Source organism: Bubalus kerabau, chromosome 13 (assembly GCF_029407905.1).
Source record: "Bubalus kerabau isolate K-KA32 ecotype Philippines breed swamp buffalo chromosome 13, PCC_UOA_SB_1v2, whole genome shotgun sequence".
NCBI classification, from domain to species: domain Eukaryota; kingdom Metazoa; phylum Chordata; class Mammalia; order Artiodactyla; family Bovidae; genus Bubalus; species Bubalus kerabau.
Genome location: NC_073636.1, coordinates 77,311,985 through 77,383,047, shown reverse-complemented (window position 1 = coordinate 77,383,047; position 71,063 = coordinate 77,311,985). Strand labels below are relative to the sequence as shown.

The window sequence follows — 71,063 nt, the reverse complement described above, 5'->3', positions numbered from 1 at the left end:
GCCAGGAAATGGCTCTTTTGGAAAAAAATGAAACAGTGAGATGCAAATACAACTGAGATTAATGAAATGGATGAGACCGCACTGCAGGCTGAATGGAAGCAGAAAGCAACCCACGAAACCGTTTTTCAGTGAGAAGGCATCCTGCGACATAGCTGCATTTTAAGGGGACCTGATCGAGACCACAGAGCTGTTTGTAAATATGGAAGTTTCCAGTGACTTCTGGAAGTCAGGATCTACCTGCATACTGAAAAAAGAGGCTCTACGAGCAGGTGGCCTGGGTGCTTTGCAGTTGCTCAGGTAAAACAGGTCTCTGCCCCTATGGGCTTCAAATGTATATATGTGAATTTTAAAATTTACTGTGAATAGAAGTCGCTAAGAGTGATATATATATATGTGTGTGTGTATGTATATATATATGTATAAGATTTTTTTGATGTGGACCATTTTTTTAAACTCTTTATTGACTTTGTTACAATATTGCTTCTGTTTTCCCTGGTGGCTTCCCTGGTGGCCCAGCTGGTAAGGAATCCGCCTGCAATGCGGGAGACCTGGGTTCGATCCCTGGGTTGGGAAGATCCCCTGGAGACGGGAACAGCTACCCACTCCAGTATTCTGGCCTGGAGAATTCCATGGACCGTATAGTCCATGGGGTGGCAAAGAGTCGGACATGACTGAGCGACTTTCAATGCTTCTGTTTTATGTATTTTGTCTTTCTTTTAGCCAAGAGTCATGTGGGGTCTTAGCTCCCCGACCAAGGGTCGAACCTGCATCCCCTGCTTTAAAAGGCAAAGGCTTAACCGCTGGACCACCAGGCAAGTCCTTAAAAATATATTTTGGATTGAATTATCAGAAGAACTCAGTTCATGAAAATAGTATAAAAAGCAAAATGCGATGATTTTTAAACGTTAGGAGAATATTTATATTGGAAATGCATCTCTTCAAAAGATGGATAGAGAGCATGGTGGAGTGTTGGTGAGAAGGGCCCTGGCCCAGAGGCCAACGTGCTAAGTTGCCCCTTGGTTTGATGCCCAGGAGGTGTGTACACCTGGAGGTAAAGCCTCAGAGGAAGAGTTTGGATGGCTAAAACATGCCTTTCTTTTGCAAAATTCAAGAAGGAATATTATGAAGCAGGGGGATGGGAGAAGGCAACAGACTTGCTGAGGACGTAGCAAGAGTATTCTTGGGCAGATCAGTTTAGACAGCAAAAATAGTTAGAAGCTTTTGAACTGCCCATGCCCACATATATATACACCCCTTGGAAAGCAAGGTGGAGCCCCAGGTATGCCTTCCTCTGTCAGGCAATCTTGGCTCTTACTCCCACGATTATTTTTCTGGCTTCTCTCTCTCTGTTCGAACTGTAAGCGTCAGAAGTTCTGTGAGTGGTATTTGACCCTTTTAGGATCATTGTCTCACGTCTGTCCTCATGGCAGGGCTGGGAGGTGCCCAGGGAAGGAACTCTGTGTTGCATAGAAAGTCTAGTGCCCCTGGACTTGTTCCTTCTTTCCGGCTTCCCTTCTCTCCACGACCCCATCTCTCCTCCACTCCCCTCTTCCTTCCCCTCCATCTTTCTGTGTAGCTGCCATCTTGATCTATCTTCTCTCCCCCACCCCCCATCTTCTTGCTCCCTAAGCATTTCCCTAGAATTAAGTCTCGAAAGCTATTTGCATAAAACCATTGCAAAGGGGGCGAGAGTGACATTTCTTTATGGACCTGGGTCAATAGCTTTGACAAATGAGGCTGAAAGCAGGGAAAACAAATTGTTAGTGTTCTATTGAAATTTCGCAGTGGGTATTAAATATTTGCATGAGGTAACCAAACACACTAGGGGTTAGGCAGATGAATCCCATTCCAAAACCACTAAAATGAAAAGCCAACTGCAAATTAGGTTTGAAATGGACCTGCCTGTCCTCAGGGATTTCACAGTGACGGATGGATTCGTCCCCAAGTGGAACACAAACCTACTTTGCTTTGATAGAAGCAAAGAAGACTAATAAAGGCTGTGTCTCTATGCAGTTCTGAGTCAACCAAGGCTCCGTCAACCTCTGTTTAATAGCCTGATGCTTCTCAGCTGAGCTTCTTAATTAAGTTGCAATAAGAGTTGGCCCTTAAGAAACCCCCAAACACCTGAGTTCTTGTCTTAATAGCCTTTACTAGTGGTAGTGCCTGCAAAGAATTGAAAAAAGGGCATTCACCAGCCTCTGCAATCTCCACTTCAGTTCCACTAAGAAAAGATGTGTTTAAAGTAAGAACAAAATAAAACTGTTTCATTTTAATCTTATTGATCTTAGACATACACTCCAAATAGAACCAGAATGTTTTTCTGAGGCTCCTCATGACAAGTGCTCTCCACCCATCATGATAACCCCTAATTAAACATAGAGGGCTGAAATTACTCTGTAGCAACAAATGCTCCCAAATCTCAGTGGTAACTGATTCAAAAATGTGTTTGTTGTCTATGAACTTAGATGCTTATTTTTCTTCTCATGTGAGGTTCATTGAAGGTCCAGGTGGCCCTCGAGGGTAGCGTCCCTGAGTAGACTCAACGATCGCGGAGGCTGAAGGGGGACTTTGTCTTGGTGTCCCACCAAGCGTGGTGTGGATCTCGAAGCACTGGCTCCCCCATCATGGTGCAAGGTGGAGAGCTCTGGAGCTCACTCACCTGCCATGAAATGCTTCAGTGAACTGACCCACGATGCCTCTTCCATCCACACCAACCATTGAGAGCATGCCTCCTGGGCCACTAAGCTTAAAGGGCACCAGGAAGCATTGTACCTCTATTTCTGGAGATGAGACCATGGAAAATCATTAGTCAAATCCACTTCATCTGCCTTCATTAATCAAGGACATGCATGTCCTCCAAGCGGCATGTAGCTTAATAAGATGTTTGTCCAGTTTTTTTTTTTTCCTCCAGAAACTTGGAGTCAGCTGTGCCTAGTTTGAGCTGGTTAGGATTGAATAAGTTAAGGTTGGCTAGGACCACCAACTGGGCATGCACCAGCTCCCCTTAATGACCTTCAGATGTCAGAGGGCTAAAAACTCCACCCTCTGATTGGCTGAGTGCCTTCACCTGTGAATCCGTGTCCCATGAAGAGGCCCGAGGCTTAGTCACGCCTGCGCAGAAGGACAGGCTGCACCTGTTTCCGATCACCTTTCCCCACGCTCCCCACGCTCAGCCCGCCCTGCTGCTTTATCCCCTAACCCATAAATACCCCAGCCACGCCCCCTCTTGTGGGAGTCTGAGCTGAGATTGGTTTTGTCACTTCTGCGCTTGACTGTCCTGCAAATACGCTGTCTCTTCTGCAAATATCAGCGTCTCAGGGTCTGGGTTTGCTTTGCATCAAAGAGAGCCTGGTGAGTCAGCTAGAAGAAGAGGACGATGCTTACAGGCAACGAAAGCTTCTCTCATAACCCTTTTCATACAGAAGTCTGCTATAGTAGAATTCCAGAGCCACTTGTTAGAAACAATTTTTTTTTTCCAAAAGAAAAGAATTTTTTGAACTTCCTTCTAAAAGGGGTGGCAGGATGGGAGTGACGCCCTGGGTCACTCTGGGACCACAGAGGAAGGTCTGGCTTCACTTGTTTATGTTGTCTCCACCATGGAGTGTGAGCTCCATGGACGAGAGCTGAGCCGGCTCTGTTCATGTTGTGTTCCAACTCGTGTCTGGCATGTAGTGGCTAGCGCATACAGCGGACGGGGGAGGGAGGGGAAGGCAGGAAGGCCTGACCCCCAATGTGACTATCTGACGATGGAGCCTGGAAGGAGGTCATAAGGGTGGGGCCCTAATCCCTTAGGGCTGGTGTCCTTTTATAGAAGAGGAGACGCCAGAGCTATCTTCTCATGCACAAAGAAAAGACCATGCTCCTCCCTGAACATGGTTCCTTCCTGAAACGCGCAGGGTCCCCTGAGGGGATAGTTCAAGACCCCCCCCCCCCCCCCCCGATTTTACCATGTAGCTGATGAAAGCACTGAACAGAGAGGGGGATGTATGTTAAAAATGCAGACCTCCAAGTCGGTGCCATCTTAGGTGAAGGAGGCAGAATCATCTGTCCCTTGGAAGAAAAGAAAAAACCTTTGTTCATACCTGTTTCGGGGTGTGGAACAGTGGCTGCTTTTTCTACTTGACCAGCTGGGGAGTTAGGGTGGGGTCTCTTAAGGGAAGCATTTCTCTCCATTCCTGGAGATCTCGGTCAAAAGGAAACATTCGCCACTCCAGGGCCTGTTACATACCTCCTGTCCACACTCCGGGCCCTGGGCAGGCCTAGTATCGGCACAAATGCCGTCTAAGAGGCAGCCCCACAGCCATCCCACTAGAGTGACACCATTGCTTCCACCTGTGACCACAAGCCTCGCCCCAAGCCTCAGCTTCCTCATCAGTAAAGAGAGACTAACTCCTCCTCCCCCAAGGTTGCCCTGAGGGTCATCAGGGCCTGGCGGGCCACAGGGGCCCAGCTCCAGGAGTTGGGTGGCTGTCTACGGGAGTGAAACCCCGTGTGGCCAAGTCTTCATTTTTTACAGACAACTTGGAAACCTGGTGGTTTTATTTGGAGTTTCCCAACTAATTAAATTTCAACAGCCTGTGGCCCGGATTCACCTGAGGCTGTCAATTTTCTGAACTGAGTGCAGGAGGAAAGAACTGTAAACTAGGAGTTCAAATGTTGTAAGTCGCTCAGTTGAAAGTTGCTCAGCCGTGTCTGACTCTTTGCGAGTCCATGGAATTCTCTAGGCCAGAATACTGGAGTGGGTAGCCTTTCCCTTCTCCAGGGGGTCTTCCCAACCCAGGGATTGAATCCAGGTCTCCCGCATTGCAGGCAGACTGTTTACCAGCTGAGATACAAGGGAAGCCCAAGAATACTGGAGTGGGTAGCCTATCCCTTCTCCAGCGGATCTTCCCGGCCCAGGAATTGAACCAGGGTCTCCTGCATGGCAGGCGCATTCTTTACCAACTGAGCGATCAGGGAAGTCCTCAGGCGCTTATAGTAGTATTAGTCAGTCAGTCGTGTCCGACTTTTTGCGACCCCATGGACTGTAGCCCGCCAGGCTCCTCTGTCCATGGGATTCTCTAGGTAAAAATACTGGAGTGGGTTGCCATTTCCTCCTCCAGGGGACCTTCCCAACTGTACATAAAGGAGACTTCATTAATGTGCATTAGAGGATACCCCAGGTTAACCTGTCATAGAAAACTGTCGCTTGAGTCTTTAAATTCTATACTAATTCTATACCTCTGGTTGGCCTATTGTTTGTTTAGGTTTTAAGGTGAATGACCTGGGGCTGTTGTTTCCATCAGCCTAATTGAGAATCTAAAGGCACAGTTGAAATGTCTATTTTTCTTGCTATCCTCAGAAGTGAAGTGAAAGTCCCTCAGTCGTGTCCGACTCTTTGCGACCCCCCATGCACTACAGTCTATTGAATTCTCCAGGCCAGAATATTGGAGTGGGTAGCCTTTCCCTTCTCCAGGGGATCCTCCCAAGCCAGGGATCGAACCCAGGTCTCCCGCATTGCAGGCAGATTCTTTACCAGCTGAGCCACAAAGGAAGCAAATAAGGGGAAATGAAGCTAAACCTGGAACAGGAAAGGTTTAAATGTGCGAAGGATGTCCAGTTAGCAAACTTATAAACGCTTTGGCAACAGTTTAAATCATAACCTTATTTTGTTGCTGTTGCATTCTTATTTATTCCAACACCTGAGACATTTAAGGCACTCAGTGATATGGGCCTTGATTTCTAGTCTACTTAAGAAAGTCGCTCAGTCGTGTCCAACTCTTTGTGACCCCATGGACTATAGTCCACCAGGCTCTTCTGTCCATGGGATTTCCTAGGCAAGAATACTGGAGTGGGTTGCCATTTCCTTCTCCAGGGGATCTTTCCGACCCAGGGATTGAACCCAGGTCTCCTGCATTGTAGGTAGATGCTTTACCATCTGAGCCACCAGGGAAGTCTACTAAAAGAGTGCTTTAAATTTCACAAGACTTATATTCTGCACCCCCAAACCAAACTTCCTCAGAAGAGATTGCTGCAAATTTACTCCATGATTCTCATTCTTTTCAGCTTACAATACAAATAACTCACTTTTTGCAACCTATGTCTTATAATAAAGCACTGCTGAAAAATTAAATAGAAGAATGTTCAGTTGCCATATAGGCTATGAAAATGATTTGCTGGTGGTGATTTTTAAGCTTGATTCTAAATAGATTTATGAAGAATGGCACTTGGAAGACGTGGTTCAAATTTTGCTACTTAAGGTATCTTGAAATTATAGGCTCACTCTCCCTAAAATTTCAAAAAGCATAGAGCTTAGGCTCTTAAGGCCATAGCAGTGATAAAAACTTTCATAGTCATTTCTAAAAAGCAACACTTCATAGTTTTCTGTCTCCAATGGTTCTCTAATATACATGTAGAAGGAAGGCAACAGGAAACCAAGAATAAAAATAGCTGAGCTCTCCACAATTGGGCTTCCTGCTTGCTTTCCCTGCTCAAAGAAAAGAGGAGACACCATCTCCTCTTTATGAAGCAATAGAGGCTTTACAGACAACTGGGCCGCTCCAGTGACAGTCGGCATCTGATGCCCCATATCTCTTAGTTCTTCTTGTTGCCAGTGGTCGGCCTGGCGATGGTGGTGAAATGGGAGCAATTAATCTGTAAAAACAGCTTACTGCTCTGTATTTTCTTGAACACTGCTAACTGCTTTCTGGATGTTTTTACACTTTTCCTCCAAATCACAGAATCTCTCCTCCCAAAAACTGATTAACTGGTAAAGTTCCTGTTGAATATATTTTCTTTGCTTTCTTCACGTCTTCAGTTTTCACACAGCTTCTGTGATTCAGCCAAGGAAGAAACTATATTTTAGTTCACGTAGACTGTTACACGGTGTACTAAGAAAGCCATCCATTTCCTCCTTCTGATCTTCTATCTTATTAGCCACAATAGACGAAGTCTTGAAAATACTCTCCAGCTGACTACTGATTTCCAGGATAGATGCCACAGTGGGGGATAAAGCTGTTCCCAGTTTTATCAATTCCTGAAATACAGTTCTACTTTCTGCCGTTAACAGTTCTTTCAATATCATATCAGACATCTGAGAAACAAGTGTAGACACATTTTCTGGAATCGATGTGCGAGACCCAAGTGCTGCGGTAATGGTGTCTGATGCAGACACCCTGGACGTCGGCAGGGCGCCAGGCAAGGTCTCGTGAGTGCCTAGCATGGCCTGTGTTTCGTGCTGCCACCCTTAATTCTTCCATGTTATTAAACAGACTATTCAAGTCTTTGCCAAAAACATCCTGAACTTCTGCATTATGCTGATCAGCTGCCTTTCCTTCAACTGTGTTAAGCAACCTGTTGGCAGCAATCATGAAGTCTCCTCCGTACTTTCCAAAGCCGAGGCGATGTATTCTTCAACAAGCTGTAACTTCCTTTCCTGCAAATGTCTTTGGTTTCAAGTTCCTGTGTCTTTCTTTGCAGGTCAGATTTGCACTGGTTAAGTTTATTTTTACTATCCATAAACAATTCTGTAACCCTATTTAGCTCTTCCTCAACAGCAGCAATTTTTTCAACCAATTCTACAATTTCTTCCTCCTGAACACTTAGTTTTCCACTCATAGCTCTAACATTTTCTTCAGAAATGTACACTCCATTTTTTTCACGAGTTGCAGCAAGATCCCGTTTCAGATGCTCTATCTCTTCTGTATATTCCTTAATCAGAGCTTTCTTGGTGAGTTTCTGGTTAACCTCAGGCTTTCTTTGCTCTATGAGCATATTCCAATGTACTCAGAGTCTCCTCCAGGTTGAGAGATGCAGAAGAAACTGTTGCCATGATAGATGTTCTTGTACATCCCCCAAGAGAGTCCTGGAGGATTCTAGTCCGTTTAGATTCTCGATAAGGAACATGAGGTGTTCTTTCTTCAAGAGCAGTAATAATCCTTCCCAGAGTCAACAGGGACTGATTGATATTTCCAGCTTCCCGAGCTCTCTTGTCAACTGCTCCAGAATGGCCAGTGTTCTCACTGCCTGCAAGATCAACCTTAATCAGCTTTCTTGGTGAGTTTCTGGTTAACCTTAGGCTTATTGAGTATGTTCTTTGCTCTAGCCCAATTCTGCCACCTCCTTTCCCCGTCATGTTGCCAAGACTCAGTTCTTATAACTTAGGGATACTGATGATACATTTGTCCAATGGCCAATGGACTGCCGTGACATTCAAATGAAAGGTATTGGTAAAGTGAGATTCATTCATTCACTTGAGTAATAATTGATGGGTTGTTCGAGATCCTTAGGAAAACGATGGAGTAATAATTGAAGGTTGGAACTCTGAACACCCCCCCACCCCCTGCCCCGCACACACAATACACACACACACACCCGTAGACCAAATCCTGGCTTCCTTACCCATGAACTGTGGGAGAATTAATAATACTTGAAGAGTTATTGCCAAATTTGTGCTCCAACTCTTTGTGTCTGACTCTTTGCGACCCCATAGACTGTAGCCTGCCAGGCTCTTCTGTCCGTGGGATTTTTCAGGCAAGAATACTGGAGTGGGTTGCCATTTCCTCATCCAGAGCATCTTCCCAATCCAGGGACCAAATCCACGACTCTTTCATCTCCTGCATTGGCAGGCAGATTTTTACCACTGCTCCGTATTTGCAAAGCATTTACCACACAGAAAAAGTTGCTATAAAAGCCTTTGAAAACAAAAGATTTCTTTGACATAAACTAGGTTGAATTACTCTTTAAGGAGACAACTGAATATCTTAAATTTTATCAAAAGAGGTAAAAGAAGAGAGCAGTACACACCAATATAACAAAATTCTTTACATATAAAATGAAGTTTTAATTATTAATCATTAGCCGTTAGGAACACAGATGTCCAGGCTGCCTTACTTTACTTGAGTTACAAATAAAGATTAATTCTACTGCCATTAGAGCAGCCTAGGTTTCTTTTTATTAATTACCCAAGTGATATGTGAATATGTTCCTTTAATAAGTAATGAAAACATTTAGATGGGGCTAAAGTTCTCTGTGATATCTGATGTAATTCTCCCATAACATGTGAGGAAAAAGAAATGATCTCAGTAGCTTGAAGCGACAGCGTTGTCTGCTCAGATTTGTGTCCATGGCTGGGCAGTGGGCATCTGACTCCACAAGACCCTGACTTACAGACCTGAAATGGCAGTTTCTCGCCATCTAGAAAGTGACACCGCAGCAAGAAAGCAAGACACATCATGGATCACAGTGACATCCTCTCCAGAGTGACACACACTTCCCGTCCCATTCCAGTGGCCCTTGTCAGGCACATGGACACTCCTGGGTCACAGGTGATGAGGGTCAATCCTATCATGCACTTGACCCATCCCTGACCTTGGGAAAGTTGCTTAATTTCCCTGCGTCTCAGTTTCCTCATGTGTGAAATGAGAACAGATACAATACTAATTTCAGGGCATTGATAAGTAAAATAAGTGTAAAGTGCTTACAACAGTGTTCAAAGTCTAGCCATGATGCTGATGAAGACAACGCTTTGCGTCTGTAAAGCACTGTAGTCTAAGTGTGTCTTGTGCTAGTCTGTAATTTATAAGCAGCTGTATTTTCAACCCACAGAATAATCTTCCATTGTGTTCCATAACTTTGGTGTGTGCACACATAGATGAAGGTAACGCATATAAAACATACCTATTTCTGTTTCCATGCATACGTTGAGACCCAATTTTAATGCTTTTGGTCTGAGGCTACAGCACAATTTATAGAGCAACCAGTGGGTGGATGCTGGATATTTCCTCATGTGAGCAAGAGAAGACGGGCTGCTTTCAACAGGCAGTTCTGGCCCATGTGCCCACTGGCCTTTGGCAGTCTGATGTCAGAGGCGACGTGAATCAGGGCGCTCAGATGCTTGAATGGTAACACCGTTGGAAACCTGGAGTCTTTCTTGGCCCATTTAGAACAAGCACTGTTGGCTTCTCAAAAATTAGTTTATTTTTTTTCCTTCTGGGAAACTGAGTATTAATTCATCCTCGTAAAGCACATGTCTCTGGAATAGCCAACCAGCCACTAATATTCACTTCCCTTTAGCCAATTTGTCTCTGTGTTATTAATCCCATGCAGCTCCATGCTCTTCCACATCCCCATGACAGTCAATCATCTGGTCAATTTGATTTTTTTTAAGCCTTAATTGAACCCCTAAAATGTGTTTACTCTGAATGCATTAAGGTTATACTTATCAAATCGGAACTAGATTCCCTCTTTAAATTATCTTGAAAACAAAATCAATAGTTTATTTAACCAGAGTCAAAAGAAAAAGAAAAGGGAAAAAAATGCCCTGGGGAATTTGTGTAATAAGTTTTACTTAGAAAGAAACAATGTGGATAAAAGGGGAAGGAATTTCAGTGTGAGGCAAAGAATATGGGGTAGCTTGGAGGAATAGACAGACACCTAATTTAATATTGTTCCTTTCTGTGCAGTTTCTTACAAAATAGGTCACCAGCTTTTGTTGCTTTCTGAGCAAGCCATAGGAATAAACAACCGGCTGACATTTTTTAAATATGACAGCAGCTGGATTTAATACAGGCATTTATAGCGTTTCTTTAACCAAATATTTGAGATCATTAAAAAACTGGGCTGACTATTAATGCCTCCAAATTGGACTCCGGGGGGAAAATTTGATCTAATTCAGATGCCTCTACCTAAGCTCCCAGTGTGTTTTACATTTGCAGGTTCTCAGTTTTTCTGCTCCAGGTCATAGCTCCTCTGTATTGAGAAATGAGGATCTCCATGGAGTGACAGATACAGCCCAATATTCTCTAAAACCGGGGTCCCCAACCACTGGGATCTGATGCCTGATAATCTAAGGTGGAGCTGATGTAATAATAATGAAATGTACAGTAAGTGTTACGTACTTGAATCACCCCGAAACCATCCCCCCAACTGGGTTTGTGGAAAAATTGTCTTCCATGAAACTGATCCCTAGTGCCAAACACTAGGGAACAGCTGGGCTAAGATCTGAGCCTTTCCATTAACTAATCTTCTACTGGCACTTTGAGGATATCCGACAGTAAGCAGGAGGCAACTTTTTCTTCCAGAAAAGCTGATGAATGTCTCCTGGGGGATGGATGGTTGGATTGAAGTCTAAACATAAGCGGAAACAAGAGGGTTGGTTATTTCGTCCAGCTTCCAGATCTTTCCAAGTTGCTTCCCTTTTGGATCTACACGTCCTGGTCCTGCAAGTCTTAAAATTCTCATCGAGTCAGGTGAGAATTGGGAATCCTGGAGCTCAACTCCTCATCTTCATTAGCTCTTCTGTGTCCTTTTTCATCAAATATTTCCTGAGCGTTCCCTGGCACCTGGCCTTAATCCAGGCTCCGTGCTGACAGTGGAGACCGTGGAACAGAATAGCTGTGATCTCTGCCCAATCTGAGAGAATAGAAAATAAAGGACCTACAAACAGATAAACAAGATAGTTTCAGGTGCTGAGAAGCACCATGAAGCAAGCAGGACCAAATATTATGTCACGGTCTCCAATATCTAGAGTCCCGAAGCTTCCATGCTCTACTCTTTTCAAAAACTTGATTCACAAATTTGTTTCACCTGGTGACCTTCCCATAGCTTTCCAACATAGCTGCTGCTTTTTTTTTTTTTTTTTTGATTTGGCTTAAGTTAACTAGAGCCAGTCTCTCCTCTTTGTGACCAAAGAGCCCAATGGATACAGAAATAGCGAAAAATAATCAAGGATTCTTCCTAACAATATTGTCCTCAGAACTTCAAATACAATTGGAGGAGAAGGGTAAGACCTGCCCTATTCAGAGGAGACACTTGGCAGGGTTTTGGCTGTCCTGCATGTCAATTGGAAAAAAAAAAAACACACAACAAAAACAAGTTCTGAGTCGTTTTCTGGAGGCAAAATGAGGACTAGACCCCGGAAGACAGTGTCTCGGATAGCTCTGATGAACTGCCCTGAGGAGGTCAGTGATCTGAGTGAGGGGGGTGCTTGCATCGAGCTCATATTTTGGCAGAAGCTTGCTGCCAGTCACAAGGAGCAGGTGTTTATGTTCGTGATTTTAGTGCTTTGCTAGCTATGGGGGGATGCAAGAATCTGGGCTCATAAGATCTTCTCCTGAAAATATCTAACATGTGATGTGTTCTGCCAGTTTTGCCCAGAGTGCCTCACTCTGATGTGTTGAAGGTCAGTGACTGCAGCGGCTTGTGACTTAATCCTTGTAGGGGCAGATGGCGCTTGGCACTTGTATCTAAACACTGCCGGTGTCTGCGGGGGACTTCCCGTCTTAGCTGCCATCCCATCCCCTGCTTCCATGACCTCTCCTGCAGGTAGAGCTCTCACCTGATCAGGGCTTGGCCAGTCAGCACATGGAGGCTTCCCTGAAAGCTGGTGATGCAGAGAAGCAGGGTTAGTGACGACTCTGTGCTGATGATAGGGGCATCGTGACTTGTCTCCAGAGACAGCTGGGACCAAAGTGCTGGAATCCAGTGCTCAGGTTAACACTGCAGAGCTCCACAGTGTAACTGAGACAGGATTCCCGGCTACAGAGACTCCCAGCGAGCTGGGGAGCTTCCTGTTGTCACTTATTAAATTCCTTTCCTGCTTGAGTCGAGTGGACACAGGCGACCGAACCCCTTGACAGAGGCGTGGTCAGGACCTTCCTCTCCGTGTGCCCACCCTTTCTGAGTCTGAGCAGCTGGTGATCCTCAGAGCCACCAAACTGTCTGATTGGGAAGTGGGGGAACCTTTCCTTGTCGCCTGCCTGCAGCAGCTGACAGACTAACAGAGCAGAAAACGTTTTTTGCTTCACAATATGAAAATTGGATGGTAAATCAATGGTGGGCCATCTGTGAACACGTTCCCACAAATGCCAAGTGTTCCGAGTTGGTGGACAACAAGTCCCTGGAGAGTTCTTCTCAAAATCGATATTCATAACAATGAAGATGGATTCTCCTGAGGAGTCGGGTAGGGAATCGGGCTGGTCACAAAGTGGGGGAGAAGCTGCCCTGGCTCCTGAACCTCGTGAGGAGTGAGACACAGGGTTGGAGGTTGAGGGGAAGGAGAAGAGTCAGGATCAAGTGAAAAGAAACGTTGGCTGCTGGGTCTGACCTTCCTGGCTGCCCCCCAGTATCCATGATCTCTTCTGGAGTCGTGGAATCCCCAAGCCTTATCTGATCACTTGGAACATGTTGGGAACTCGTGCAGGGACTCATGGCCAGTTCTAATCAGTGGGAATATGAGTGCAAGCACTGTGTTCAAATTCTGGGAAGTATCATAAGGACCGCAAGCTGCTTTCTGGTTTCCTGCAGCTGGAATGCAGACTCAGGTGGCCTATCCAGGGCAGATGCCTTAAGGCAAGAGTGAGAAGCCTTATGCTGAGCCCGGCCGAGCAACAAGGTAGAGGGGGCCTGGGCTCGCTCAGTGTCTTGAGAGCCACAGTGCGAGCCCTGCAGTGCCCACGTTTAATGGACACAGATACTTATCTTTAAGGCACTATCAGTCTTGGAGATTCACAGAAGGCTGTAATCTCTCTAACACACAGTCCGTGTTGCTCAGCACTGGGCTAGGACCTGGGCAGAGGAGGAGGTCGTTGAGAAGAGATTGTGTAGTTCCAGTGAAATGTCTGGTAGAAAGAGAACACACAACTCCACAGGGGTGGAGGCTGGGTGGTGAGAAGCAGTGGGTAAGAGTTACGGGAATGAGTGCAGCAGACACTTGGGGCTTGGTCAGGGTAGGTGGGCGGGGGAACCGGGCCCCAAGGCTGGAGGATGATGGGAGAATGGCAGAGAACATGGCTTACCTTCCGAGGCTCAGAATGCGAGTTGTCCCTCTTTACCAAGTCAGCAGGAGGTGATTAAACCTCACTGGAGTGGGTTTCTAGAGGGTTTCTTAACCCACAGTTAAGGTGCACAGGGCCCAATTATTTGCCTCATGAGATAAAGATGGGATATCTGTATAGTAATCCACCAACCAAGTGAAAGAGGTGGGTAATGCGGTTTGGTGGTTAAAGGAAGGATGCCAGAACCTGAAGACTGGGGTTTAAATGCTTAAAGCCTAGCTTTACCATTTAGCAGGTGATGAGTAATCTGGGCAAGGTAATTAACAAGCTCATTCTCCTGTAAATGGGTGATGGGGATGATAAAGCCTCCTCTTATAGGGATTGGCCTTCCTGGGTGGCGCGCTGGTAAAGAATCGCCTGCCAATGCCAGAGACAGAAGAGACTCCGTTTTGATTCCTAAGTACAGAAGATCCTCTGGAGTAGGAAATGGCAACCCACACCAATATTCTTGCCTGGGAAATCCCACAGGCAGAGGATGGCAGGCTACTGTCCTTGGGGTCACAGAGAGTCAGATATGACTGTGCACACACGCCTATAGGGATTGTTGAGTGGGGTATATACACACAGATGGAGGAATAAATATTTAGCTCAGTGCCTAGAAAATATGTGTGCTGGATATAGAACTGTAGCATTATCATTTTGTAGTTGTTGATTGCAAAAAGAGGACCCCAGGGTCTTTAAGCCAATTTCCTCTTTCTAAAATGTCCTGGCAGCCTTTCCCCTGATGTATTCAAACCCCCACCCTAGTTTTGAGCCCTGGTAAGCCTTGGGTCCTCTCTAGGAAAACCTATTCTGACCCCAGAGATCTTCTGACATCATATTATTTCTTATCGGGGTCTAGATGAGGTCTGTCCTGGTCATCTTCTAGATTCTTATTTTATTCCATCCCCTGATCTCCAGTCACATGAAGCACCCACATCACCCTTGGACCCCTGCTGAATTCTCCAAATTCATCTCTTCTATTTCCTTCTGCATGTAAAAATCCATGTAACACTCCCCATATGCACACACACACTTTTAACACCTAATTTAAAAATATACATGTAAATCATTGCACCACTAATATTTAACATTCATAATCTAAAAGAAAACTTTTAGATCACTTTTCAAGTATGTCTGGTGGAAACTCAGGACCACAGAAATCTGATATCCATCATCAATGATTTGAAAAATGCATGAGAAACTCAGCTCTAATTGATGGAAATTTCACATTATTCCATTTTCTTTCAAACTTGTCCTTTTCTGGCAGAATTTGGGGATGTGCTCTATTTTTATGCTTGGAAATCTTTCATTGATCGTCAATGCCACAAAAACATGGGTGAGTTAACACGGAGAATTTACAAGTTTCTGTGAACACATACTCCAAATGTTTAATACATGATCCTAATTGTGAATAGTGCACGAATGATCAAAACAATATAACTATTGCGGGCAGGGCTGTTTGTCAATTCTCATAGTCACAAATGAATAATGTTGATATAAAGAGACAAGATTCAGCATCAAGATTCAGCTATTCCCTCCTTTAAAAAATAACTTTAGTTTGATTTGATATAAGCATGGTGAATCTTGGGCTTCACTAGTGACGCAGTTGGCAAAGAACCTGCCTGCCAATGCAGGAGACGCAAGAGACAGGGGCTCCATCCCTGGGTTGGGAAGTTCCCCTAGAGAAGGAAATGGCAACCCGATCTAGTATTCTTGCCTGAGAGATCCTATGGACAGAGGAGCCTGGTGGGCTACAGTCCATGGGGGTCAAAAAGCATTGGACACGACTGATCGCGAGGCACAGGAAGGATAGTGAACCTTGATCGTGTAAATAGATGGGAATTGAGCTTCTACTATGTCACTTGATGCTTTGTGTGCCTTCCACGGAAATGGGCTGCCTTGCTTTCTGGCTGTTGAATGAGTTTGCCGATGCGTGGGGAGAATGGGTGGGAGACGAGGAAGTACGAGGGCGGGTCTTCATTCTACTGGATACCACGGGGTGTGGCCCCAGTTGCGTGCACCCCCTCCAGGTCACAGCTCCTGTCTGCCTTCAAGTTCCAGAAACCTCCCCAAACTTCACCCCGCCCAGGGCCCCGCTGCTACAGCCAGGGCCCCGAAATAGCCTCTGTCATTCCCCTCCACCCTGCTCACAAGTTTTAAATAGTGCCTATGTGAAGCTCTCCTCCAATTAGCCAATATGAGTGCCATCTGTTTCCTGCTGGAATCCCAACCGATCAATCTTCCTTTGATAAAGGGGGAGAAGGGCGTTTGTAAAAGAGAATGTGGAAAAGAAGAACCCACAGAGAGCACACAGCGGTCGAGGGGTCTGGATATTGATTCTCTTAAAACAGTCTGTGCCTGTGAACTGTTACAAAGTCACCGTGTGCCCCCGGGGGTCTGAGTACTCCAATCTGATGATCGCTGATCTAATATCCGACCATCTGCCCCTCTTTCCTCAGCCCCGTAATTGCAAGAACCATGTTGGGAACCAAAAAGTCGTTAAAGCTGGTGAGTGTGTTAGCATCCGGACTAAAGGATGCTGAGGGATGCCAGGTAGCCACGGTGCATGTGTTTCCATCAGTCGCATAGCAGGGAAGCCACTTCCCTCCTTGAGATGTCGTTGGGGAGGGGCTGATCTCAGGAGGCAAGGACCCCAGGGTCACCGGCTTGAGTCGAGCACTTATCACCCTTGGCAGGGAGCCTGCCTGGTTTATCCACCAGCCTCTCTGCAGCACTGATTTAGAAATTCCAGACAACCCAGTGAGAGTTCTTTATTGCAGCGGTGGGCAACTGATCTACAATAACACGTAAAAAGATAGGGGTCCCCAGGCAACAACAGCAGCTGCCGATTAAGTTGAAATTGGAGTTAAAATGTACACTGGATCCACCTGCTAGGAGGAGTTGGGGGGCAGTGGGGAAAGGGGGTGGGGTGGTGATTCCACGCTCCCCATCCCAGAAGCTGCCTAGAAACTCCAGGGTCATTGCTGAATAACCTATAGGTGACTTCATCCCCAGGTGAAGTGGTTAAGAGCCCTCCTGCCAATGCAGGAGAGACACAAGAGATACAGGTTCGATCCCTGGGTCCGGAAGATCCCCTGGAGAAGGGCATGGCAACCCAGTCCAGTATTCATGCCTGGAATTTCATGAACAGAGGAACCTAGTAGGCTACAGTTCATGGGGTCACAAAGTGTTGGACACAGCTGAAGTGACTTAGCCCTTCATCCCCAGAAGGCAATGGCTGTGGATGTGCTCGCATAGCTGCGCCAGTGGGTCTTATCTCCCAGGCTCATTCAGAGTAAACCAACCTTCCTTCCTTCCTGTCCTCGATTTTGGTGCCCACTTCATTACTTACACAAAGGGAGAGGCTCAGCTCTCCCTCCATCTGGTTGTTACCTGGTCTTTTTAAGGGAAATGAGGTAATGGATGTACACATTCCCATGGCACTTGGCTGGGAAGGCAGGCAATAATTCCAGCCTGTTTCCCATCCCATTTCTCCTGCTCTGCCATTCTTTGGGGCCAGACTGGGGTGGAGTGAGTCAAAAGGAATCCTGAGCCTGTCCAGGCAGGAGCTGATGATCCTCCTGAATTAAATCAGGGGCTGTGGGGAGAGAGGGAGAGGATGCCTGCCATCTCCCTTGAAGGGAACAGGTGTTCTCATCTCTTGCTGGGTTATTTGGCTCAGTCACCTTGGGGTTGACCTTGTTTCTGTATTCAGAAAAAGAAACTGAGGCTCAGAGGAGGTGGTAACTCCTCCAAAGTTACACAGCTGGCAACAGGGCAAGAGCAGAGTTTGTACACAGGAACCCTCTTAGGATCCATTCAATGATGGTTGCACTTTTCTAAGGGACAGTCATTGGAGAAACAGCAATGAATATTATAAAATTGGCAAAGTGCTGCCCTGATAGGCTATGTTAAGAAAGATGGAGGAGGACTTCCCTGGTAGCACAGTGGATGAGAATGCACCTGTCAAGGCAGGGGACATGGGTTCGATCCCTGGTCCAGGAAGATCCCACAGGACAACTAAGCCGGTACGCCACAACTGCTGAGCCCCTGCTCTAGAGCCCATGACCTGCAGTGACAAGCTGGTGCGCTGCAACTACTGAAGCCCATGCGTCTAGAGCGCGTGCTCCGCAACAGGAGACCCCCCACCACAGTGAGAAGCCCGCACATTGCAACAAAGAGCAGCCCTTGCTGCCCACAACTAGAGGAAAGCCCACCCAAAGCAATGAAGAGCCAGTACTCAAACTCATGTCCACTGAGTTGGTGATGCCATCCAACCATCTCACCCTCTGTCATCCCTTCTCCTCCCACCTTCAATCTTTCCCAGTATCAGGGTCTTTCCAAATGAGTCAACTCCTTGCATCAGGTGGCCAAAGTATGGGAGTTTCAGCTTCAACATTTAAGTACATTAAAAAATGCTACCATTGTTAAGTCTAGGAAGCCTCTGTCACCGTGCAGTCTTGCAGTCTTATTGACTGTATTCCTTATTTGATATATGATGCCCCCGTGGCTTATTTATGCTATGATTGGAAGCTTGTACCTCTTAATCCCCTTCATCTAGTTCACTCATCCCCCTACTCTCCTCCCTTTGGGCAACCACCAGTTTGTTCTCTGTGTCTATGAGGCTGTTTCTGTTTTGCTTGTTCATTTGTTTTGGTTTTTAGCTTTCACATATAAGTGAAGTCATAAGATATTTGTCTTTCTGACTTAATTCATATAGCATAATTCCCTTAAGGGAATTATGTTGTAGCAATGGCAAGATTTTATACTCTTATGGTTGAGTAATATTCCATTGTATGTGTATATATATAAAATATTGTATATATGTGTGTTATGTATGTATATATATATACTCGTAACCTGGAATCAAGATTGCTGGAAGAAACATCAACAACTTCAGATATGCAGATGATACCACTCTAATGGCAGAAAGGGAAGAGGAACTAATGAGCCTCTTGATGAGGATGAAAGAGGAGAGTGAAAAAGTGGGCTTAAAACTCAACATTCTAAAAATGTGAAGATGATAGCATCCAGTTCCAACACTTCATGGCAAATAGGGAAAATGTGGAAACAGTGAGATTTTATTTTCTTGGGCTTCAAAATCATTGTAGACAGTGTGTGAAGTTATGACATTAAAAGACTCTTGCTCCTCGCAAGGAAAGCTAGGACAAACCTAGACAGCATATTAAAAAGCAGAGATACCACTTTGCCAACAAAGGTCCAAAGAGTCAAGCTATGGTTTTTCCAGAAGTCATGTATGGATGTGCGAGTTGGACCATTAAGAAAGCTGAGCGCCAACGAATTGATGCTTTCAAATTGTGGTGTTGGAGAAAACTCTTGGGGGTCCCTTGGACTGCAGGGAGATCCAACCAGTCCATCCTAAAGGTAATCAACCTTGAATATTCATTGGAAGGACTGATGCTGAAGCTGAAACTTCAATACTTTGGCCACCTGATGCGAGGAGTTGACTCATTTGAAAAGACCCTGATGCTCGGAAAGATTGCGAGGGCAAGAGGAGAAGGGGGCGGCAGAGGATGAGATAGATAGATGCACCACCAACTCAAGAGACATGAATCTGAGCAAACTCGGGGAAAGAGTGAAGGACAGGGAAGCCTGGCATTCTGCAGTTCATGGGGTTGCAAAGGGTGGGATACAACTTTGTGACTGAACAACAGTATAATCTTAGAGCCTGCAGAGTAGTCTCAGGAGGAATCATACTTATTCCAACAATGGAGTCCTTGCCAGGATGATCATGGCTTTCTCCGGGATCCTCAGCGGGGGTGAGAACCATGGGGAAATCGGTCGCTTTATGCCACAGTCCCATGCTACCCGGGCACCTCCTGAGCTGGAGCACATTTGCATATCCTTTTCACTAACCTTGAACCTGAACCCAGACATTTATAAATGCCGAGCTCATCCTCCAGGGCCAGCTGGATGGGCATACTACCTGCACAGCTGCACGGAGTCCCACCCACAGAGGGCCCTTCGGTTCAGTTCAGTCGCTCAGTCGTGTCCAACTCTTTGCGACCCCATGAATCGCAGCACGCCAGGCTTCCCTGTCCATCACCAACTCCTGGAGTTCACCCAAACTCATGTCCATTGAGTCAGTGATGCCATCCAGCCATCTCATCCTCTGTCGTCCCCTTCTCCTCCTGCCCCCAATCTCTCCCAGCATCAGAGTCATTTCCAATGAGTCAACTCTTCGCATGAGGTGACCAAAGTATTAGAGTTTCAGCTTTAGCATCAGTCCTTGCAAAGAACACTGAGGACTGATCTCCTTTAGGATGGACTGGTTGGATCTCCTTGCAGTCCAAGGGACTCTCAAGAGTCTTCTCCAGCACCCCAGTTTAAAAGCATCAATTCTTCGGCCCTTACTTAGTTTAACACTCTACTGTTACTGTCTTGAAAGTCTTAGAATTTTTGGACACAGGACTCTGCATTTTTATCTGGCATTGGACCCCAAACATAGCTGAACCTGCCACCTTCCAAGGAACAAGGTTTGCCTCATCTCAGGTTTGAAGAAACACAAGCTCCCCAAGTGTCTGATCATTGGGTGTACCAGTGGAGGGTCCCACTCAGTGGAATTGACAAGCACCTTTGTCTTGGCTAAACCACACAAGTCTTACCAGTGCTCAGGTTATGCCCTGGGAACCAAGTCATGATTTCAGGATCTGAGCCTGACTAAAGATGGAACATCATTAGAGTCTGGCCTAGATACTCCTGACTCATTTCTTCCTCTCTCATCCATTTCTTCTGCTTCAGGATGGGTTTGATCAGGGTCTCACTGGGCCCTGGCTGCTCTGTTGATAAGTTTGGGGCTGGAGCAGTTTCTGTTCAGTGCCCCCAATTTTGTCTATACTTGAGTAAAATGATGCCTGCCTCCTGTGGGGATGGACCTCCAAGGTTGGCTTCTCCTACAGTCTCATTCTGCTGAGGCCTCACTCACGACCCCAGGGCCATCATCCTCAACCATCCAGGAGCTGCCATGAGAACCCAAACCCTTCCATACCATAGTCCCAGGAATGTCCTCCAGGTCACCCTTCCCCTCTGAAAGTTTTTTGAGAGAAGGATTTGAGCAACTGGAATAAAAATGAAAGACTGTTTCTCAGCACAAAATGAAAACATGGGGCCCCTTGTTCCATGATTATTAGGAATTTTAAAACAAACAGGGACCCTTCCAAATGCAGGTTGCGTGCCCTTGATGCCAGTGCTGTTTCCAGGCTCTAGCAACTTAATCACAAGGCGAACCCAGGCTGTGTGTCTTTTGAAAGTAATTACAAGCCTCATTCTTCATTCGTCTCTATTGCGTGAGTCCCAGGCAGTCAGACCCTGCGTAGCTAAACAAAGCCAGAGCCCAAGGCTGCCTGGTGTGGTCTCGGAGTGCATGGAAGAAGGAGGCAGAGACTCGTCCATGAACTTCAGGGCTGTGTGTGCTGCCCAGGATGCTGGCAAAGTACAAAATTACCCCCCAAGCCCTCAATTTTGCAGCAGCATTTTTCACGCATCCTATGCTGGACACATCCTTTCTGTGTTACTATTATTTCAAATTCCAGCAAAATGGTTCTACATTTGCTAGGTGTCCTCCTCTCTCTCTCTCTGTCTTTTGATTATGGATAAATCGAGTTTTTATCCATCATTGTGTACGTCTGCATCGGTGTGGCAAGGGCTGTGGAGAACCAAGGGGGACTGGTCAGGAGGTATTTGCAAAGGCATGTGGATTTTTGCTTCCCTTTTTTTTATTCCAGCTGGCTTTAGTTGGAGGGTTATGAGGCGTCTTGGAAGAGAGAGAAAGTTTTCCAAAACCACTGCTTCTGTTGTTAGCTAGAAGAGAATCCAAAAATCTTTAATTTCATCAGAAAATTCTGCTTGTCTTTTTTTTTTTTTAATCATTTAAAGCTATCCAGACTCGGGCAGATTCTCATGACCTCCAGTGCCACCATCCTGGTCCAAGTCACTATGGTCCATGACCGTGGCCTTCTCACTTCATCCTTGCTTTGTGCCACACAGAAGTCCATCATCTTAAAAAAAAAAAAAAAATGTATACACCCCTGCTCAAAATGTTCCAGTGAGTTTCACTGGCACCTGAAACACAACCTGAACACGTTCCTACTGTCCACAAAGCTCTCTTTGATCTGGAACTCACTGTCTCTCTGACCTCACCACCCACCCCTCTTCTCCAAGTTCACCTGCCCAGCTATCATGGTCCCTTAAAGTTCCTTGAACAAATTAAGTTCATTAGTGTTTCACAGCCTTTGCCTCTACTGCTCCCTGTCTAAAGTGCACTTTCTACATTCATTTGTTTAGTCGCCGTCTCCGGCGCTTTTGTGACCCCGTGGACTGCAGCCTGCCAGACTTCTCTGTCCATGGGATTTCCCAGGCAAGAATATTGGAGTGGATTGCCATTTCTTTCCCCAGGAAATCTTCCCAACCCAGGGATTGAAGCCATGTCTCCTGCATTGGCAGGCAGATTCTTTACCACTGAGCCACCTGGGAAACCCTTCCACATGCATCCACATGTGGAAATAAGCAAAATAATTGCCCTCCAAGGACGCTCATGCTCTAAGCCCTGGAACCTGGGACTATAATGAGATTTTCCCGGGTTATTCAGGTGGAACCAATGTAGTCACGTGAGCCTTTGAAAGGAGAAGAGGAAGAGAGAGACTCAGAGTTCCAGAAGGATTCAAGGAAACTGAGGCCTGGGGATGGGATGGTGGTTGGCAGTCAGATTAATTAGAATTTCAGCCCTAGGGCTGCTCTGCTCTGCTTTTATTAAATCAGCAATCCCGTTAATCAGCTCATTCAGCAAATTTTCTGGAAAGTGATTGTGAAACAAGACATGCTGTCACACAGGGAGACCCAAATCGAACTGCACTTATTGTCCAATGGAATCTGTTTTTCAAACCCTTCAGAAACCTATTACCCACCAAGCCCCCAAGCTGGACTTTGCCCATAGAGATTTATAGCCGAGCAGCCCAGGGTATTGCTCATTACGGTGGTGGTGGTTTAGTCGCTAACTTGTGTCCGACTCTTGCAACCCCATGGACTGCAGTCCGCCAGGCTCCTCTATCCATGGGATTCTCCAGGCAAGAATACTGGAGTGGGTTGCCATTTCCTTCTCCAGGGGATCTTCCAGACCCTGGAATCGAACCCAGGTCTCCTGCACTGCAGGCAGATTCTTTACCAACTGAGCTACGAGGGAAGCCTGACGTGACTTGTTATGATACACGATATTTTGCCACAGTTTTTGTTTAGTCACTAAGTTGTGTCCGGCTATTTTGCTACCTATGGACTGCAGCCTGCCAGGCTTCTCTGCCCATTGAATTTTCCAGGCAAGAATACTGGAATGGGTTGCAATTTCCCTTTCCAGAGGCTCTTCCCAACCCAGGGATCAAACCCACGTCTCCTGCATTGGCAGGCAGACTCTCTACCACTGAGCCCCCAGCGAAGTCCAATAATAGACAATTACCAGTGCACTAATGCTTGTGTCTGTTTCATCACACGGGGAAATCCACATGTTTAATCTTCTCATCTGCTTATCCAAAAGAGAATTATTGGTAGATAATAAAGCAAGCAAACCGCCACCTTTACGATCTCAGAGCAGCGTCTTAACTGCGGATGGTGAGAAGTTAGTCACCACCATCACTCACTGAGGTCACACACAAAATCGTACGTGGCTGACTAGTGAAGCCAGTTTATAATTCTCCCATCTCCCAATCTAATCCTCCCTTCATGAAGATGCACCGTTACGCACTGGGTATTAGTATAAATCAGACTATTCAGTTAGGTGTAATTAAGGGGGAAAATGGGTACCTCTTTGCAAAGATGAGCCGTATTTTGCCGAAATAATTCCATCTCTGTCAACGCACAGCTCAGGGAGGCAGCATGAAATACAATTATCTTTCTTCTGACTTAATGGGGGGTTATGCTGTTATTTTTCATTATCATAATTTCTCAAGACATATAAACAGATTTTTTTTTTCCCTAATGCAATTACACTCCTACATACAAGACAGTTTATGTCTAAATGAAAACTCGGGCAGAATTAACATGAGTCTGCTGTAGATGATACTGGCATTTCTATTTTAAAACACATGCCCAGTCCCCACTCCAGGAGCTGAGGAGTTTGAATCCTTGCTCTGAGGGAGACTCCTATTGCATTTTTTGTTCTTGAAAAGCAACTGTTACAGCCCCGTTGCTCCAGCTCTGTGCCTGCCCTCCCCTGAGTGACCCTGCCAGGCTGCAGCTATTTTTCCTACTTTTAACCTTTCTGTTGCATATGCCGATTTGTTTGACTTGGTGAAAGACTGACATTTACAACCTTCATAAAATCCCTTTGCTGAAACCTAAACTTGGCCGAAAATGCTCAAGCTAAAATGGCCCAGGTATCTTTTCAGCTCTTGATAGAGATTTAAAAAAATAAATAACAAGAATGATTTTTTTAACTGTTGCATAGGAATCCAGGAAATAGAAGAGCATTAAGGGTCAGCCAGATAGATATAGATGTGCGTTCTGCACAAAGGGAATTGGCTAGAGGAGGAAAACAGGCTTGTGGGTGTCGAGGGCAAAGTCCCCTCGAGGTTAAACCAATGAGGAGGTGGGGAGTGGCGTGAGGAGCCTGAAAAGCCTGACTATCCAGCCAGGACCAGGAGGATCACAGCGAGAGATGACGTCAGGGTGAGGAGGGACACAGAGGAGAAAGGCTGTCCCGGATGGTGGGGTTGGACACAGCAGAGGCCACAGAACTTGGAGCTGGGAGGTTCTGAGAATTATCCTGAGACCCTACCCAGGTCCCCGCTCAGTCGTGGCTGAGTGACTTCCCAGGCTGGGGGGCACCTGAGCCCCTGAGGCCCCTCATGTTTCCCAGGAGGAACCTGTGCTCCCGAATGGGGCCAGGAATCCCCACCTGCCTGCAGGGAACCTGGAAAATTTAGGCCGAGGCCTTGGACACAGAGAACTGTGACGTGAGCTACGGGGAAGAAACATGAGCGGAGGACACTCTGCAGGTCCTCCGATCCTGTGAGTGTCTGAGCTGGTGAGTTAAGTCCTGACCTGAAGCTGGATCCATAGCATCTGCCTGCAGTGGACACATATATGTGCTTATATTTGCACATATGCACACTTGCTCTTGCACACTTACTGCCATTGTTTGCTCAATGAAAGTGAAGTCGCTCAGTCGTGTCTGACTCTTTGCGACCCGTGGACTGTAGCCCACCAAGCTCCTCCGTCCATGGGATTCTCCAGGCAAGGATACTGGAGTGGGTTGCCATTTCCTTCTCCAGGGGATCTTCCTGACCCAGGGATCGAACCCAGTTCTCCCACATTGCAGGCAGACGCTTTAACCTCTGCACCACCAGGGAAGCCTTTAAATACAAGAATGCAGTCTCTCAGAAAACCTCCTATAGAGACACAGAACTTTAGATCCAAGTACTAACATCAAATATTTCAAGGGAGGAAAGGAAGCCAGGTTGAAAGGAGGAGGAGGAGGAGGCGGGAGAGGGGGGGCAAAAGGGGTGGCCTTACAGACATCTCCTGCCACCTACAGATACCCAGGCGTTATGGGACTTTTCCCTAGGTCTCCAGAGAAGGGAGGACTGGAACTCGGCCCTACCAGAAATGAGACCATACCAGAACCGGAATTCGAGTTCTGTGCCAAGAGGAGGTGATCAGTCTCCAATCCTCAGCTCAGGCTGAGGGCCCTTCGACCAGATTCCTGCGTCCAGGACCGGGGGACTAGAAAAACAGGGAAGGATAGGAAGGGTTAAGGAGAGGAAAGAGAGAGGGAAGGGGAGAGAGGTCAATAAAGTCTCTTGTTCCTTACCGGTCGGGGCACTCTGGCCAGTTGTCCGTGATACTCTTCTTCGTTGAGACTGACATCCTGACCACTCGGGGTACTCAGGGGCCAGCTTGCCTGCCAATGGACCAGACCCAGCGGCCGCAACTGGGACCCTTTTGTCCCTGGTCTCCTCCTGACGCGGACAACTGGCCAGAGTGCCCCGACTGGTAAGGATCAAGAGACTTTATTCAGTAGTTCATCCATTCGTTCTGCAAATGTTTATAGAGTGCTCTCTCTTGCCAGGTACCACATTATGTTCCAGGAAAATTCAGAGAAACAATTTAATTCCTGGGGGCCCAAAGCTCCTGGTATACTTGGAGGGCAACTGGGAAAAAAGATGTTATCTAAATGTAAGCAGATAGCCACAAATCCTAGTTTTGCCCAATGACCTCTGGCTGCAATTTCCTATCTACCAAGAGGCTGAAGACCACACCCCCTGCATACAGTAAGTGTGTGTTAAGTTGCTTCAGCCATGTCCGACTCTTTGCAACCCTATGGACTGCAGCCCACCAGGCTCCTCTGTCCATGGGATTCTCCAGGCAAGAATACTGCAGTGGATTGCCAGGCCCTCCTCCAGGGGATCCTCCCAGCTCAGGGACTGGACCTTTGTCTCTTACATCTCGTGCATTGGCAAGCATTCGTTACCACTAGCGCCACCTGGGAAGCACACAGTAGGACAAGCCCCTTTTGACAATCCCCTTTCTCCTCCTCCACCTTCCTGAGAGTTCTGAATATTCCCTGCCCTCTCTCCTCTCTGGGCAGCCTTTCCTGCAACTTGTCTTAATCACTTTTTGAGTTAAAAGTCAATATTTAATTAACCAAGTCATTACATTCAGCTTCCGCTTGAATCTTGGTATTTGCATGTCTGTGCATGTCCGGGAGCCTGCCCACGCGCCTCTCGATCTATCCGCTGCCCCTTTCCCGCAGGGTCGCTCTGGCTTCCTTTGGGGCACAGAAGGAAGGATGGTCTCAAGCAGGTTCTCTGGGGTCCAGAGAAGCAGGGAGGATGGGCTTCCCCTGGAGGACACCCCACGCCTCTCCCCAGAGCAGGAAGAGTTGCTCTCTTCTTGTAGTTAATAGCGATGGGGATTTCTTGCTGCATCTCTACTCCCCTTTAAAGAGCCTGTGTGTGTGTACGAGTTTAGTCACTCAGTCGTGTCCGACTCTTTGCAACCCTATGGACTGCAGCCCACCAGGCTCCTCTGTCCATGGGGATTCTCCAGGCAAGAAGACTGGAGTGGGTTGCCATACCCTCCTTCAGGGGATCTTCCCAACCCAGGTCTCCCACATTGCAGGTGGATTCTTTACCATCTGAGCCACCAGGGAAGCCCAAGAATACTGGAGCCGGTAGCCTGTCCCTTCTCCAGCGGATCTTACCAACCCAGGAAATCCAAATGGGGTCTCCTGCATTTCTGGAGGATTCTTTACGCTGAGCTAACAGGGAAGCCACAGAGTCACTGGAGGGTTTTAATTAAATTGAAACCATTCATTCTACATAGAAATGGGGTGGGGAGGAGACTGAAGACCACTCACCTGGTGAGAGAGTTTCTCCCAGCTTTGCTTGTCCCACATGTGGAGGATAGAGCTCATCGCAATCGTCTGTCCAGGTGTGTAATTTAGCATCCTCATTAGCAGCGCAAGGTGAGATGGAAGGAGAAAGGCTTGGCTGGAGGCATGTTGGACCTTTGCATGTGAAGGAGTTTTTAATGATATTTGTGAGAAAATTACCCCCTTTTCCTGGTTTCTGGGTACTTTTATCATGAACAGATGCTTTTTCTTCAACTAAAATGATTTTTTTGGGATGATATTGATTTTTTTCCTTGACTGTTGAACCAGTCTTGCATACCTGAGGAAAAAAAATGCCACTTGCTCATATTATAAAATTCTCTTTATACATTGTTGTCTTCAATTTGCTAATATATTTGAGAAGTGTGTGTTTAAATTCATGAAAGAGATTGGCCTGTAGTTTTCTATTTTTGTATTGTTTCTGTCTGACTTAGGCATCAAGGTAATACTGGACTCATAAAATGAGCTGGTAAGTGTTTCTTCTTCCATTTTCTGTAAGAGATTGTGTAAAGTTGGTGTTAAATTTTTTTTTTTATGTTAGATAAAATTCTCCAGTGAAACAATCTGGAGATTTCTTTTTCAGTAGCTTTTTAATTACAAAAGCAATTTCATAAATAGTTTTAGGACTATTCAAGTTACCTATTCCATCTTGATTGAGTCTGGTCGTTTGTGGTTTTTGAATAATTGGTCCATTTCTCTAAAGTATAAAATTCATGACCATTAAGTTGTTTATCGCTTCCCCTTATCCCATTGATGGCTAGATGATCTGTAGTGATACTGTTTTATTCCTGGTGTTAGTGAGCTGTTTCTTCTCTTTTTTGTCAGTCTTGCTGGAAGTTTGTCAGTTTTATTGATATTTGCAAAGAAGCTGTTCTTTTTTCATTGCTTTTTTCCCCTATTGTCTTTATCTTCCATTTCATTGAATCCTGCTCTTCACTATTTTCTTCCTTCTGCTCACTTTGGGTTTACTTTGCTTATCTTTATCTAGTTTCTTGAACTAATAACTTAGATTACTAATTTGAGCTCTTTCCTTACTTAACGTAAGCATTTAGTACTCTAAATTCCTCTCAGTATGATTTTAGCCACCTCTCACAAATTTTGGTATGTTGTATTTTCATCTTCATTCAATTCTATGTGTTCTTAAAATTTTCTTTTGAGACCTCCACTTTGACTCATGGCTATGTAGAAGCACACTGTCTAATATTCATATGTTTGAAGATTTTCCTGTTGTCTTTGTTATTGATTTCCACTTCTAGTTTGATTCCATTATGATGAGAAAATATACTATTAGTGATTTGAATTCTTTTAAATGTGTTAAGATTTGCTTTATGAATCAGGATATGGACTCCCTTGGTAAATGTTCCATGTGGGCTTGGGAAGATGTATATTCTGTTGTTGGATGAAATAGTCTATAAATGTCAATTAGGTCCAGCTGATTGATGGTGCTGTTCAGTTTAACTATATCTTCACTGATTTTCTGTCTGCTAGATATGGAAAGTACTGATAGAGGGTGTCAAATACTGATGCGTTAGACGTTGAGGTCTCCAGCTACGATTATGGATTTATCTGTCTCTCCTTTCGGTGTCATCAGTTTTTGCTTCCTGTAATTTGAAGCTCTGTTGTTTGGCGCACACACACTTAGGATTACTACATCTTCTAGGAGGATTGATCTTATCATTATACAATGCCCCTTGTCATCTCTAGTGATTTTCTTTGCCTGATGTCTACTTAATCGATGACCAATATAACCACTCCTGCTTTTATTAAAGTAATGTTTACATCACACTTTATTCATTCTTGTAGCCTACCTATATTAGTTTCAAAGTGAGTTTCTTGCACACTGCATGCAATTTGAGTGGTATTTTTTAATCCACTCTGGTCCTCTTTTGATTGATATATTTAGGCCATTGGCACTTTAATTATTGATGGGTTAGGACTAAAGTCTGCCCTTTAAATTTTTATTTTTAATTTGTTTCTTCTTTCTCTCTTCTTGGCTTCCTGAGGATTTTTTTAATGTTTTTTAAATTTTATTTTATTTATAATATTTTACAGTATTTTGTTTTATATTTTTCTCAGTGATTGCTTAGGTATTACAGTATGCATGTACATGAATTAACATGCTGCTATCAATGTTTTAACACTGCAAGTTAAGTAAGAAGCCTTCCCTTTATCTTTCCCACTTTAAAAATACAATCGCTGGGACTTCCCTGGTGATCCAGAGGTTAAGACTTCCACTTCCACTGCAGGGCCTTGGGTTTGATCCCTGCTCAGGGAACTAAGATCCCACATCCACACTGTGTGGCTAAGAAATAAATACAAATAAACCTGTATTCACATACTACTTCAATAAAAAGATTACATTTGGGGGAAAAAAATACAAGTTTCTGAAGTGTTTTTTATGAGCAGTACATCACGTGATGTGATTATTTTTGTTTCAGCCATCACATATGATTTAAGAAACTCATGAAGTGAAGAATAATATTCTATTAACACCCATTTTTAACCTGAGCAGGCAAGTGACAGGGCTGGACTGAGGTGCGCTGAGTGCCTTACACCTGTCCTCCTGGAGCGGGTGCCCCTTCCAACCTGCACCCTGGGAGCCTCGCTGGTCTCAGCTCATCCAGGCCCTACTCAGTTATATGCTTGGATTTGAGCTTTAGAAAGAGCCTGCTGGCTGCCCTGGGGAGGAAGGCGGGTTGGGGCAGGGGTTGGGGAGGAAGAGGGAAACCCCTTAGGTGGCTGTGGCTGTCCCTGGAATTTAAAACTAGCAAGAACTTTTGTTATGGGGCCTGTTGACAGGAGGCCTTCCCACACATCCCCATTGGCTTCAGTGCTTGTAATAGCCCTGTCTCCCTGTTTAATACTTGAAGAAACTGAGGTCCCTTCACTGGCTTGTTAACTGGTGAACGACACAGCAAGGAACTAAGAGTCGTCCAGCCCAAAGCAGATGCTTTTCCTGGCTGTGCTCACCCAGACTCCTCCCCTGAGTTACCTGCTACCTGAAAGCTGGGGCTGCATCCGATCACTTCTACATCCTCCATGGTACCTGTGAAAGGAGATGACCAGAAAAGTCTGCTCCTCCAGATCGGGTTTCCTCCTTTTTTTCTCTGGGGAATGATTTGTCTGTTGCATTGGTTGGATGGTTTGGAGACAGCCTAATGATCTGACTTGGGTCTTGGGCTACCACCAATATTGCCAACAGTGCCCGGGAGGAGAAATTCTGTCTACAGAAGTGGTCTCCAAAGACTTTTCTACCAGTCTATCCACCAAGAAAATTCCAAATATTTTTCTTTTGATTTTAACAAAGTCTTTGCTCCACTATAGCTTCAATTGTTCAAAGAAACTCTAATTGTTCATGCCAGAAGGTGTTAATATAAATCATTATCTGAGGGCTGGCATTGGGCTGCCTTTGTGTAAATATCCACCTGATTGTTTTTCTTTAGATCTGTAATTATGGTGGCAAGGGGAAACAATTCACAACAACAAAACACAACTTAATATCCTGAGACGCAAGAGATTGCGACCCCCTCCATCTCTATTTGTCTGCTCTCCACAGTTGAAGATACTGGATAGGAGTTCAGTGATTTTTGCAGGTACTGTCTTTGCACATGCAAAGGATCTGGGGCAGAACTAAGAAGGCAGGTGTGGCTAGAGCGTAATGAATCTAGGAAGGGAGTTGAATATGAGATTGGAGACGATAGCTCCTGGAGGCTCCCGTGTGTGGTAAGAAGTTCCAGCCACTGATCAGGTGAGGGTGAGGCTGAGGCCTCTGTCCACTGTCAAAGGATAACTGAGTTTGGAATATTGTTGCTGGCAGAAAATACAAAGATTTTCTAGGTAAGAGTTGGCAATGAATTCTTAAATTGTGGTGATGATACAATTGCAAATCTGTGGCCTTTTAAGATTCAGTATTAAAACCATGACTCAGCCTTCCAGCTGCTGAGAGTAAGTGATTTGTATGAAACCAAGGTGCTCCTCGTATAACAAATATGTATTAATGATCAAGCATATAGATGTTTCCCAGACAGTTTTCAAAAAAATTTTGCAGCTAGGAAGCAGTCAAATTCCAGGGCTTACGTCAACAATTTGGCATTTAACAATGTGGTGGCATTTAGTGTGGGCCACATGGGGTCATGGGTGGGGTCTGTTTCTGTAAACAGTGTGGTGGGAGCTTTGTTTCCAGACTGAACTTTGCGAAGTGCACAGGAGAGAAAGGGCAGCAGGGGCCATGATACTTGGGGCTCCGTGCGCTGCAGTGAGGTCTGGGTTTTACTCTAAGGAAAGAGGCGTGGGTTGGGGGGGTTTAAACAGGAGGGACATGCCTGTCTTAGGTTCCAGTAAGACCCCTCTGTCCTCACGTGGAGGAAGCACAGTCAGGGGTGAGGACTGAAGCAAGGAAGGAGGAAGACAGGTCCTCAGAGAGGTGATGATGGCCTGCAGAGCCCAGATGATAAGGAGCCAGGCTGGCCGTGGGTTTGGGGGATCAAGGTGCAGAGAAAGAGAGACAGTATCTCCTAGAATTTTTACCTGAAGCACAAGGATGGTGATTGAACACAAGAATTTCTCTCTTGGGATCCATAAATGCTTGTTGGAGAATCTGTGGTCAAAATAGGCTAATCGTAGGCCTGGGTTATCATTTTGCATTGGGGACTCTTAACGGAAACCAACAAAATATGCCAGTCTAAGAACAAGAGCTATGGGTATGATATGAACACAGCAGAATAAGAGAAATTGTGGATGGCTAGAAAAATCTCTGTGTGTGTGTATGTCTGTGTATTTGTACATAAGTATGAAAGTGAAAGTGTTAGTCACTCAGTCATGTCTGACTCTTTGAGACATGGACTGTAGCTCTCCAGGCAACTCTGTCCATGGAATTCTCCAGGCAAGAACATTGGAGTGGATAGCCATTCCCTTCTCCAGGGGATCTTCTCGACCCAGGGTTAAAACCCAGGTCTCCCGCATTGCAGGCAGATTCTTTGCTGTCTGAGCCACCAGAGAAGCCCAATATAGGTATATGAATGTCCATAAGTATTTACTGGAGTGGCAGAGCCAATATTTGAACCCAGAGCCCATGTTCCTAATCACTGTAGTGTTTCAACAGTCTCCTGGTTTCATTGATACTGAGCTGTTTCTGTATGAAAGGTTACCTTTGACTATTACGAGTAATGTTGCTGAGAATGTCTGTAGGTGTGCATCCCTGGACCCCAGGTAAGAGTTTCTGAAGACGAGTTCAAGGAGATGTGTCTTAGAGCCCCTCACATCTGTGGCATCGGCAGCCCACCTCTTAGGCCAGTGCCTGGGAACCTTTCCTGTTCCGATAGAGCTGGGACTTCCTCTCTAGCAGCTGAGCTGGACTTTGAAGGTGGCCAAGTTCCTTCCAGGATGTGGGGAACACGGAATATAGACCTCCTGAATCTTTAAACAGGACCAGGTCAACGATGATCCGCCCCAAAATATTTTCTTGTTTTCTCACAGGCAGGTAAGGCTGGCATGTGGAGGTGGAGGTCTGGAAGAAATGTCATTACTACTCTCTGCTCATTCAAGCTGCAGTTCTGGGGGCTCTCTGGGCTGAAGACTTCTAGACCAAGGTCATCCCAGGCTTCCCTCCAGGCCCAGGGAGGGTGAACTGCCATCCCCCAGCCTTCTAACTTGGGGTTGGTTGGGGCACAGCAGGAAAAAGGACTCCTCCTGCTTCCTAACTGGGAGGGAGGTATGGATGGGAGGGAGGAATGGATGAAGCCTTCTTACCCTGATGAGAGAGAAACTCGGGGGGCATCCAGACCTTCCATTCTTTGGCAGGGAAGCCGTGACAATAGTGGACTGTTCCAGGGATGCCTGTGAAGCAGGTATTACTGGCTTAATCCAATCCAGGCGAATCTTTGGGGGCCAGACTCGAGGACACAGAATGATGCATAGCTCTTGCCTTGAGGAACAACCAGTGCAGCTCTGGGTTCCCCACCATCAGCCAGGCACACACAATTACACTCAGTTCAGTTCAGTTGCTCAGTCGTGTCTGACTCTGTGACCCCATGGACTGCGGCACGCCAGGCCTCCCTGTCCATCACCAACTCCTGGAGCCTGCTCAAACTCATGTCCATCGCGTTGGTGATGCCATCCAACCATCTCATCCTCTGCCGTCCCCTTCTCCTCCTGCCTTCAATCTTTCCCAGCACCAGGGTCCCTTCCAATGAGGCAGTTCTTTGCATCAGGCAGCAAAAGTATTGGAGCTTCACAACTGCGCTGGTTTTGCAATAAGCAGGTGCCACCTCTATCATTCAGACTTTTCTGGACTTGTATTTTTATGCTCAAGGAATTTTGTTTTAAAATGCATTTTATATCCAGACTGTGAGGAGGAAGCCAATAGTCACCGAAATAAGGAGAAGTTTGTTGTAAAACCAAGTACAATGAAAACAGTTATTCATCTTCAGCAAGTTCCTGCCTCCCATGATAGCTGATAGGGCTTTATTTATGAGAGTGAGAAAAAGAGAGGCATCACTGGAGACGAAGGCACTCCTCACTGACACCTTCTCCTTGACCTGATCAGCAGGATGGAGATGGGGCAAAAAAGAAATTTCTCAAGTGTGAGTCATGGGCTTTTAACGTTGAGGCCACGCTTATATGGGCACCATACGGTGGTGGCTCTGGTGTCCGAGGTTAAGGAGACAGTCAGACCCCAAGCCCTAGTATATTCTGCATTGTTTCGTCATGACTCACTTTCCCAAGTGTTCATACGAGGTAGAGAGGTTTCCTTTTAGAGATCCTCTTAGATTGCCAACTTCAAGTGCCCCCCTCCAAAAATAGATTAAAAACCTGCACCCCCCTCCCCCAACTGTTTGCTTTTGAGAATGTCCTTAAATGACAGCACTCCAGTATACAGGGAAAAAGCAGGCACAACTCTGTGACTCAGGCCTGACCAATCCCTCCTCCCCACATTCACTCCCCTGGAGGCAAGGGAGTGAGGGCTGAGATGAGGGCGGGCCCATCAGCAAGGAGGCTTCAGGGAAGGCCTGCTGGGCCATGCAAGAGGGTTCGGATTCCATCCTAAGGGCGTTTAAAAGCCACTGACATTTTCTCAGCAGTTGAATAATATCTGCTTTGTGTTTTCAAAGGCTCACTCTGGCTGCAGTTGGAAAGGGACCCAGGGACAAGATTGGAATGAGGTAGACCAGCTGCCCTAGTGGGAGAAGATGGGGGCGCTGCAGGGGGAGAGCGGGGGGCATGGAGCAGGTTTCGTTTTGAAGGTTGGACCAGAAGGGCTTGCTGATGGATTACAAGTGGGAGGGGTAGGAAGGAGAGTCAAGGATGACTCGGAGGTTTTTGGCTCTTGGGCAGATGGTGGTGCCATTTACAGAGATGGGAGACCGGGGGAGGAGGGATAAGGATGGGCAGTAAGTGGCTTTGTGGGCATGGTCCACCAGGCCAGTGACTGGTCAACTTCCCCTAGACTTGGAAACACTCTTTATAGGATATGTTTGATTGAACAGAAATCCCACTGCTAAGGATACAGCCTCATTGAATCACAAGTGAGGGAGTCAGAAAAGGACAAGGTCTGGGCAGAGTCTCTCTCAAGAAATGAAAATGACCAGTGATCACTGAGTACCATTGTGATATGCATGACCTACTCGCTCTCCTCCACTGAGAATGACTGGAGCAGAATGTTCTGGAAGCTTCTGCAGCCAGAGCCAGCAGAAGGCAGAGGAAAAAAAAAAACTGCATGATTTTTCTGATTTTTTTCAGCCCAATGTTCATTAATGAAATTCCAGTACTGCCTCTTCAACATCTGCTTAACTGGTTCCAAAACCCAAAATTAATTTTGAGTCCTGGTTTTTTGTAGCTAAAACTAGCAGTAATTTTAAACTTTATTTAGCGATCTCCAAGGGTCAGGAATTGATCCTCCTCTGCCACCACCATGAGGAAACCTCGTCTGGGAAGCGGGTCCCAGGAATCCAGTGGATTTTTCTGGATTCAGTTGCAGGCACAGCAGTTGTTGCCAACTGACAGCAGTGAGAACGCTCCAACAGGAGGGGGATCAAATGTAACTGCTCGGGAGGCAATGGAGTCCCTGGGCCAGAGGTGGCCTCAGATTGCTGCTGTTAGTTTCCCAGGCCTTCCCCTCGCCCCGCTGCTGGGGCCCTCAGTCTTATGGGGCCCAGCCTGATGTGGCCATTCAGCAGGTATTGCCACGAGCTGGCAGCTCACAATCTGAGCCAGTGACAGTGTGGTGATTCCAGGGACACTCAAGGGCAAGTCGAGGGCTGTCGCTTAAATTCCGGCCTGGCAGGTGGCCACCAGTGGCTGGAGGCTGGTACAGGATGCACGTGCTTCCCCACCTGTGGCCCGAGTTCATGACCCCCCACCCAGAGCCTGTCCAGGGCAAGGTTTGGCCTTAGTCTGTACCTGAAATTGCCCCAGCCCTGCAGCCTCTCTGCTTCCTGTGAACACACGCGGGATTAATTATCTCTTCAGCTGGAGCCAGAGGTTGCAAACTCAGTGTCTCTAACAGGCTAAGGGGTAGAGGTAACGTGAATTAGAAAACTGGAAACAGAGGCCTGGGTGGGCTGGTGAGGATGTGTCTAGTCTCGAGCAGTCCTGCTACACCTCCACCAACTGTCCCCCTGGGGAAAGGGGGACGCAGAGATAGGCTTCCAACTTTTCAGGCAGAGCTGGAAGTTGCTTTGCAAAATCACTCAGTTAAAAAAAAAAAGTTGACAGCTAATCTATAAATGTGCATGTGCTTGATAAAGACATATGTTAGCTCCCTCTAGACTCTTTTGGAAGAAATGTAGCAACCCCAATATAATGATAAAGGTCACTAGCCTCAGAATTGAGGAGGCAGTAACGAGAGACGGGGACTATGGAGAATGGAAGAGCCCACACCCCAAGAAAGAGCCGGACTGTTTCTCACCTGTGACCATACATCCCCGCAAGAGAAGGCAGAGAGCCAGACCTGTATGCAGCATCTCCTAACTTTTAAAATATGGGCAATTAATTCCACTTTGAAAGCATCATAAAAGCCTAACAAAATGCCTCTGGAGACTCTGGGCTGTCCCTCCTGTTTCGTGTTCGCAGCTGCCTGTGGTCCCGGCACTGAGAGCAGGTCCCTCCTCGCACCCGTCTCCCGGCACATCCCAGGCTCCGTCCACAGCACGCTGGCCCTCAGCTCTGAGACAGGTCTACAGAGTCCTTGTCATCTTAGTTCTTCACAGGTCTACTTGATTCCAGGCAGTTCTTTTTCCTCACTGACCCCTCTCTCTCCATATTCTTAGTTACGAGAATAACACAATCATACTTTAAGTATTTAAATAACATGAAATCCTTCACTTGCCTCCCACTCTTCACTCCTCAGCCCAGAGCCAGGACCACTTTGATCTGTTCTCTGAGAACAGTCCCTCATTTACTTACAGATGACAGAGGTACATGTACTATAGATGCATTGAGAAGAGAAGCGAGGTAGACTGAGTTATTAGAGACGGGGGCTCTCCTGAGTTGGGGGCGGGTGGTCAGGGAGGGCAAGGAGGGGACATCTATAGAGATGGAAGTGAGAGAACTGAGTCATGCAGATAAAGGGGAGGAGCCGTCCAGGTAGTGGGACCAGCAAGTGCAAAGGCCCTGAGACAGCTTCGATGATTTTAAGCAGCAGCAAGGAGGCCTGTGTGGTTGGAGCAGAGTGAAGGAGCAGGAGAGCGGTAGGAACTGGGGTTGCAGAGGATGTGGTTGGGGGTGGCCTGATCACATAGGGCCTTATGGGTCACTGTGAAGACCTTGGCTTTTATTCTGTTTGAGAGGTTAGGTCACTAGAGGATTTTGAGTGATGAAATATGATGACCTGACTCAATGTATCTAAAGAGCCCTGGCTGCCAAGTGGGATGCACAGGGTGAGGGAGTAGGATGGATGCCCAAAGCCCAGTTAGGAGACTTGGGCAGTGGTCCAGATGAGAGATGGCATGGCCCAGACACAGATTTAAGTCAGATCCTGGTTTACAGACTCCAGCTTTATTCTCACAGTTCCAACCCCCTTTCCTCTACTTTTCCAAAGAACTCCTACCTTCACAAAATCTAGTTATCTACCTAGTGGCTCAGTGGTAAAGGATTTGCCTGCAATGCAGGAGGCACAGGAGACATGGGTTCGATCCCTGGGTTGGCAAGATCCCCTGGAGGAGAAAATGGCAACCCACTCCAATATTCTTGCCTGGAAAATCCCATGCACAGAGCTCTGAACCTGACAGGCTACAGCCCATGGGGTCACAAAGAGTCAGACACAACTGAGTGACTGAGCCCACAAAAACAAAGCAAAACATGCAGGAAGAAATCATCTCCTTAGCTCTCCATTGTAAGCTGTGCTCCTGTGTAGTCTTAGGAGAGGCACTGCAGGCATTTGGTCTGAAGGGGGCGCTGTGTGCAATGGCTCCCACACCAGCTCCATGTCTGAAACTTCAAAGTACCAGACACCCTCTAAGTCCCAGTCAACACTGTCTGCTCTGAACTTTGGAGAAAGGTGTGCATTTTTTACTCTCCAAGTGTACTGCAGAGAACACACCAGTAGAACCTGGCATGCCAGCAAGCATCATTTATTCTGCTATTTCTTCTTTAAAGTTTGAAAGAAAAATGTATACAACTGGCACATCAAACCCATGCTTCTACGGACAATGTTGCTTGGTTGGAGGCTCAAATTTTAAAGAGTGAGCCCATTTAAAGCCCATACTAAATAACAGTCCAATTAGTGCCTTAAAATGGCCCCAGAACAGCAATCACAACGTGTATATGAACGGGTGACACTTGAGAAATGCTGAGTTTCTGGTGCGCAGGGTGGTTCAGGCACTGGCATTTAAGTCCCATCATTGTTGCTGGAGGGGCTTTCTTTTGTGACTCTAATGAGCTGAGGAAAGGTGTCAGAGTGACCTCACTCCCAGCCCAGTGTGGTGGGTAGGTTTGGTCATGGAAAGAAATTGGTTTCTGTTTTTTTTCCCACATGTCTTTAAGTCAATGCTAGGGAAAACAAGTTTTGGTTGGCTGGCCTGGTTTCATTAAAAATATTTAAAATTGGCTTCTTTCCCCCTCACAGTGATGTCTTCCAGGTGCTCTGCCTCTCATCTGAGCTGTCTGTCTGCAGCAGGGCGGGGCGGTGGAAAGAGATTAGATCATATTTTTTGTGTTAAAGATGTTGACATATAAGGCTTGGGAATTACAGCATTTTCAATAAATCAGGTTACTATCCCAAGGGGAGGCTTACCACGTGCTATTTATGCACGAATGCCTCTATCATTTAAGAGGCTGGTTAAAAATTGTAGTTTAAGAGCGGATTAACAAAGCTCTCTGCAGCCCGTGGATTTGGGCAGGAATGAGCGCTCCGAACAAGCAGACACTCAGGGAGCTGGCGGCAAGAACACCCAACAGCTAATTGCCTCCAAAATGAGTAGGATGGAAAAGCAACAGCTTCAAGACCCTGGTTTTGAGCAGATTAAAAATAACAAACAGTTTCTCAGGCTGTTTGCCTTTTGCCAACGCAGCCTTTGGGGCTGCTGACTGCAGGTGAATTACTCACCAGGAGGTGGCCTCCTGCTTTCCAGGAGAAGTCTGAAAGGTTGGGTGGGTGGCCAACTTTGTCCTTTTTCTCTCATTGAGGTGCAGGAGAAGGGATTCAGCCTCCATGGTGACCTAGCAAAGCGTTTAGCAAAGCAGTGATTGGTTCTGGTGTCTAAGGACCCCACAGCTGGCTCATCGGGGGTCAGCAAAGCTTTCCCTTTGATCATCAGTCCAAGGGACCCAGTCTAGGCCCTACAACTTGCCTTTTTCCCTTTCTGACTCACCTTGTCTGAACGATGCCCTCCAAGCCCCAAACACTTCTTAGAGACAACAAAAACCCAAACTCGAAACATGGAGAAATGGGTCTCAGGCTGGTAGGGACAGAAAGGGAAAGGGGGGGAGGCGGTTTACTTTAGATCAGATGCTCAGGGAAGACTTCTTGGAAGAGGTGACATTTGAGAAACAACCCATATGAACTTAGGGAATCACTTACATGATATCTGGGGAAGGCTGCTCCAGGCAAAGGGAACAGCAAAGGCAAGGGCCCTGACACTTGATAAGTTTGGAAATGAGAAAATCCCCGTGCGGCTGAGGTGAAGTGGGAGGGGTCTGGATCCTGCAGGACCTCATAGACCAGTTTGAGGAAACTGAACTTGACTTGAAGGCCATGAGGAGGCATTAAGGTGCTTTTGGTGAGGAGGTGACATGGCCTGTCGTCCTTATTAGAAATTCTCCCCATCCTGTTACCTAGGAGACAAGGGAGTGACAGGGCAGGTGGGGAGGTGGACGGGAATGGAAGGAGTGACCGGATGGGGAGGATGAGGTGCTGGGGGGTGACAGGCAAGGGGAGGGGGTTCTGACCAGATGTAGTAAGGGGCACTTCCTCCTCATGCCAGTTAATCCTTAGCTCTCTTTACTGAGCCCTAATTATAGGTGAGGTATTCTTCCAAGTCCCCATCACAAATCATCTTGTTTGATCCTTAAATAGCCCTCTGAGGCAGGTAGTGTTATTATCTCCAATTTCTATTAGAGGGAATCTTCCCAGGTGGTGCTAGTGGTAAAGAACCTCCCTGCCAATGCAAGAGATGCGGACCTGGGTGGGGAAGATCCCCTGGACGAGGACACGGCAACTCCCTCCAGTGTTCTTGCCTGGAGAACCCCATGGACAGAAGAGCCTGGCAGGCTACAGTCTATAGGGTCGCACTGAGTTGCACACACTGAACAACTTAGCATGCACACACATGAGGGGACAGACATGGAGTAATTTTCCCAGGATTTTTAGTAAGTGTCACTCTCAGGATTTGAACCAAGGTCATCTTGCTGTCCTCTCCTCCAAGCAGCCACTGCTGCCTGAAATCCGAAGCTGAGGGTTCCTATAATTCAATATTTAGGACCCTGGGTGGCTAACCAGGAGCTGGTTGCTAAGCAACCTACTTTTCACGTAGATCATGGGGATAGAGGCAGAGCAAAGTCATTGGTGGTCCCAGTTATCACATGATTGGGATCTGACCAATCAGAGTATTTCATCTGGGGCCGTGGGGAAATAATAGTTAACTTGGGAGATACAGACCATGGGCATCCAGGGAGAGGGCTGGGAGCAGGCAGGCCTCCTGAAGGAGGACTTGGGAAGGATGGGAGAGTGGGCAGGATTTGCTGGTCTAAGGACCAGTGTCACACACCGAGTCCTGTCTCCTTTTGACCCACAGTACTGGGGAGAAAGGTCTTTTCTCCCGGCAGAGAAGAGGCAAGACTGGCCCTGAGGGAGCATTGGTGTGGGAAACAGGAGACCTGTCCTCTCATCCCCAGCATGGGAGGATTTGAGCGCGTCCTAGTTTTAACCTTCTGAGCTTCGGTTTTGTCACTTGCAAAATGAGAGCAGTCAACCCCTCTCTGGACCTCAGGCTTCCCTTCTGTCAAACGGGGTGTTGGAGAACTTGGCTGGTCCTTGAAGTCTCTTGGGGCATCCAGACCAGTCTGGCAGGGAGACCCTTCTAGAACCCGTGTCAGCAACTCTTGAGTCTGTGGAAGCCTCAGGAAGCTTTTTACCTCCCTATTGGAAGACGGTAATTGGCTGTGTTAACAGTCTGATGATGGGGACTGCGTTTGGGTGCCTGCCACCCCAGAGGAGGAGGGGAGATTCCCAGCAGGAAAACTGCTAATGTGATAACGTGATGGTTTTATTATCGTATCTCACAAACAAGCTGTGCACTTAGCGGGGCGGATAGTGGAAGAGTAAATGTCATCAGTGGCTGGGGGAGGGAAGGAAAGCCCTCCTGTGGGGCTCCAGGGAATCTTCCAGAGACAGAGAGGATTAAACGGTAACAAGCCCCTGCCCCTCCCACAACTTGACTGCCTGGGACACAACGAGTTAAGGAGGCATTGGTTCTTGTACCTTATAAGGCTGCCAGTTCTCGCTCTCTCTGGATCTCCGGATGTGAAGTCTCCATCTGCTCTAACGGCTGCACCCTGCTTGGCAGTCTATGGGCATCTCGGAAGGAGCACGTCTCAGACCGAGCCCTGACAGTCCCCACCCTGACCCTTCTCCCACAGGTGTCTCCACTGCAGTGGATGGCCCAGGTGGAGGGGGGAGAGGGCCTGAGCCAAAATGCTAAGGCCAAGTTGAGCGATAAGAGGGAGCCCAGTGGAAAACATGATCCGCAATAAATTAAAACCACCTGTCTATGGTAGAGAGCGGGATGAACAGGTAGAGCACAAAGGATTTTTAGGGCATTGAAACTGCTCTGTGTATATATCAATACATGTCACTATGCATCATCCTGACCCTTAAATGTACCACACCAAGAGTGAACCCTAATGTAAACCGCGGACTTTGGGTGACGGTGACGTCAATGTAGGTTCATGGATTGTAACAAGGGTCCCACTCTGATGGGGGATGTTGATAATGGGAGAGGCTGTGCACACATAGGGGCAGAAGGTAGATGGGAATTCCCTACCTTCTGCTTAATTTTGCTGTGAACCTAAAATGCTCTAAAAGATAAAAACTTACTAACTTTTTAAGTTACTGATTTAGAAGGGTACACTCTAAATTCATAATTGTCTCCAAGGTGAGGGAATCGGACATTCTGGGAAATAAAAGGGATTTAATTTTATTTTTATTTGCATTTATTTATCGAATTTGTATTGCCTTTATTAAAAAAGAACTAGAGACACAAGTAGGATAAAATGTTAGTACTTGTCCATTCTGGGTATGTTGGTCCACGTGCATTTGTTCTTGATCTTTGTACTTTTATGTCTATCAAGCCACTTCTCCTATAAAAATATGACAAAATAGCCGGTCACAGCAGGGGGCCCAGAGAACCCAGGAGATGGGTGGGAGGGGTGAGCCAGGGTGAGCGTCTGGCAGCAGGACAGAGCTGGGGGTGGAACCAGACAATGCTTTTGTCCAGAAGGTTGGGGAAGAGGTGTGAGCCGGCCTTGCAGTACATGCCGATGGTTGTGGAGGGACATGGAGCTGCTCGCTGAAAGCCTGTCATTTGGCTCATCTTCCTGAGGAGGCAGTCTCTGTGCAGGTGGCAGGCTCGGCTTGTAGGAAAAACCATGGGGAGGGGGTCTCATGGGTTCCTAACCCCGTGACTTACTGACTGTGGGTCCATCCCGGTGAGGGATGGTGACTTCAGCTGCCTGAAGACCTGGCCCCCAGCCCCAAGACAATTCTCAGTGCTCCCCGGGAAAAAAAGAGGGAGGGAAGTGTAGTTTCAGGCTCCCTGGGAGGCTTACGGGCCACAAATCTGCTGGGCCCGAGGCCCCCGCAGGAGGTGATGCACCGAGGTTTCACTTTATTTTCCTTCCCATCACCACTTCCCCCCCCACCAGCTGCTGATGCCCTGAGTTGGAGCTGCTCCTCTCTCTCCCTCCATCCCTGTCTCTGCCTTGGTTAGTGGCCCTAGCATATCCATTCCTGAGCCTCTTCACTTCCATTCTTTTGTCTGCAAAAATGGGTTGCAGTTTGCAAAGCAGGTTGGGAAAATCCCTACGATGCTGTGTGATATGCCTCCCTGCCCCAAATGCTTCATAGTTTGGGGTAAGAAGTAAATGCTCCAATATCCTCTGGGATAATGAATAGATCCTGCTCAATCATTCATAATAATAGCAACAACCACAGTAAAAAAAAAATAATGGTGATTTTTAAAAATTGCCAGTACCTGGCAGGAATATTAACGTCTCATCCCTCCTGGGGTTATATTCTGGGGTCACTGTGATGTTTTGCTAGATTTAGTTTGGTTATTCTACAATCTGAACCACATCGACTTGCTTACAGCCTCTGCTCTCTTCCACCTTGTCAATCTCGATTCCTCCTTCCTTTCTGGGTTTTCTTGGTTGTTCTTGGGCACATACTCCTGCCCTGGAATTGGAAGATGATTTTACCCTGGAGTGGGTCGTCCTAAGTTCAAATCCTGCCTCTACCACTCACAACCTGGATCACTCACTGGCCACCTTGAACCTCAGTTTCCCCATCTGTAAATGATGGGTGGGGAAAATACTACTGAACTGGACTTCTCGGGGTGGGGCTTGAGTGAGATCTCAAGTATTTGGAATAGTGCCTGGCGTGTGGTAATTGACAATCAATGGTAGCTGTTTTACCATCATTATTACAAAAACTAATGTGAGACAGGAGGACTCCAGTCCTGTTTGATTCAGACAGACTTCTTTGGAGCTAATGAACATCATCCCTTAAGACTGTCCATTCTTGGTTAAGAAGGTGGTTGAGAAGGAGATGGAAGCAGGGAGGGAACCCAGGAGACTCTAGGCCTTGCTTGGAGGTATTTCACTGGTGGCATTTCACCAGCCTTGGAGGTTGTGCAGGTCTGGAAAAGTAAATGCCACAAGGAATGGTGTGTAGGGAGCAGATAAAAATTCTTAACGTCAGACGCCTCATATAATCCCTGTGCATACACTGTGATCCTGCAGGATCTAGGCTCCACCCCCAAGTACACAAATGGCAACACAGCCCAGCCCACCAGGGTCCATGCACCCCCTGCTTGTGCACACACTTGCACACACACCCAGTACACATGTTGTCGTTCAGTTGCTCAGGCATGTCCGACTTTTTGCAACCCCATGGATTACAGCGCACCAGGCTTCCCTATACATCACCAGCTCCCACAGTTTGCTCAAACTCATGTCCATTGAGTCGATGATGCCATCTAACCATCTCATCCTCTGTCGTCCCCTCCTTCTCTCGCCTTCAATCTTTCCCAGCATCAGGGTCTTTTCCAATGAGTTCTTCACATCAGGTGGCCAAAGTATTGGAGTCTCAGCTTCAGCATCAGTCCTTCCAATGAATATTCAGGACTGATTTTCTTTAGGATTGACTGGTTTGATCTCCTGGCAGTCCAAGGGACTTTCAAGAGTCTTCTCCAACACCACAGTTCGAAAGCATCACTTCTTCAGCACTCAGCCTTCTTTATGGTCCAACTCTGACATCCATACATGACTACTGGAAAAACCATAGCTTTGACTAGATGGACCTTTGTTGGCAAAGTAATGTCTCTGCTTTTTAAGATACTGTCTAGGTTTGTCATAGCTTTTCTTCCAAGGAGCAAGGGTCTTTTAATTTCACGGTTGCAGTCACCATCTGCAGTGATTTTGGAACCCAAGACAATAAAGTCTGACACTGTTTCCACTGTTTCCCCATCTATTTCCCATGAACTGATGGGACTGGATGCCATGATCTTCGTTTTTTGAATGTTGAGTTTTAAGCCAGCTTTTTCACTCTCTTTCACTTTCATCAAGAGGCTCTTTAGTTCCTCTTCACTTTCTGCCATAAGGTGGAGTCATCTGCATTTCTGAGGTTATTGATGTTTCTCCCAGCAATCTTGATTCCAGCCTGTACTTCATCCAGTCCAGCATTTCATGTGATGTACTCTGCATATAAATTAAATAAGCAGGGTGACAATATACAGCCTTGATGTACTCCTTTGGAACCAATCTGTTGTTCCATGTCCTGTTCCAACTGTTGCTTCTTGACCTGCATACAGATTTCTCAGGAGGCAGGTCAGGTGGTCTGCTATTCCCATCTCTTTAAGAATTTTCCAGTTTGTGGTGATCCACACAACCAAAGGCTTTAGTGTAGTCAATGAAGCAGATGTTCTTCTGGAATTCTCTTGCTTTTTCTATGATCCGAATATGCTAAAAGATGATGCTGTGAAAGTGCTGCACTCAGTATGCCAGAAAATTTGGAAAACTCAGCAGTGGCCACAGGACTGGAAAAAGTCAGTTTTCATCCCAATCCCAAGGAAAGACAATGCCAAAGAATGCTCAAACTACCGCACAGTTGCACTCATCTCACACGCTAGCAAAGTAATGCTCAACAGTCTCCAAGCCAGGCTTCAACAGTATGTGAACCGAGAACTTCTAGATGTTCAGCCTGGATTTAGAAAAGGCAAAGGAATCAGGGCACATGTACTCTGCCAAAAGGCCCTGAGCCCTGGGCTGGCAGTGGGTCTCAGTGGCACCACCCCCCTCCCTGGAGAATCCCTGGGCAGAGGTGTTTGTTCTCCTTCAGGCTCCTGGGTCTGGTTTTGAGCCTCCCTGGTGCTTCACCCCCAGACCTCCTGGCATAGCCATCTTGCCAGCATAAAGCCTGGCGCTGGGGACGCCCCGGGCCTCTCACCCCACAGCCTGCCCTGCCTTGGGCACCCAAGCATAATTGGAGACGAGGTGTGGATTTGCACTCAGGCTGGTGGAGGCATCTCGGGGCCCTGGAGGCGCTCTGAGGGAAGCTGACGGCCATCCTTCCCTCGCCCCACCTCACTCTTCCCCACACTCCTCACCCCGAGGCTTCTCCTCCTCCTCCCGCTGTGTCCCTGCAGGTCCTCTCAGCTGGGGAGGAGGAAGGCAGCCTGACGGCTGAGTCTGCATTAGAGGCTGCGGCTTTGTGTTCCCCGGGTTGCGGGTGGAGCACCAGCAGGGAGCCAGCAGCCCCTGGGGAGGAGGGCGGGCTCCCTGGGAACCCCTTCCTGAGCAGTCGTGCGGCTCACCCCCTCCCTCTGCTCAGACATCAGCCTGTCCGTGAGGCCATCGCTGCCCGGCCATGGCTGCCCATCTGGCGCTGCACACCGTCCCCTGTCCTGCTTCCTTTTCTCCACAGCTCTGCGGTCATGATTACCTGTAACTAATAAATGCATGGATTTCGGTTTTGTCTCTTCCCCCAAACTAGGCTGCATGTCCCATGAGGGCAGGGATCTTGGTCCACGGTCTTCACTGAGCAGCCCTGGCACACAATGGGTGCTTTATAGAAATACTCTAACTAAAGGAATGAAGTCTCCCTTCTGGCCACAGCACCCTGAGTGCCCTTTGGGGAACCTCTATCCTGCATTCTTGGCTCATGAGCTATGAGTGAGGCAAGCCCCCTGCCCACTGCATTTGGGATCCATGACCCTGGCCTGGAAGTCCGCACATCCCAGACCACTGGCTACACCTGGGCAGGTGGTACCCGCAAAAGGGGCTGAAATCTCTGCCCACCCCCAAGCCCGAGTCCTGGCGCAAGGCTGCTTCTCCCAAGAAAAAGGAGCACCGTTTCTAAACTGACACCATGGTACCTCAGAGGGTAACCCTGGCCATGAACAAATCCCCATGACCCCAGAGTTTGGGTCAGATATGGGCATGTGACCAAGTTGGTCCAACTGGGTGAATCCTGAGAAATCTGCAGATGCCACCAGGAAGAGAAGATATTCCCTCTGAGGTTACTGCATTGGCAAGATAGCATCTCCCCCCAGTGAGGGAAGAGGAAAGGAACAGCACTGTAAGGCTGGGGGAAACTGGCTACAGTCCCTGGGCCCAGCCCTACCTGAGATCCACCCCATCCTCGGGACTTTCTAGTTTATGAACCCATACATTTTCTTTCCGCTTGCATCTCCTGGAGTTGCGTTTTCTGTCCTTGCAACTTTAGGACCCTGTCTGTCAGTGCAGTGGTACCGAACATTGGATGAGAACTGCCTTTGAAAAGCACTTTGTCATTTTTAAACACTTTATGTATATGAAGGGCTGCTGGAGGTACTGGGTCACCTCCCTTTCCCTAGGGCTACTCCCAACCCAGACCCCTTCCTGAGAGAGCCTTTGCCCCTTCTCCAAAGGGGGTTTCAGTTACTCACAGCACCTCTCTATTAAACGAGTGATTTTTCTCCTTTCCCATTTTTCATCTTGAAAAATGACAAATTGAAGCACTTAATTTTCCTCCTCCAAGCCAATTAACGTGGACGTGCCCAGCACCGATGCTGGGCTGTGAAAGACAAGTCATTTATATCAATTAGCAAAACACACATGAGCTTTATGGCTGTGTGCACACTCCAGGGGAGGCTGTCCTTTGAGAAGGGAAGCTGGGGGTGAAGACTGCATCAGGAGCACGTGGGGGTGTGTAAGATTTGGGGGGCATTAGGATTGTGCTGTGACGGCATTTTGGACAGGGCACTGGTCCAGCCACTTCTCCTTCCCACAAAGTCCCCATGTGAATATAGCCAGGGAACAAGAGCATTTCCAGATACAGCCACACCTCCCTGTTAGCAGAGGTTTTATTCCCAGACCTCAGTGTGGACTCCACACGGGTAGGCTGGAATGCCAAGTCTATCTCCAAAGGATGCCTGAACCCCCACGTGCCTCCCGAGGCCAAGCACTCCGAATAATTAAAACAGCCTCCTCCCTGGAATAGGGAGCTACTGAAGGTGTCAGAATGTAGTGGCACAATTTGATTGATGTTTTAAAAAGTGTGTTTTGACTGCAGGGGGTGGGCGTGGATTGAGGGAAGTCAGAAAGTGGGAGATTAGGGTGGGTTTCGCAGAGGAGAAGACATATAAGCAAAGACCTGGGGCAGCTGATGGACGGAGCTTGGAGGACCCTGGGGAAGAACTTTCCAGGCAGAGGGAAGAGCACGGACAAACTTGTCCAGGGCACGGGAGGAAGTGTGGCTGGAACAGAGTGATCGAGGAGAGCATGCTAGGAGCTGGGATCAGACAGGCAAAGGCAGGACGTTGGGGGCTGAGGGCTCCTGTGGGGACTTGGCTTTTGTTGTGAGTGAGGTGGGAGCTGGGGAGGTCTCTGAGCAGGGGAGTCACAGCCTGACTTGTATTTTTGGTGGATTCCTGTGGGTGTGAGTACGGAATACCCTGCGGGGCCTGAAACGGATGTCATTTCAAGGCAGCTCCGAAGAGCTCTGCCTTCACAGCCCTTTATGTCTCAGTGCAGAAAAGAATTCAGCGAGAGCATAGTGGTAGATACGAAAGGATTTATTAGACTAGGATACTTGTGATAGCAATGGACAGGGAGGCCTGGCGTGCTGCAGTCCATGGCGTCACGAAGGGTCTGACACGACTGAGCCACTGAACTGAACTGAGCCTTACAAGCAGGCAAGCCAGAAATGCTACGACCTGGAAACTTAGTGGGCTAGTTGTACAATCCAAGGAAAAGTGGGGAGGGGGAGAAGTCCTCCCTGGTCTTTCTCCAGGGGACGTTCACATCTCCATCATCAGTTCCTCCCCCAGAGAGGGCAGGGAAGTTGACTTGTCCCTCCCTATGTGGTCAGGCCAGGACTATCATAGCGCTTTGGAAAAATATTTTCAGGTCTCACTACAAGGAGGGTCTTTCATTTTGAAATGTCACCTTCCCATAAGTGATTGTTTTTTTTGTGGGCACAGAGCCTGCTTGGGGGGTCATTAACTTACTGAGCTCGCTGGGCGGGATGTGGGTCTCATGCCAGCACTGTTTTATTGTTTGGGGCATGTCTGTGCTTCTGTTGCATGGCTTCATTGCTAAGCAAGCCTGCTTGGTTTTGTGGTAAAGCAAACCTGCTTTCTTGAGTAGTTATTAACTTACAGGAGTTTCTCATATTTTTCTTCTTATAATCGTCTGGGGTTAACTATTTAGTCACCTATTTTGTCCCTTCATTCTGTCCCCATCAGTGGGGGTGAGGAGGTGAGGACAGAATCAGGCAGAGTGCTTAGAGGGTGATCACAGTAGCCCAGGCAAAACGTTTTAGTAGGCAGGTTTGGGGTGGGTTGCAGATGAGGTGTCTTGACCTTGATTCTGAATAAATCTTGGGAATTAGAAAGTAGGGAAGGGGCTTTCCTGGTGGCTCAGTAGTAAAGAATCTGACATGGGTTCAGCCCCTGGGCTGGAAAGATCCCCTAGAAAAGGAAATGACCACCCACTCCATTATTCTTGCCTAGGAAATCCCACAGACAGAAGAGCCTGGAGGGCTACAGTCCATGGGGTTGCAAACGAGTCGGATACAACTTAGCCACTAAACAGCAACCAAAAGGGGCATAAGAGAGAAGTCTGGACTCGATGGGTTTCAAAAAGCCCTTGCGGCATCTCTGCTCACAGGGACCTTGTGGCAGTGTGTGTTTATTTCTGCACTCACTCTTTCCCTCGAGGTGGATGTCATCCATTCGTTCCAGACCTATGAGAGGCTTAAATCCAGATGGGCCTGTGTTCAATCCTTGCCTCCACTGCTTCCTAGGTGGCTGTCTCTTCCCCCGGCCTTAGTTTCCACATCTGTAAAATGGGGGAACACCTGTACCTATCGGCTTGTTGGGAACTCTGGAGCGAGACAGGGTGTCAACGCGTCTATCCTGGCACAGGGCAAACCTTCAGCACACAGGAGCTTATTTTTCCTGCCTCCCTCCCAAACAGCCATCCTTTCTTCCTCCTCCTTGTCTTTATCTCACTTGATTAGACTCTAAATTCCAAGAGCACAGTGATTTTTATCTGTTGTGTTGTTGTTCACGTTTTATCCAGTGCCTAGAACCTCACCTGGCACAGAGCTGGCGCTCCATGAACATCTGATGGAGGGATGGATTCCCTTCGGTCCTGAGCAGATGGAAAGGTAGGGCCGTGTTGGGTTGCGGGGGAGGAGGGAGGGCAGTGAATTCCAAATTCCAGAAAAGCAAGAGTAGGGGGAACAGCAGGCGCGTCAACAGGGCCCTTGTTCGAAAGTCTCAGAAGCCCCACAACCAAGAGTTAATGAAATGTTTAATGTCTTCTTTAACTTCATGTGCAAGTTATAGGTCAAATTTATGGGCCAGAGAGAGTTGTAGTTTTAATCTACTCTATGTAATTTTTATCACATTAGGGCCAATTATGTAATCAATATACTCTTTATATAAATATGTCTAGGAGCATATTTTTATTGTTTCTGCTGTTTTTGAAGATCTGCCAGAGCGCCTCCGCCTGGGGATACAGGCGAGCCAGGAGGCTGAGTGGGGGGTACTCCCTGGGGCAGGACCTTGGAGCCAAGCTAACGGGAAAGGGGCATCCTGGGTCAGCCGCCCACGTGTGGGATTTCACGAAACCCTTCAGACAACCCCAGGGGGAGGGTCCGGCTACTATTTCTTTTCCAATTTCAGATACTTTTTAAATTATCGTTAAAATAAAAAAACAACTGGGACTGCCTTGGCAGTATGGTGGTTAAGAATCTGCCTGGCAATGCAGGGCACAGGAGTTCGATCCCTGTTTGGGGAACTAAGATCCCACATGCCCGCCATGGAGCCACTAATTCCATGTGCCACAACTCCTGAGCCCGGGTGCCAGAGCTAGAGAGAGTCCAGTGTGCTGTAACGACGATCTCACGTGTCACAGCTAAGACCCAACACAGCCAAATAAAGGAAATGAAATAAAACAACTGCTACTATTTCCATTTCACAGGGGAGGAAGCTGACAAGAAGAGGGTCTGATGATTTTGCCAAGGTCACACACAGCTCTTAAGATCAAACCTGGACTTGACTTCAGATATACTCCAAAGCCCAGGCTTTGAGTCAGTTTTGTCGTCCTCTTGGGCCAGATAACTTATTCCAAAACAGCCTCCTACACTCTAGAAAGACAAGGATTTATTCAAGGGAATAGAAGGTTTAGGATCTGTCCTGATCTGTATGCTAACTGTGCGTCGTATTTATGGTCCTAGAGAGTTATCTTTCTCATGTAAGCGTGTATATTTTTATCATACCAGGGGCCCTGATACAATAAATGTTTTACAAGACTTGAGGGATAATTTCATTCCTTTTCAGTATTTACAGAGGCTCAAAGCCGTAGTTTTCCTTTAAGGCAAATTGTGACATAGCGTGGCCCAGTCTCTGCCTTGATTGATGCTGTCCTCCGTTAGGAAACAACCCTCAAGAAGAACCTTGGGCCTTTGAGGGGTGTGAGTAGTGTTCTGATGACCCTGGAGGGAGGCAGTGTCCCAGGGCAGGGCCTGAGGAGGAGGGAGGACATTTATGCGGAAATAAACCTCAGTGAGCGGGCCAGCAGGGATGCATCAGGGCTCAGAGAAGACCCCCATTCCTGTGAGCCAGGGGCCACAGAACAAGCCTTGGAGAAGAGGCAGGACTGGGCTGGACTGCGAGGGGCCAGTGGGTCTCAGGAGGTGGAGGAGCTGGGGGTGGACCTTCCCAAGGGAACCACGTGACATTATCCACGTGACAGGTGCCATCGTGGAAAGGTTTCCTTCCCTCCCAAGATGCTGTGGTTGACATTCCCAAGCTCTAAGAAACTCGGGTTTCACTGTTATTTTTTTCATAAATCTTCCCCAGACATCCTTGGATTACAGACTGAAAGGACAGAGCGTAAATTCATGGAGGGAAGACGATGCTCTTTGCCCAGAGGCCAGAGGGTCTAAGTGAAGCCTTTGTTCTAACTGAGCAGGTGTCAGCAGGGGACCAAGGGTGGACACCGGCTCCTGGTTGGCTCTGGCTGAAGCTCCTCCCCAGGAAACGTGCCCTGTAATTGGACAAGATTCCTGCTGTCAGGCAAGGGAGCTAGAGGGTATGCATGTGTGTACAGATGTTGGTGCAGGTATGAAGGTGTGTGTGCTCGTGCAGGCTATGCTATATATTCATCAAGTCTTTGATTATTTTTTAGGTAGTATTTACCAAATACCTACTGTGTACCTCGGATTGCATTAGATCCTAGGACTCAGTGGTTAAAATGGCAGACAAGAGACAGACAAGACCAAGTAGAATTGACTAATAACCAATAAAGTTAATTTTATGATGCCATAAGGGCAATGAGGGAAGTTAACCAGGCACTGTTTTAAAAATTAATAGGATAGCAAGCGCACCCACCCACAGACAGGAGGGTTGTGGAAGCTGGTAGTGACGCTGAAGGATGAAAATCTGACCAAATGTTTGCCTCCAGCTCAGACCTTTCTCATGGCTCCAGGTGTCAGATCCAGATGCTAACCCAACATCTCCCTGGGTTCTGTTCTGACCCCAGGTCAATGTGGCTGAAGGGAAGCTCCTGTTTCTCTTGCCCAAACCTGCCTTCCTCCTCCCCCTCAACCCCCACCTGGTCTTTCCCAGCTCGGTCTGTGGCCTCAATATTTACTAAACGATGGGAGCAGCTATTGTGGGAAGGGCCAGAGAAGAAGCGTCTCAGACAGAGGGAGGAGTAAGTGCAAAGGCCCTGGGGCTGGCGTGGTCTTCCTGGAAGGTCAGGCACAGCCAGGCCAAGGTGACCGCCCCCCTCCCCCACCCCAAGGAGGGAGCCAGGTGCATCACCACCTCAGCACCAGCCTCCCCGTCCTGCTGACCTCCTGCCAGGGCTCCCTAGAACAAGAGCCCCAAGTGTGGGCTACCTCAGTCAGCCTTGCAGGCCCCAGGGCAGTGGAAGGCGGGGAGAGTGGATGTGGAGGACAAGAGGAACATGGGCAGCACAGGCCTGCAGCCAAGGCCGGGGCTTTGGCGCTTATTCTAAGTTAAGTGGGGAGCCAGGGGGCGCGGTGAGCAAAGAGGTGACAAGATCCGTTCACGGGTTTGAAGTGTCATCTCACTGCTATGGGGGCAGTGGACTGCAGAGGCCCCGTGGTGGAGGTGGAACCCAGGGGGGAGTGGCCTGCAGGGTCCAGGGAGAAGGGAATGGTGGCTCTGGGCAGGGGAGGTGGGCCCGTCCTGGAGCCAAAGCAGGAAAACCACACTGCAGGCTTCCCACAGCACAAGGACCAGGGAAGGGCTCAGGCGCAGCTTGGACTGCGGTGACACCTCAGTCGTGTAGAGAAATGGCCTGGATGCCTGAGCAGATGGGGAGGAGGGAGGAGGGGTTGCTGGTGGGCTGTGAGAAGCCCGAAATATACCTGCTTGCTTTACCTTTGTTGCTTAACAACACCCAGAACTGTATAAGCCCCGAGTAAGAGCCCCAGGGTGAGTTGAGGTTGGGGCAGGGCCTGGGACAGGATGGATTTCCTACTTCCTCAACTAAGGCTGAGCACCGAAGAACTGATGCTTTTGAACTGTGGTGCTCGAGGGGACTCTTGGGAGTCTAAAGGAAAGCAACACTAAATGTTCATTTGAAGGACCGATCCTGAAGCTGAAACTCCAATACTTAGCCCACCAGATGCAAAGAGCTGACTCCCTGGGAAAGACCCTGATGCTGGGAAAGATTGCAGGCAGAAGGAGAAGGAGGCGACAGAGGATGAGATGGTTGGATGGCATCACCGACTCGGTGGACAGGAGTTTGAGTAAACTCCAGGAGGTGGTGAAGGACAGTGAAGCCTGGCGTGCTGCAGTCCATGGGGTCACAAAGAGTCTGACATGACTTAGCGACTCAACAACACCAACTGTATGAACCTGTGTTCAACCCAGAGTATGACTTCTGCTCATACCTGTGGGGCAGGAGTGCCACCAGGGTGGGGACAGGGTTCCTTTCTTCCCTGCGTCCCCATCACCCAGCACAACCTGAGACCAGGGGTGAGCCCACACTGCCTTCACATGGCACGTCCCAGTGAGGGGTCTGCGGGCCACCTCTCCCCCGACTCCCTCCACAGCCTGGGGCCCAGCAGCTTCCAGGCAGTTCCTCAGCCCCGGGCATGTGGCTGCCCAGACTCCTCAGTCCCTGACCTCTGGGGACTCAGGTGTCAGTGGTGCCTGATCAGAGGGGGAGGTGGGGCAGCGGTGGGGTGAGAAAGAGAAGACAAGCAGACAGAAAGTCCTCAGAGGCCCCGGAAAAGCCCCTTTTCAGCAGCTGTTGGAGCTCGCGTGCACTCGACAGGCCTCACCAGCAGCTCCACAGTCCTCACCGCGAGCCCAATGCAGATCACGGCCAGGCACCCCAGGGCAGACCCAGCCCGCAGGTGATGAGGGGTGGAAGGTGTTCCGCACTCGGACACGGGGAAGTCAGGAGGGAGAGCAGGCCTGAACGAGCCGCACTGCCCTGCGGGTGCCTGCCGTGTAAGGCCCTGCTCTGCCCAGTGCCCTCTAGTCCTGCCCCCATTTGCCTGCAGATCCTGGCACCCTCCAGGTGGGACCGGCGAGGCCCCTGTCAGAGCCACTTTCAGAGACCTGTGTCCACCCGCCTGCCAGGAATCCATGAAGCCAGGTCCCCAGCGTCCCTCCTGTCACAGCCCTGGCCCTAAGTGCCCAGTTCTGGGAAGCGGTCCCCTGCCAGGAAGCTTCAGCTAACAGAGTATTGATCAGAGCGCTGGTCGATGGGAGTCTTGAACTGCCCGGCTTCCTGCAGGACCTCGTGACCCTCTGCTCCAGGAGCCCGTCCTCCCGAGGCCAGAGGAGCATCCCGGAGGCTGTGGCAGGAGGCAGGTGGGCACAGGAAGAAGAGGACCCAGGGGACTCAAGACCCGAGGTTCTGCTCTGCCACCATCTCGGCCCTGAAAGTCGGGATTCTTACTTTTTGAGCTTTATTATAAGTAATTAATAGCAGCAGCAATTTACTCTCTGAGTCACAGATGACCAGGGTCCAGGAACAGTAACTCAAAGGTCCTGGGTCTCATGCTGTTGAAGCTGCAGCCCAAGCGGGGTCACCTCCCTCTGCCTGCACACCCCGACCTCCTGCCATGCCAATATCCAGGTTCTGTCTGGAGCCACCTACAGGGGATCACTAGGGGCTCAACCAGTTACAGGACCCACCTCTTGCCTGTGATTGGTCAGTGACCACACCTGACCAATAGATGTAAAGTAGGACCCACCCCTTGTCTGTGATTGGTCAGGGATCACACCTGACCAATGGATGTAAAGGGCGTCCTTGGGTTCTGGGACACATTTGTCTTATAAGGAGAAAAGGGAAACCAAACAAAATACAACCAGATTCCATGAGCGCTTTTTTTCTTTTTTTGTTCCACCCACTTTGCTCCTGTTGTGCACACTGTCATCCAGCCCATGTCCCACCTCCCAGGCCTCTGCCCTGGCCCAGCCCCATCACCCCCCTGACCCCTGTGGTGACCCCATCCTGGGTGCCCCATGCCCCCACCTCTCCACGTGGAGCCCAGGAGATACTTGAACCCCGACTCAGGTCCCTCCCGTGCTGGGACATCCTGGCTCCTATCTTGATCAGAGTGAAAACGAAGCCCCTCAGGATGCCCCAGGGGGCAACCTTGCCTCTCCCACTCACCTCTGCCCACCTGACCCGCCAACGGGCCCTGCAGCTCCTTGGTTCTCCAGGTGGTACCACCTGGGCCTTCATCCTTACTCTGCCCTCTACCTGGAGCCCCCATCCCCCTCCAACTCCCCCAGATCTCTGCTCCCAGGTCACCTTCCCCAGGCCCTCTCTGACCTCCGTTGCTGACACAGCACCCGCCTTACCCACCGTTCCTTGCAGCCGACATATATTTTTCCTGACTTATTGCAATCTGACATTTTATTTTATTTCTTTTAAAAATATTTTTCTGTTTATTTGGCTGTGCCAGGTCTTAGTTATAGCATATGGGATCTTTAGTTGCAGCATGTGGAATCTAGTTCCCTGATCAGGGATTGAACCTAAGCCTCCTGCATTGGGAGCTTGGAGTCTTAGCCCCTGGACCACCAGAGAAGTCCCTTGACATTTTATTTTATATTTAATTGTTTATTTGTTCAATGTCTCCTGTCATTGTAATAACTCCAAGAGGGCAGGAATTTAAGGCTTTTTTTCTCATTGCTATATTTACACAGTGCCTAGAATCAGCAGCTGGCACTTAGTAGGAAGTCAGAAGACAGTTGTGAAATAAATGAAGGGAAGCAAATGAACCGGGAGGGAGCAGGCTGCTGGTGGGCAGCATTGGCATTGTTGAAAGACAAACCTGGGCACATAAAAATTTCAAGTTTATTTGAGCAAACATGGATTATTAAACCAAGCAGTTCCAAAGCCAAGCGTAGTTAGGAGTGTGCATTCTGCAAACAGGAGCTGGGAGGTGTTTTCATAGTGAAAGACCCAGAAGCAAAGCAGGGAAGTCATTTGATTGGCTATGGCTTAAATAGTTGTATCATTGGAAAGGCTTGTTGTCTCTTGTGATTATTCGCAACTTAATTGGTCTCAGGCTTAATTTTCTCCAATTTCAAGTGCACTGACTGGCTTAGGTTTTGGTTTGGTTACATGGGTGATGTCAAAGTCACTTCAGGCTAAAGGCCTCCTTGATTAATTACTTTAACATCATTGTAACACTTATATGGAGCCTATTATGTGTAGGGACTTCTCTGAGGGCTCTATAGCTTATTCACTCATTTATTTATTCATTCATCCATTCATTTATTCATTCACTATCCATTCATTCATTGATTAGTTCACTCAGTCTTTACTGAGCACCTACTCAGCTCAGTTTAGCTGCTCAGTCATGTCTGACTCTTTGCCACCCCATGGACTGCAGCATACCAGGCTTCCCTGTCCATCACCAACCCCTGAAGTCGACTCAAACTCACGTCCAATGAGTCAGTGATTCCATCCAACCGTCTCATCCTCTGTCATCCCCTTCTCCTGCCTGCAATCTTTCCCAGCATCAGGGTCTTTTCCAATCAGTAACTTCTTCGCATCAGGTGGCCAAAGCATTAGTTTCAGCTTCAGAATCAGTCCTTCCAATGAATATTCAGGACTGATTTCTTTTAGGATGGACTGGTTGGATCTCCTTGCAGTCCAAGGGACTCTCAGGAGTCTTGTCCAATATCACAGTTCAAAAGCATCAATTCTTCGGTGCTCAGCTTTCTTTATAGTCCAACTCTCACATCCATATATGACTACTGAAAAAACCATAGCTTACTACATGCCAGCAATCATTATGGGTCCTAGAGACAAAGCAATGAGCAAAACAGGAAAAAAAAAATCCCTTTTCACATTTTCATGGTGGAATCCAGACAATCAGCAAGAGAGAGAAGTACCACACACAGCGTGTCCGACAGTGCTGAGGACCATGGGGAGAATTGAGGTGAGGCGCAGGGAGAAGTATCAGGGGTCAGAACTGGGACTTTAAAATGCAGTGGCCAGGGACAGTCTTACACAGACATGACCTGAATCAAGGCCTCAGGGAGGCTCTTGGATCCTTTGAGAGAGAAACAATCATCTTTATTTTATGCGCGAGTAGTGAGGCTCAGAGGGGCTCAGTTACTAGCCCACAGCCACACAGCCACACAGCCACGCAGCACCGAGGGGCAGGGCAGACTGCCCCACAGACTGGCTAGAACTCGGCTCCTCCCCTGTCTCCCCCAGACCCTCGGGGTGCTCTGGGTCTGGGGGCGTCCCAGGCTGTGTCTCCCTGTCCCCAGCTCTGGGGTGGTTGTGGCAGCTGCCAAGGAAGGAGCGGAGGACCCCTCATGCTTCCTCTCCCCGACCATCCGCCCCCACCGCCCCCCCCCCACCAATTCTCTAACAAGCAAGGAGGAAAGACGTTGAGAATACAGCTAGAATTCATTTCCATATTAATTCTGGAACCTCATTTTCAGCAGATAATTAAATTACTTTTAAATTGCAAACAGAATATGTGTGCATTCCCTCTGAGTGGGCGCGGGCCGGCGTGGAGGGGAGAGGAATGAACACAGCTCTGCAGGAAAGGCCGGGCCGGTGTCTCCCGTCCACATCCCCACACATCAGAACCCACGCGGGCCGCCCTGTGGGGCCCAGGGATGAGGGCCCCTCCTCGGTCTCGTCTGCAGGTCGTGCGCAGGTCCAAGTGCACCCGCTGCACCCCCTACTAACGATCACCAGGCAGACCCCTCGGGTCTCCTGGCGGCTCCGCCCCACGCAGGCAGCGCTCCCCGCAGCCTCATCCTCCCAGAGCCAGAGGCTCCAGAAGTTCCAGCTGAAACAGGGAAAAGCATTGCTCTGTGTCCGCGCTGTCAGACCCGCTCAGGCTCGGGGGGCATCCTGACCCAGAGGCGTCCGAAGCCAGCGTAGAGCCCACTCTAGTGCCCAGAGTCCCTGCAAGGAGTGGCCGCAGACCTCCCTTCCTGGGGACGTGGGCTACTGTGCGCCGGCAGAGGCTGGCTGTCCCCTCCTGCCCCTTCCTGCCCCTTCCTGGGGAGACCCGGGCCGCCCGGCTGGAGCGTCCAGCTGTCCAGGCCAGGTCAGTGCTGGAGGAAGTCCCGTGGGAGGACAGCCTCCTGGTCACCCATAGGTGATTCCCAGGGACCGTCCCCAATGCTGGCCACCCTGTGACTGAGGCAGGATGACCTGGTGGGCAGACCCTGGCTCCACAGCCTCCCCTGGGGAGTGCTGGGTGCCCCCGCATCGGCGTGGCCCAGGCCGGGGAGGGGGCTCCTGAGGGGGCCGAGCCCAGGCCATCCGGGAGGGCCGGGCACAGATGGTGCCGGAGCAGCCCTGCCCCGCAGAGCCGCCCTCTCCCTGAAGGCACCTTCTGTCGGCTTCCCCCTTCACCCTCCACCCCTGCGGTGGGACCCAGGTCTCGGCACAATGAGCTCCCTGAGCAGATGGTGGTCCCCAGTCCCGGGTCACGTCCTGCCTGCCTTTCACATGAAAATGGGGGGAGACGGCCAGACAGATGTCCACCAAGCCATCCCGGCCAGGCAGTGGGGACCCGAGGCCATGTCCTCACCAGGTGCCTGGAGCGGCCCCTGGACAAACAGCCTCTGCTGGGCACTTCTCCTGCCCACAGCCTCACTCCCACAACCCTGTCCATCCTCAACCCAGAAAAATGACACCTGTTTCCCCCTCCTCCACACCAGCCCCTCCTCTGAGGCCACAGGATGGGACTGCCCAGAGGGCTGGACTGTCCCGGGCCTGGTGAGTGTACGCAGGGCCCCCCATTTTAAAGGGACACCCAGTCCCTGCGACATAGTGAAGAGCAGAGTGGGCACGTTTGCTGGGCCAGAAACAGCCCCGAGGAGGGACTCCCCCCCGAGCCTATGACAAGCCCCTCTGCTCCCGCACTAGACCCCAGGGCAGCGCAGAGGGGGTCACCCCACCGTTCATTTGTTCATTAATTCATTGGTTCATTCCATCATTCACCCATTCATTCAACAAGTGCGATGAAGGTGAGGTGAAGACTGTCCCCCCGAGAGGCAGTTGGGGGATTAACTCGAAGGTGCTGGGAGAGCTCCCGGCAGGGCCTGGCTCAGAGATGCAGTCACTGGTGTGTCTTCTTGGGGCCAGGGCGCTCCCTGGGTGCCGTGGGAGCCGTGGGAGGTTCTGAGCAGCGGGGGCGGGACCAGATTCAGTTTCCAAAGGGATCCCAAGGCTACATGGAGAGAGAGCAGAGCTTGGGCAGAGAGGGTGGGAGTAGGAGCCCGGGAGGCCCCTGAGGAGGGGAGAGCAGCCACCAGAAGCCCCCGGCCTGCGTCGTCCGTCAGAGCCTGGACGACAGAGGAGACCAGCCTGCTCTGCCCTCCATTGCAGCCAGGGCCCTGCCCATCACCCTGAACCTGCTCCCAGTGCCTGCGCGAGCCCCCTGGGCCTGGAGAGGAGGCCTGGCCAGTGTTCCCAGAGGGCCCTGAGGCCACTCACCCCCAGAGCATGTGTCATGCAAGGGGGTCTCTTTCTGGGGGGACCCTCCCTTTCTGGGGAGGTTCTCCTCACGTCGAGTCCAACAGCTCCTCAGTTGCAGCTAGCCCAGGACCAGGTCTGGTCACAGCTGTCCTGGATGAGTGGAGTGGAAGCCCCTCAGTTGTGACCGACTCTTTACAGGCCCCATGGACTGTAGCCTGCCAGGCTCCTCTGTCTGTGGAATGAAGAAGTGGCCCCAAAGCTTCGCGTCAGCTGTACGAGAAGAAGAGTTAATTCTACTCCCCCAAATGCCCAGGCTCTGTGTAGAGAGGTGAAAAAGCAGAAGACAGGATCCCTGCCCTGAAGGAGCCTTAGTCTACTCATCTGCTAAGTGGGCTTAGGAAGAAGACAAGGGTCACTCAAGAACAAGGAGAGAATTCTGCTGGGCTTGTACACCTGGAGGTCGGCGGGAAAGGGGCTTCCTGCTCGCCTCAGGGAAGGTACCCCCACCCCCCGTCATTAGTCCCTGTCTCTTCACCCTGTGAGGAAGCCCTTATCCCCATGCCATCCGTCTCCTCTATCTTATGTCTCCTGATCACTATCTGAAATTACCTTTTTTATTTACTTGTTCTCTATTTTGCCACCAGAACGGGAGCCCCTGAGAGCAGGGAGCTTGCTTGTCATGTCTACTGATGGATTTTGAAAGTTCAGGACAGCACGTATCTGGCACATAGTAGGGCTTCAGGAATATTTGTTGAGTGAATAAATGAATGAGTAAGTGGTCTTTAGATGACCTTGACCCTGCCTCCTGTCTGGACTCACTGCCCAGCACTTTTCCTCTAAGTCACTCTGGCCACACCAGACTGCAGTTCCTCAAATGCCCAGGAATACTCCTGCCTCAGGGCTTTGACTCTTGCTCGTCCATCTGCCTGGAAAGTTCTTCCCCAGATATTTCTCATGGCTTCTAACCTCACCACCTTCATGTCTCTGTACATAAATGTCACCAGTACTCACCACCTGCCTGAATTGGCCATTGGCCCCTCCTCTTGACATCTCCTCTCCACTCAATCTTTCTGCTTTGTTTTCTCCATAGCATTTACTGTCTTTGGATGTGTTTATTTCTCTACTTTGCTCCTTGCCTTTTATTCCCCACAGGCAGGAGCAAGTGCCTGGGGCATACCAGGTGCTCAATAAATATTTATTTACTTCATGAATGAGGACTCTGGTGGTCAGACAAAGGAGCAGTCCCTGCAGGTGGGGTAAGCAAAGAGGGCTTCCTGGAGGAGGGTACTTGAGATAGGGCCACTAAAAGAGGCAGAGTCTTCATGGGAGAAAAGTCCGGATAGAACCCAGTCCTAAGAGCCAAAATGCAGTTTCTGGGGCCATGACTAGCGGGTACCACAAGCCCAGTTTCAGGTTGTTCTGTGCTTTCAAAGGTGCTCAGATCTCTTGCAGGCTGACAACAGTTCTTTGGCAATTAATTCAATGTTTTATTCATCCTTGAATTCTTTAAAGCTGCGAATCAAACAGTCAGTGGGTGCTTTGCTAACCACGTTCTGGGCTCCAGTGTTGCAAATAACTGTGCTCTTTTGCATACCAAGCAGACTTCTCTCTGTCCCCAGAAAATGAATTTCTCCCTGTGTTCATCGCTCTAATTGCATCCATTGTGAGCCAGACCAAATATGTCTCCATCCAGATTTGCAATACGTAAAACCTTAATCTCCCCAAGTTTCCTAAGTCACCAAGAATGATTCACAACCTCCCGAAGCCTGGAAATGCACTGTTTGATCTGCCAATCCATATAAATTAGATTTATTGGAGGAAAATAAAGGAGCTTTGATACTATAAACTATCAGGAAATAATCACCGGTGTGCATGTGTACCCCATAAATTTGCTACTTAGGAGGAAAATGGGGCAGCTGACCAAGCACATGTTGCTGAATTTATGTCCTCAGTGCAATTACCAAAATGAGGAAGACGATAGACTTCTGTCTTTGCAGAATTATGTGCAATCGAGTTGGTGGGGGGTGGCAGCCAACCCCTACATTCCCTGAACTAGGGGCAATTGCCCTAAGTAAGGCAGCAGGGATTGGAAAGACAGGAGGGATGCTATATCAGACATAAAGAACTGGGTGAATGGTGAGCCTTCATTCATTCACTCAGTGAATACTTTGTAGCCTCTGGGCTACATGGAGCTTCCCAGGTAGTGCTGTGGTAAAGATTCTGCCTGCCAATGCAGGAGATGAGGGTTTGATCCCTGGGTTGGGAAGATCCCCTGAAGAAGGAAATGGCAACCCCCTCCAGTATTCTTGCCTGGAGAATTCCATGGACAGGAGGACCCTGGCAGGTTACAGTCCATAGGGTGGCAAAGAGTCGGACAAGACTGAGCGATTGAACAACAACAACAATAGTTAAGACGGAAGCTCCTTAGAGAGCAAACACGTCTCTTTGGGAACTGACGTGAAGACAGAAGCACAATTCCTGCAGAATCAAATCCTGTTTTTACCTCCTCACCGGTTAGTTCTGCAGTATCAAAGGGATTATCCAGGAGGGGAGATCTGAAGGAGAATTAGCTACAGGCCATGCTGTTATCCACCGAGGCGCCTATTGTTAAACCTGAGTCATGAATGGGGAGAAGGAAGTGGCTCCCCTCCCTTCACCGGGCGTCCCGATGGAGCAGGTTAAACATGAGTCATGAATGAGAAGGAAGTGGCCCCCCGCCTTCACCAGGCACCCCAATGGAGCAGGACGGTCTACTGCAGGTCATGCTCTTGGAGGCGGTTACCAAGTTCTGGTTTCCAAGGAATCTCTGGAAGTCAACCGTGCCGCCCCCTGGCACACACAGGGCTGCACTTCTGGTCCCCTGTGGCGGTGGCCACGTGACTCCTCCTGGCCAATGAGCGGTGAGCACAGTGATCAGGTCACCCACAGGCTGGGGAAATTAACAGCCAGGGCAAGACCCCTCCCCAAGCTCTTCTTCTTTCTGCCAGGTCTGTGGTGACATCAGAGAGGGCAGACCCATTCAGCCAGGGTCACGAGGAGGAGACTGAGCCCAGCTCCCAGCCGCCCTCTGGGGACCTGCAGTCTGAGCAAGGAATCAGCCTTGATGGTTCAGGCCTCTTAGCTCAGGAGACTGCTTGTTAGGCAGCAAAACCCAGCCCACCTGACTGTGTATCAAGTGTTCAGACAGATCCAGAACCCAAGCGGAGAACCGTCCCCATTTGCTGAGCTCCTCCATGGCCCAGGCACTGTGCTCAGTCCTACGATGCATATAATGTGTATGACAAATATCTGTGTGGTAATTATTCTTCTCCACTTTACAAAGGAGGAAATAACAGAAACAGCCGCATCCCCTGAGCAGGGACGATGTGGCAGGGACTTGTTACATACGCACTTGAACAGAACTTCTTCAGGCCTCATACTAGCTCTGGGAGGGAAATGCTTTTATTTATTCCTATTTTACAGATAAGAAAACTGAGGCTCAGAGTGGTCATGCATATACCCAGGACCACAGAGCCAGTAAGTGGCAGAGGTGGAATCTGAACCAAGGCCCCTCTGACTCATTTCCAGTTCCTGCTGACGTCACCCTGGGTCTCTGGAGGGGACCTGAGGGCTGGGGCAGGCTGTGGGGTGCAGATACCCAGGGGCCGTGTGTTCTACACTCTCTGCCACTGGAAGAGGGTGTCCACTGGAAGTGCTAGTGTGGGAGCAGCACAGGCTTGCATCCTTGGTTCCTGGAGGCTGGAGGGAGATGACACCCATGGGTAGAGGCTGTGTGGTCACACAACCCTTCACCCATTTTGCATTCAGCCAAGCAGTCTTCCTCCTCTGATCTCCATGCCTCTTGGTCTGGAATGGACCCTCCTTTGAATAAACCTCATTGATTCTGCCTAATTAGCTCCTCAAATGAAATCACGAGTTATTTTGGGAGCAGCATCCTCACAAATGTTTCCCTGGAGCATTCAGGTGGAAAATGCAGATAAACTCATCTCTTTGTAAAATAAATGAACACATTTCGTCCCCAGTCCCCAGGGCCCCAGCCTATCCCAGGCCCGGGCTTCACCTCCACAAAAGGCCTGAATCTTAGACTCTTGGAGTTGCCTCAAATGAGGCTGTGTCTTGAGTCAAAGAAACTGTGGGCTATGCTGCCAAATAGCCATCGCGGCTTCCTGGGCAGTTCTGTGACCCGGTGCTGATCACAGGCTTTACCTGTGCTCATGAGCCAAGACCCACACCAGTGCCCCAGGAGGAGCACATGGCCGTGAGCCCATGCTACAGACGGGGAGACTGAGGCACAGAAACCAAGTCACTTGCCCAGGAATTTGAACCCAGGAAATCAGGCCACTAAGTTCAAGCACTGAATCACCTACGTCTTCACTTGTCCATCTGTCCTGGTCCTCATGTCTCAGCGCACCTGGAATCAGTGTGGTTGTTTTTAATCAATGCAGCTCTCATTTTCTGAATAGTATATGAAGGCTGTTCATTTGTTCACGTCAACATCATTTCAGCCAGTCCATGGTTTTCAAAACCCTGTTTTGCCATTTCTTCACTTTTTGTATAGCAGGAGCTCCCCAGGAGGGAAACACCCTGAGCCCCCCTCTCTAACAGATCCCACTCTCAGGGGCAGCATCTCTCGTTCCGCCAGCTGCAGGCAGGCCTGGGGGTGAAGATGCCATGTGCCCAAACCCCACCCCTGGTGTCCGTGAGCCCCACGACCCTGAGGGAACCCTCCAGCAACCCCCCCATCTCCACAGCAGGAGGAAGGTGATCACAGTGCCCCTTTCGGATCTGCTGGGAGGAGTCAAGGAGGTGACATGCACGTGGGAACCGAGCCTAGCACCTGTTAGGTGTTCAGTTAACTCGGAACATCACATCGACTGTTCAGTCTCAGACAGGCACAGGGATCCCGCTCCTCTGTTAACTGGGAGGAGAGAGGTTAGATGTCCTTCATGCCCACCAGACAGGGTCAGACACTCTGGATGCTGCCACTGAGTCAGACCCGTGGAACAGAGGAGGGGTTCATGGGGGAGGGAGGCAGGGTGGTCCCGCCCCTTGGCACAGCTGAGGCTCTGCACACAGGACCCTGGTCTGGCTTGGCCGCGGACAGGACACAGACTTGGCAGCGCCTCCCACGGGCCCAGGCGACAGCACCAGAACCCCCGGCAGCCCCTCCCAGCGGGCGCGGGAAAGATGGAGGGCAGCCCCGCCACCGCATCCGAGCCCCCACCCCACCTCCAGAAGGGCCGGGCCCCTGCAGCCTGCAGCCTGCAGCTCCATCGTCCTCCAGTCAGAGCGAAATCAAGTCCCACCCGCCAGGGTCGTCCCGCGTGCTTTTCCTCAGAGCTGTTTGGGCCAAAAGCCAGGAAGGAGAGTGGCCAGCCTGTGCGGCCCCCGCAGGGCTGGCCGTCCTCCCCACGGTGCGTCTGCGGGGTCCTGTCCCCAGGACAGCCCACCCCCTCCCCGTCATGTGTCACCCCCACAGTCCCGGGGTGCTCTGGGGAAGCACAGAGTTGACTGGGGGCAGCTCCCTGTTGCCCAGGGACCCTCAGCAGGGCCAGAAGAGGGGGTAGAGGACGGAGAGACTTTGACGGAAAGAGGGGACACAGCTAAAGGATCTGGAAAGATCTGGAGGCTGAAGCCAGGGCAGCAGCAATAGACCCCAGGAGGGATGCCAGGGCTGCTCAGCACTGCGAACCTGGCCCTGGAAAGTGCTGGAAGAAACAGCAGGGAGGACGGGGCAGTGCCCTCCTGCATGTTGGGCAGAGGCTGGCTGAAGCCTGCCCAGGAGGGGACGGGCTTGTGGGACCAGACCCCTCGCCAGAGCCCCACGGGACTTCTGGGTGGGAAGGGACAAGGGCCGAAGGCTGTGACAGGGACTCAGGGAGAGGAGCCTCCGACCTCCCCTCCCCATTACAGCCCATTACTGCCCCTGGACCACACCCCAGCTGCGACCCTGCACTCAAACCTCTGCTACCGTCCTGATGAGAGGATTCCAGTTGCAATAACAGGAGATGAAACTGGGGAAGATGCCGACCCCCGGCAGGAGGACCGCAGCTGGCAGGGGCTCCAGTGGGTCATCAGGGTCCCCCATCCAGGCTCCCCATTCAGCTCTGCCTGACTCTAAACGGAGACTCAAAGGGGCAGGGAGTTCCCAGGGAAGAGCATTTCTGGTGCAGGGAACAGCTCGTGCAAAGCCACTGAGACAGCCGCCGGGGGGCTTGGAGGAACACTGAGTCCAGAGTGGCTGGAACACAGTGCAGAGGGTGAGAGACGCAGGACAGGCGGTCAGGGAGGGGGTGACGGGGATTAAGTGGGGCTTGTAGGGGATGTGGGCCTCGTGCTTTCCCTCAGAGTGAGATGGGAAGTCCCTGGAGGGTCTGAGTGAGGAGGGACATGGCCTGACTTAGATTTAATAGGATTCCTCTGGCTGAAGTGGGGCCGAAGGTGAACAGGGAGCAGGGAGACTAGTGAGGAGACTGGAATATTCTAGGCAAAAGATGATGGTTTAGATCAGGGTGGTAGCAGCAGATGTGAACAGAAGTAGCCAAAGTGTCCAATGTCGAAAGCAGGTGAGCAGAGGCCTGGGGAGAAAAGAAACGTTCCTTATGAGCCCCTTCTTTCCAGGCAGAAAGATTGCCCCAGTATCCCGCAAGCATGACCTTTATGCCTCATTGTTCTGAAGTGGGTCAACAATTACAGGCAAAGAAGCAGGATCCCATGATAGGCTTGGGGCTCTCTCTGGGGTGAGGTCCAGAAAAACTTGAGTGTTTCCAGCAGAGGAAGGGCTGTTGGGAGGTGACCACTCATGTTAGCAACAAGCACACACCTGAGTGCTCCTGTACGTAAATTTCTGTGCCTGTGTTTGTCCATAAAATTGAGGTTAATGTCTCAAAGAACTGACGAAAAGTTTAAATCAGAGGATGCACGTAGAGAGCTTAGAACAGCGTCTGTCATGTCAATAGCTTAAGCACTCAATCGATGTCAGCTGCTATTTTTCTGTCTTCTGAGGACCCAGATCCATCTTTTTCCCAATCTCATGGTGTCACATAATCGCAATGACAGTATTGCAGAGTTTCTCCCCCCTGTCCCCTGTCACAGTGTCTGAAATTCCTCTATTCATCACACATCCACCAGAAGGGACCACAGACGCCCTATTTTGGAGTTCATTCCAGAGACAGCTACAGAGAATAGAGGGGAGAAATGTCTATGTCCTCATAACTCTACAAAACTCATAAAATTCTGCAATAAAGTGCTTGCCATGCCTACACAAACAATAGAGAAGACTTCCTGTTCCATCATTCTAATTGCCACACTGGCCATGGCACCTGCAGTGGACACCTGGTGTCCCTCCCACATCTACTCCGCCCTCACGATCAGGGCCTGAGCGCTGTCCCAGAGACCACCGTCCTCCATTTGCCTTAGAGGGTCCCCGCTTCTCCCCTGGTCCTTGACATAGCATCTAGGATTAATCAATTAGAGAACTGTGTCATTCCCTCAGCCATTGGGATTGGTTCATATGTGGGCATATAAGTCAAGGCTATCCGAGCCTTTCCCTGTAGGGATTAGAAAAAAGACTCTCTCCTTTAAACGGGAATGAATGATGAGTCTGAAGCTAGTGGCACCCAATTAGCCACCCCATGGTGCCTGACACTGCAGCCAACACAGAAGCAAGCAGAACTGAACAAGGAAAGAGAACTAGTCCTAATACCATTGTTTAGGGTTCTAGGTGCAGCCGTACCTGAAGTACGTCAACATCCGGCTTTTCCTTTTAGCGGAAGCCAGTCGGGGATGGCTTCTTGCCACGGGCAACCAAACAAGCCTTAACCTACACGCTGTAACCTGCATGCCCTGCCATTGTCTCTACCTCCCTTCTCGTTGAGCGAGTCAGCTGCACCAAAGGGACAGCCTACAGGGGTGATCAGAAGCCAGACAGTCTGGCTAGGTAAGCTTGGAAAAGACATTCGCCCGCTCTGTGCCTCAGTTTCCCCATCTAGACAAATAGTATTTACTCTGGGGTTTTGCGATGGAACGGATTAACATAGTTAAAGCACTTGGCACAATGCCAGGCAAATGGTTAAGTGTTGTGAGCTTTTAAAGAATTATTAGATCCAAGCTGCGGAAAGGTTCCTCAGAGCAAGCCTCAGTCTTGTTACAAGTGGAAGGCGTCTCGGGAGCCAATGGTAAGCATAGTGGTGCGAGCAGGCCCTGCAGGAGAAACCCTCTCTGGGGCGCCTCTGGCGCCAGGCAGAGCTTATGGGAGTAAACGTCCGGGGAGACTTAACACCAAGTGTGAAAGAGCTGGCCGGCTTCTTCCACCAGCATTCAAAGCACAAGTGCTGGGGTCATGTGGGAAACTGCTATAAAAATCACAGAACAGAATCGTATCATTGAAGGGTTCAATGAGATACAATGTGTGAAACCCTTGGACCAGCACCTGGCATAGACTGGAGGTACTCTGGGTGTTGGTTATTACAATTACTGCTCCCTTGTTAAAATATTATTGTCTGGGGTGAGCCTATTTGCAAATTGATTCTTAGTGAATGAGTCAGTCCCCTCCCCCACCAATGGTCATCGAGCACGTGCTGTGTGCCAGCCCTGCTTGGAGATGCAAGGGAGACAGCAGTGAGATAGACTGAAGGGTCCTTGTCTCCCAGATCTGACTTTCAGACCCCACAAAGAACCAAGCACATAAGAAATGTTAAGCAGTGGGGAGTGTTCCGAAGCTGATGGCATCTGATGCTGTGATCACGTGACCACAGGGCTGTGCTCAATAGGGTGCTTGGGGAAGGCCTCCCAGGAAGATGTTGCTAAGGGCTGAAAATACAAAAGTCCCTCAAAATGCATATGTTGAAACTAATTCCCCCTAATGTGCTGGTAATTAGGAGTTGAGACCTTTGGGTGGTTAAGACACAAGGGTGGAGCCCTCATGAATGGGGTTACTGTCCTTAAAAAAGAGACTCCAGAGAGCTCCCTTACCCCTTCTGCTGCCTAAAGACACAAGGAAAAGAGGGCCATCTATGAACCAGAAAGTAGGCTTGATCTTGGACCCTTCAGCCTCCAGTCACCCAGACTATGATATGTAGTTACAGTACCCCAAATGGAGTAAAACAAGTACTATTTCAGCTGAACCCTGAAAGAGCTTCCCTAGTGGCTCAGATGGTAAAGAAATCTGCCTGCACTGTGGGAGACCCTGGATGGGGCAGATCCCCTGGAGAAGGGAACGGCTACCCACTCTAGTATTCTTACCTGGAGCATCCCACAGACAGAGGAGTCTGGTGGGCTACAGTCCATGGGGTCGCACAGAGTCGGACATGACTGAGCGACTAAGTACCTGAAGGAGCAGGCAGAGCCAGCCATGGGCAGAGGAACCAGCCGGGACAAAGGCCCCACATGGGAATTGGCAAGGTCGTGACCCCAGGGTGCAGTCAGGGCCTGCGGTCGTGGTTGGGATCAGGGGTTTAGACAGAGGTGGCTTGGGAACACGGGTCTTGGGGACATGGGACGGCAGATCTGGGCAGGACTCCCAAGTCCCATTGACCTTTGCCCCTTCCACCAGCACTGTCCTTGGGCTGAATTTCAGGCAGTTTTATGAGAACTCAGAGGACCTGGGCTGAGAGGCCTTCTGGGAGCCAGGAGGCAGAAGGGAGAGAGGGATGAGGCCCGGAGGTGGCAGTGAACCCGTGTCCACGAGGCCAGATGGTGGGAGGGGCCTGGGAGCCACAAATCCCTCAAGGTCAGAGGGAAGAGGCACAGCTAGGGAGGATGCTGCTTCCTGTCTGAGACCAGATGGTGAGGGGCTGGAGGGGCCCGGAGCGGGCTGGGTGGGCAGCTATCTGGAGCCTGGGGCCACCTGCCTAAAGTCAATCTTCCACCTCCAGAGAGGCCCTGAGGGCTCTGGAAGAAGCCTATTTTTAGAGGAATTTGAGCCAATCTGACATGTGACACCCCAGGGCCTTGGATTTGGAGATCCTTGCTTCAGACCCACTTTGCCTGGGATGTAGAGCAGGAGCTTGTCACCCTGAATGAGCCGGGCAGACTGTGGGATGCTGGGTCCCTGCACCCCGCCGGAAAGACAAGCTCCTTGGTGTGTCTGGGCCTCAATTTTCCATCTGGAAAATGGGAGTAATGATACTACGCAACTCCTAGGCATTCGCACAATTAGTTCATTCCAGAACATGCCAGTCCCTGTTTGAAGCATTGGTAATGAGAGTTAATATTCCCTGGGAGCTGCCTGCATGCCAAGTCCTGGGCTAAGAGCTTTCCATCTTTCGCTCTTGGAATCCTCACAGCCCTGGGTAGTAAGCACTGAGCTTCCCAAGGAGGCTCAGAGTAGTGCAGTGCCTGCCCAAGAGGCTGAGCAGGGGTTTGAACCTGGGCAGCCGGCCCCAGAGACCACAGCACCCATCCTCAGACTTGGCTGTACTCTCACGACTAGTCCGAGTGCAGGGTGGGCAGCTGTAGTGCCTGCAGGCATGCTAAGTCGCTTCAGTCATGTCCAACTCTTTGCGACCCTGTGGACTTCAGCCTGCCAGGCTCCTCTGTCCATGGGATTCTCCAAGCAAGAATACTGGCGTGGGTTGGGGTTGCCATGCCCTCCATCCAGGGGAACTTCCTGACCCAGGAATTGAACCTGCAGCTCCTGCATTACAGGTGGATTCTTTACTGCCGAGCCACCAGGGAAGCCTGGGAAGCTGTTGCTAACCCCATTTAATACGTGGGGAAACTGAGGCCTGAAGGTCAGTGACTTGATTGATGCTGAGCAGTGACTAATCCCTGGGCTCTTTCATTTTTGGAAATGGTGGGGGGAGAGGTGTCTATGTCACTTTTCCAAAGCCACTCCAAGGGACAAGTTACTAGGGCAGGATTTTCCCTGGGCTCACCTGCCCCTGCCCCCCAGGGAAGCCCCACTGGTGACTAGGCTGTGTTCACCTGATTTTCCTGCCCGGCTCTGGTGCTGAATGTCCACATAGTGCCTTCCAGCTCTGCTCACAAAATTGACTCTCAAAAAGAGTCTGGTAAACTCATTCACATAACCAACTACAGCATATCGTGGAACCACTCGTCTTTCCATCCATCCACCCCTTCATCCATCCACATGTACACACCTACCTCCTCCTGTCTGTCCATCCATTCATTCATTCATCCATCTGCCCATCCATCTGTCCATTTGCCTGCCGGTCTCTGTTCCTGGGAATAGCAAGGCAGCCAGGGAGCATCAGGGAGTCAGTGATGAGAGATGAAGCTGGAGACGGGCCCGCAAGTAGATCACTGGCCCCAGCGAAAACTCTTCACCAAGTGAGGTTTGAGTCTAAGTTTAAACTCCTAAGCATCAAACCAAGACTATTGCAGAATCTCTCAACAGACCCAGCCCCCGGTGTGCTCCTAGGGCTCCAGCAGGAGCGGGCAGGGGGGCTGGTAGCTGCCTGAGGGTGGAGGTGGTGTGGGAGAGGAGCCAGTGTCCCAAGCAGATGGGGTCACCCACTCCCAGGCCCATCCGTCAGCCCCGTGCACCCCTGCCTCCCTCGCCATCCATGTGACCACTCTTTCTGCCATGGGAGGACAGGGCAGGGCAGCACAGGGAGGGTGCTCCAACATGAGCATCCTCTTCCTCCCAGAGTTAAATGTCCCGCTGGGGAGAGCTGCCCTCAGTTTCTGGGACCCCTGGCTCAGCAAGGGGAAGGGAGAGGGTCAGTGGGGCAGGCTCACCAGCT

At 49.2% G+C, this 71,063-nt stretch overlaps 2 long non-coding RNA genes and 1 pseudogene across 7 annotated transcripts; 1 reads left to right on the top strand and 2 right to left on the bottom strand.

Annotated features, from left to right (window-relative positions):
• Positions 1-3,345: 3,345 nt before the first annotated feature.
• Positions 3,346-9,416, bottom strand: LOC129626055 (kinesin-like protein KIF11; annotated as a pseudogene).
• Positions 9,417-20,340: 10,924 nt separating this feature from the next.
• On the bottom strand, positions 20,341-27,124 carry LOC129626052 (uncharacterized). 6 transcript variants are annotated; one of them, XR_008701723.1, is made up of 5 exons: positions 27,007-27,124; positions 26,460-26,752; positions 25,422-25,526; positions 23,263-23,325; positions 20,341-21,814 (listed from the first exon to the last, which is right to left on the bottom strand). It is a non-coding gene; the product is annotated as an uncharacterized LOC129626052 (long non-coding RNA). The 6 variants fall into 6 exon arrangements; XR_008701724.1 differs by having other exon boundaries at positions 27,011-27,080; XR_008701727.1 differs by having other exon boundaries at positions 26,460-26,571; positions 27,007-27,077.
• Positions 27,125-27,526: 402 nt separating this feature from the next.
• Positions 27,527-50,683, top strand: LOC129626054 (uncharacterized). The gene is made up of 4 exons (XR_008701729.1): positions 27,527-27,664; positions 30,639-30,788; positions 49,471-49,558; positions 50,377-50,683. It is a non-coding gene; the product is annotated as an uncharacterized LOC129626054 (long non-coding RNA).
• The last annotated feature ends 20,380 nt before the right edge of the window (positions 50,684-71,063 follow it).